This window comes from Larimichthys crocea, chromosome VIII (genome assembly GCF_000972845.2).
Source record: "Larimichthys crocea isolate SSNF chromosome VIII, L_crocea_2.0, whole genome shotgun sequence".
Classification (NCBI taxonomy): domain Eukaryota; kingdom Metazoa; phylum Chordata; class Actinopteri; family Sciaenidae; genus Larimichthys; species Larimichthys crocea.
In genome coordinates this window covers 17495399-17548300 of record NC_040018.1, presented here as the reverse complement: position 1 = coordinate 17548300, position 52902 = coordinate 17495399, and the positions used below count along the sequence as shown (strand labels likewise).

At 40.7% G+C, this 52902-nt stretch overlaps 1 protein-coding gene across 2 annotated transcripts; it reads right to left on the bottom strand.

The window, feature by feature from the left end:
* Nucleotides 1–673: 673 nt before the first annotated feature.
* galnt2 (UDP-N-acetyl-alpha-D-galactosamine:polypeptide N-acetylgalactosaminyltransferase 2) lies at nucleotides 674–51613 on the bottom strand. Of its 2 annotated transcripts, none has more exons than XM_010732322.3 (16): nucleotides 50902–51613; nucleotides 20117–20204; nucleotides 15403–15556; nucleotides 11093–11191; nucleotides 10902–10969; nucleotides 10744–10809; nucleotides 10468–10589; nucleotides 9309–9396; nucleotides 8230–8317; nucleotides 8009–8112; nucleotides 6457–6583; nucleotides 4376–4468; nucleotides 3779–3862; nucleotides 3169–3322; nucleotides 2108–2227; nucleotides 674–1976 (listed from the first exon to the last, which is right to left on the bottom strand). In XM_010732322.3, exons 1-16 carry the CDS (start codon nucleotides 50995–50997, stop codon nucleotides 1821–1823), a joined length of 1707 nt encoding a protein of 568 aa, XP_010730624.1. In that variant the 5' UTR covers nucleotides 50998–51613; the 3' UTR covers nucleotides 674–1820. The 2 variants fall into 2 exon arrangements, with proteins under 2 accessions (XP_010730624.1, XP_010730625.1); XM_010732323.3 differs by having other exon boundaries at nucleotides 3196–3322; nucleotides 50902–51612.
* Nucleotides 51614–52902: the final 1289 nt, after the last annotated feature.

Here is a 52902-nt window from a genome sequence, read left to right as displayed (position 1 = left end):
GAAATAAACAGGAAGTGTTCTCACTTGTTTGTATCAGCAGAAAGTGAACAGTCCTGCGTGTGCAATCAGAAAAATGTGCTCACCTGCAGCAGAAACAGAGTGACGACAAACAGTAAAACCTTGTTTATCACAGCTTCAAACTTCTGAACGGATGGCTCATCTAACAGGCATAATGAAGGACAAATATATGTGGATGGAAAACAATACTGACTGAGTGGAACTGTGCTGATAACATGCAGAACACATGTGCATGCACATTTCATACACAAAGTCCACTACACTACAGTCAGTCCTTTTGTCTTTTTGCGTGGCATCTGTTCTCAGGCTGGAATAAGCAAGGTTTTACTTTGTCAAGCACCGAATATCAGCCACATCTGAGCACTCTTTTCTATTGCCGTTAAAAGAGAAGACAGGGGGATATGTTGAAAGTATAGTAGCAATCTCAAATTATGTCTATGTTGGCAGATCAGTGATAGATGATCCTTTTGCAGCCAACACCTGTTTGCTCAAGAGAAAAGGCTGCAATGTTAAAATCCAGTTTGCGTGTGATTTTAAGACAGTAACCTCCCTACAATGTCAATATAGACACAAGCAAAGGAAATGGTCTTTGTAGGAAAAGATGATGTATGAACTGAACCGCACCTTCGGGAGCAGTTAGAGAGCAGCGAGAGCATGTGAAGAAAAACTCTTTTAATCACTCCTTGTGTATTCCTGAAACACAAAACATCCATTTGAAATTTGGTTCCATTTTTTTTGACATAAGTAAACAAAAAAAAGACAGGTAAGAGATTTTTTTTTTCTGTGTATTGTTTCGTTAGAGACATAATGGTGTAGAAGTGAAGACGCTGTAGCAGCCAGTGCCACAGCCTGAAGACAAACAGTAAATCCTGAGGGTGGGCTTCAAGACACTTCCCGGTTTCAGGAACTGCACCTCCGGCCAAACCAGCGTCAGGCCCCTACCAAAGCAGAGAAGCTACTCCCTCAAACCCACTTCCCCCTCCCCCAAGACACAATCTGTGGGAAAAAAAACTGTATAAAAAACAAAACAGAACACACAGCTTCATCTCCCCACCTCCCCTCTCTTTTCTCTGTTGATCCTGTAAACCAATAAGAGTAAACAAGAGGAACAGCTCAAGGAATCGAGTTCATTTCCTCCCTTCACATCACTCCACACCCCAAACCCTCCTCCCTCCCTCCTCACCGAAACACCAACCTCGGTGTGGTAAAAACAAAGAGAGAGTGCCAGAGGAGAGCATCAACACCTTCATTCGATTCTTTCAAGAACAAAAAAAGAAAAAGCTCCTGCGAACCTCTGAAGAATTAACAGCAAGAAATAAAATATTAATAGTAAAATAAAATAATTACAAAGTAAAAACGCCATAGAGTTCTATTTTCACCAGCATTAAAGAAAGTAAAAGGACAGAAAAGAATTCACTCGTCATTTTCATCTGGAACCATCAATGAAAAAACACTGAGGTATGTAGTTTGGATGGAAAGCCTCTTCATCGCTTTTATCCTCATCCTGATCATCTCTGTCACCACCTGTCCACCAAACACAGTCAGTTTCCCGTTTACTCCATCATGGTCTACAAAACCCTCCCTCACTTGGTGCGACTCTTTTGTTTATTTGAGGAGCGGTGAGGTGGGGGAGAGGTGTATAGACGTGCCTGGCTGCCCCTCTGAGGAGGAGCGAGAGTAATCCATTAATCCATCAAGTTTTGTCTTTCTCCTCGAGCCTATTTCCATCTCTTTATTCAGGTCTCAGAGTCTGTTGGTGTCTCTATCCAATACCCAACTCTTCCCAGGGTCTGTACAGCCCCCTATGATTGTAAATTGAGGGTGAACTTCCACTGTTGATTGAGGCTCGGGCTGCAGACCTCCACAGTGAGCCCGCCCATCCTGGCACTGCGGCTGTCCAAGCAGAGGTTACTGCCAACGTGACGAAGCTTTGAGTTGGATTCAATTTGCTCCCATTTCTGTCATAACATAAACACGAATAAGATAAGATAGACTTAAATGTTACATGCACATTGATATTTGTTTTGATTTAAAAGTGCGAGTACGGCTCTGATAAACCAAACAATACTTCTGACAGATCAGACTTTACCTGTCTGCTGTCATTCTCTCGACAGCCTTGTAGTTTGATGAGAGAACCAGCTGTTCTGTCCACCACAGTCAGACACAAGTCCATGTGTTTGACTGACTTATCCTTGGTCAGGGCCCACTCCTTTACAAAGACACAAACATGTAAAAACATTAGTATAAATATAACCTCTGACTCTCTCTCTGCATGGCCACATACTGGGGTTACGGGTGTCTTTTCACATGCAGTATTGGCCCATGCCATGATATATATGACATATCCTGATCTGATGTTTAATTTTAGCACAATTCAGCAGTAATAAGGTGTGTTTTTAACATAAAGTAAGATGTGTACAAAATGATCAGATTAACAGGTTACAATACACAAAGGACCAGCATTGGATCAGGCTCTAAATATAATGTACCATTCAAACAAAAGAGATTAGTAAATCCAGTACAACCAATTCTGTACCAGTGCCGCTTTACATGAACAAATAAAAATGAACTGTTGCTCTATTATTGTTTGCTGACATTACAGCAGTAACAGATAAACAGTGGTGTGGAAGAGTGACTTCATACCTGTGTCACCTTATCCTCCCCTATACAGTACTGACACATTCCGCAGCTAGAACTAGACTCAATCAAGGCGTGCCCCGTCAAAACATGTCGACTAAAAAGCCTTACTGTCATTTTCATCTCTAATTAAATAAAGCATTGCTGTTTGCTGCAGCCAAAGCTGCAGTTATGTGGCAAGTTTTGAAATATGACAGGTGTAAACCAGTCGTGTAAAACCAATAATCTTTCAGTCTAAGTGACACCAGTTGTTCCAGTAAAACCACCACACCTGTCAATCTATTTTTAGGCATGAACTACTTGAGAAACAGCACACACACTCATACCCTGAACTGGCCACCCTCCACGTTCACAGTGCACCAAGAAATAAATACTTCCACGTACAGATATTCTGTGTTTAAGTTCAGGTGTAACATTTCACCTTTAAATCGTGGAGTCCGTTAACATGCACCCTGTACTCTGTCCACCAAGTGCCACCGAGGTGTCTTTAGGTTAAGGATATGACAAGCTGACCTGTGTGTGTTGTCGTAGTAACGCTACCTGGTTTCCACCAGCGTTGTGGCATTCATAGACGCCCACAACGCCGTCTGCAAAATGACCCAGGGTGTCCAGACAGTTTCCTCCCTGCTGTAAGGCTCCAAAGGCTATGTCCTGGTGATCCGGGACTCTGCGCACAGACAAACACAGAGTTGTTCAATTAAATGCATCATTTAAATATTGGCTGTTTTATTAATCAATTGGAAAGAGCAGATAACAGACAATATGAGCTTTATGTTATTACATTAAATGTATTACATTAATCTTACTGCTGTTAAGTGACACATTGCAAACCCGCCAAAATGTAATAATGTGCTTGAATCATAATTGTCAGCATGAGTTTGTAATTAGTGTCACCACAGTCATTTGACAGCCTTATTAAAGTATGAAACATTAGCACGCAGGAGATCACAGTCTTACTGCTACTCCTGGCCGAGCTGCTTACACACCAAGCCCTCGTAATGTTACAACTGCAGTTCAAGTGAGACGTTTTCCTACATGTAATTTAAGTCTGCTTACACAATATTATATACTGTGTCATACTGTGTACCCTATCATATTCCATAAAATGCTCTCATTTTCTTACCGCAGTTCAGGGTAGACGTTCTCCAGGTACCATTTGAATGGCTTGCAGCCTAATCTCTTCTTCATCTCCAAACGACTCTGGATACTGACAGAGAGAGAAAGAGATAGTGACACACCGAGAGAATTAGAGGTTTGATCGCTTGTTGTTTTCAAAACGTTTCCCGACATTGATTGAATTATAGCCCTCCTACTCTGCCAGTCTGTAAGGGTGGATCATAGAGGCCTCGGGCACGTCTGAGGCTTCATCCTCTGGGGAAAATTACAGCTTAGGCTGGCACTGGAGGGAAATGCTAAGAGTGTTCCCACAAGGTCACATAATAAGCATTTTTAACTTTGTCTAGCTACACTGGGTAAATGTCAGAGTACCTGTTGTGCAGTCTAGTTTTGAGTAAAGTGTTAATAGACATGGAGCAGCGGTCAGATGAAGTAAAATAAAGTAACAGGAAACATCAAAAAATAAAGAGATCCGGTTAGACAGTTAGGCTCCTGAACCATCTCCTGGAATATTTTCTTCAAAGACATCCTCTGGAAACCATCTATGTCTGTACAAAACATCAATCAATCCACAACGCACTAAACCTAAAACCTCCTTACTTACTTTCCGTAGGGGACGTTTCGCGCAGATGGGACAGCAGCGTAGTAGAAGTTTTTATACTCATCCATCCAGACCTCTGCTGCTCTCCTCGTGTTCCTGAAAGAGACGAAAAATGGGCAGAGGGAGGAGGACAGAGAGAAAACGAGAGGAGAGGTGTGATGAAAGACCGATAAAGGCAGACATGACAGAGTACTACAAGTTAAACAGACAAATCTAAAAGGTGTTTTTTCTCCCTAGTCAGTTTCATTTAACAAAGTGTTGAAATGAAGTCCAATAACATTTTGTCAGATTTCCATTTTTTCTGAGGCGCACAACTGTCAGACCATGTGTCAGCCCGGAGTCAAAGTAGAGCTCCATTTGCTCATATATTCTTTCTGACACTTTGATAGCTAAAATACATCCAGACAGATGCCGAGCTTACACCAGAAAATGTGTAGGGAAAGCAGCCTCCATTGTTTCAAGTCAGGGACATTGGATTACAACGATGCATTTAGCCTCTCTGTATTCTGTAGAAAATGTAAATTATTACAAACAAGCCAGCGAGGAAATTGTGTTGACATGGAAATGATACATCAACACAATTAACTTCTGGTACAGTGGATGTCTCACACCGAGGAGTAGTTGCAGAAATGCAAAAATAATGTACACAGACATCTCTGCGTTTCATCCTTTTCATTCATTTCATTCACAGCAACACAGAAAATGCTCCCTCACAGGGGACTTTATATGAAGTCTAGAGGGGCTTTTCCTCATATTGATTGTATGCTGGCCCCGTCTCCACACGTTCAATAAACGTAACTTGGATATTTGGGAAATGCTGCTCCCAGAACAATTATAAAACAACCCAAGCAGTCAAGACAGGTGCTGTCTCGTAACTCCCCAAGGTCACCAGCAGCAGACACAAGGACACAGCCAACATGTCTGGGAGCTTTACTCAGACAGACTGAAGGGTGAGACGCTAAAAACAGCCATGATGACGCTTGTTTTGCACTCTCAAGTCTCTATTGTTGAGGCTAATACTATGAAAGCACGAATGCACCCATCAATTAATAAATGATATGTTGCACTGTTGGAGGAACTTCTTGTTCAGTTTAATCCACAGGAGGAATGTAAGCTGAGTCACATCCAGAGCTAACATGTTATAATGAGCTCTAAAACAGTTTGATCTAATGGTGAAGTTCACACACATCAGCTGCAGTCTTTTTATTTTTGTTTCATCCAGCTCGGGGTCCATTCACAGTTTCTTAGTATTAAGCTCTTTCCTTGTGAGCATCTCATGTTAGTCACAACTGTCATTTTCCTCTGCAGCTTTTTCCAAAGATATTACTCATGTGGGTCTATTTCTTCACTTCTTGTTTTTTCTCCCAGAAAAACCACAACCACTTTAGATCCCCTGTTATCGGTTTGTTAAAGTTCTTAATTACGGCCATGAAGGTTTGTTGGGCTTGTTTCCAGGGGTGGTTACATGTGGTTGGAGACTGTTTCAAAGCAGAGATACATATCTTTCCATGTGTCATGTTCCCAATTACTGATGTTCAGTGATTATGTTGTCACATCAGAGGTATGAAGGGCAACACACCCAAAAAACAGATGTTTTATATTTAAGAAAAGCAATTTCCCCTCTGATTACCTTTTAATTTGTTTCTTAATTGTTAGTGCTTGGTTTAAATTTTCCAACACTGGTTTAATTTTTAAAGCTGTGGTAAAACTAAATTTTAAAACTAAATAATGTATGTTCTAGTGTATAAGAGGAGAGAGGAGACTGAGATCCTCTGGAGTGTGAAGGACGGTTTAAAACAGTCTATGACACCGTCGTGGCATCTGCATTATTCTGTGGACTCATCTGCTAGGGAGAGGGACAGAAAAAGACTCAACAAACTGGTGAAAAGGATCAGCTCTGTCCTGGACTGCCCCCTACACTCCACAGAGGAAATGGTGAAGAGGAGGACGTTAGCAGCAGCTGACACAGCTGATGTCTCTTATTGCTGAGTAATTTCTGATTTAGATCAGATTATGGGTGAAGCCCCCATGGTTAGTGAGTGTTCAACACTTTTGCTGTGTATGTGTGTATGTGTGCACGTCACCTTGCAAACACAGTCCCGCTGCCGCCAGGGAAAGTGTATGGATGCTGCTTCCTGAAGACATGACCGACTCTGCTGCAGGGGATGATCTCCAGACTGCCACCACACTGCCACACACGAAATGAGATCTCTGAAACACACACACAGGTCATAAGACATTAGTTCAGGACTTCCAATCTAACCTGAAATACCTCAACCAGAACAAACCTACACCCAATGTCAATTTGCTCTTTACTAAAGGATATGAAGACAACCTGCAGTCACTCATGAACAACCTGGAGTGTCAGACAACTGTGACTCATACAAAAGTGTTTGAGAAGGATCCTATTATATATTTCCAGCACCAGCAGTGCATATACTTAGTTGTTTGCCCACATTTGTTTGAACAAACAGTTCCTATGAAAATGTCACAGTTGATTATTCTAAGCAGTATGTCTTGTGGTGAAGTTAACTGAGGATGTCTGCATCTCATAAATGCTTTCAGTGTGTTGATGTTGTCAGGTTCCCTCTCCAACTCTGTTTGCATTTGCACAAGTGTTGTCTAAATGAGAGCACAACAAAAACCAGTATCTGGAGTGTCAATCCAGCTCTGAATCATTGTGCCGTCTTGAGAGACAAATTAATCCTCCTGTTTATTCTCAACTGCATTCAGACAAAAGCAACAAGGAGACACAGCTGTTATTATGTCATGTACTGTTTGCAAATGATCTCCATTGTGTACGCTATGGTTATTTTCCCTCTATACTTACTATAATGATTATCACATTAACACTGTAATTTTCTGAGATCAACTCTAGTCTCTGGGACTTTCTTATCTGGATATGAGAACCAAATTACTAAAGGATTTTCTCCTCTTTGTCATGTTCTTGGCATGCAAAGTGTAGATGAGCTCATGAGTTGATCAGTGCGTGAGACATCATCATCTGTGCCATTTTAGTATCGAATATCAAGAGAGCGTGCAGGTTTTATAAGACAAATCTGTTGTTCTGTGCGCCAGAAGCATTTAAAGGTACAATTGGCATATAGTGGTGTAGATGGTGTCGTGGATTAGCAACTCCAGGCGCGAAGAAGAAACTCTGGTGGCCACAGAACAAAAGACAAACGCAAGAAATAGCCCATAACCCCCCCCCCCAAAAAACCACAACGGTTATTTTTACATTGTAATTTTTGTTTGGAACAACCAAAACAATGATAGTTGTTGAGCTTTGGAAGTGCTGGTTGGCAGATCTTTGTGCTAAGGTAAGCTACCTGGGTACTGGCTGTAGCTGGAGTGCAGCTCCTGACAGGTCTGTCACCATTAGAGGCTGATGAGTCAGGGAACAGACGGCCTCACATTAGGGCAGTAAAGTGTTAGTTTAGTTTATTTTCTCTAGCTGCCTCTGTACTCTACTTTCCTCTCTTTAATCATACTGCATTATCTTTAAGTTTGTTTCTTTTACTCACTAAGGCCTGCTACTCCTCATCCATTATTGAGTCATACGTCATCTCCTAACCACCATCATCTTCTGCTGTGTTTCTACTGCGACTCTACTGAATCTGCACTGGCAGCACTCACCCAGGTTTTCTCCTCCCCAAACATCCATCATCATGTCGTACTTTCCCAGCTGCTCAAAGTATTCCTTATCCATGACAAATAGACCTCCTGCTATCATGGGAGTCCTGCGAGGGCAGAGAGAAGAAGGAGGGAGCGAGGAAAAGAGATTAGTAGTTGGTTGAAACAAAAGTGTGTCAGTCATGTATGATCACTTGAGTGGATGTGTGAGTGGTCCTGCTTACTTAATGGGTGCGATGGGGTTCCCTTGTCTGGCCCGTCTCTGATCCAGGGTCATGTAATCCCATTTAAACACCAAATTCCAGTCGAAACCTACACGCACACGTACACGCACACGCACACGCACACGCACACACACACACACACACACACACACACACACACACACACACACACACACACACACACACACACACACAGTGGATGAAAAATAAAACCATTATGAGCATTAGTTGGGATTAAGTAGAGTGGTTACAGATTTTGCAGGTTCAGATTAAATGACTAGATACATCTGCAGAGTTCACATGTCTGTATATTACACTATATACTGATAACAGAAAGCATAGGATGGGACAGTATAGGAAAGGATACAACACAGGAAACAATGTGAGACCTGTCAGTCAAACTAAATCTGAAACATCTCCACTGGTCAGGGAAATATTTGGCTCTTTGGCTACTCCACTATGTTCACCAGCTAGTCGGTAACTGTGTCCATGTGCTGCTTAGTGCCGAGCAGGTAATGCATAGTGGGTTTTTAGAGCTTTTTACCGAAAATAGCTGCCTGCTGTGACTAAAACTGATGCTATGAAACAGTAAAGCTGCCCTCGTAAAACCCAAAACAATGAAGTGAAAGAGGCTGAAACACTTTGTAGAGCTAAGGGAAAAAACTCTCACTCACTACGAGAGACTACCGAGTACTACCGAGACTACTCAGAGATTTACTATGTATGCTGACATATTTGAGGGGATTTCATTCAGTCACTTCATCAGCATGAATGCACTACATACTCAAAATCCAGTTAGACTTAGTATGCAGTGTGGAAGACACAGTTTATGTAAGCCATCAGACTAAACTTGCTGGGTCTATACTTTGCAAAAGTGATGGCCTTGTGTGTGAGAAATAGCTCAGCAGTCTTAAGTGAAAGCTGTTTATGAAATACTGCACTAAAAGCCAAAACAAATGCATAAATCCTGCCGGAGCACTGTTATTACGACTGTTAAGAAAAACACGATTCCTTGACTTGTTGTCGAGCTCTACGCACCGACCCACACAGGACGTTATATGTGTGCTCATGTACTGTACCTCCTTTCAGATCGGCTGAGGCTCCTACGTATTGGAAGTTGTCCATGTTGATGACATCAATGATGGGAGAAACTACTCTGGTCTTGTCCTGAGAAAGAAGGCCGGAGACAAAATAATTAATTAGGACATTTTGGACTCCGCAGTGGGAAAAACAGGAAATCTGGCTCATTAATAAAGATGCACTACAAGACAAAATAAAAAAGCTACAGGGGACTTTGAGAAGAAGTAAATATTTCCATCAACAGCAGTGATTCACATGTTTAGTTTATCTTCTATATTTAGTTTAACACCGCATTTATAAAACTCTGTCTCCTCCACACCAAATCAAACCCCGGGCAGAAACAAACCACATCATACAGTAGTTTAGAAAAAGGATTGCTCAAATGGCCTGAATGACAATAACAGAAACAAGCTTTCAGGTACTGAGTGAGTTTATTTATTTTGCGTTTAAACATTTTTATATGACACATGAGGTTTTCATCCACACAGATTGCATTTTCCTTCTTTCTTTCTTTCTTTCTTTTTTGCATCGAGTGATTTATTCTTTAGAAGTGCAACTGCAGCAAAGAAACGCAAAGTCAATTACTCTGACAGCAAAATGTTTCAGATTTGACTCCAGACATTTATTAACTTGGGAATGACAAAACACTGCGTTTGGGAGGATCAAATGCAGAAGAAGACAATTTTCACTCACATCAGATGAATATTTAAAGAGCAACACACATTGTCCCACTTCAGAGTGAGATGACATGTAATCAAGAAGCTTCCTCTCAAGTCATTATCTAAAGACTTCACTTTAAATATCACCTCTCTGTGTGCAATGGAGCTCAGGTTATGTTAATTCTGTTTTTACAAATGCTGTGGTTGGAAAAGAAGGACACCTGTGGGGTCTGTTTTTTAAAATCAGTCTCTTAACAACTGAATGACAGCATTTTCTAATCGTGTCAGATCATAAAAGGGAAATGTGAATTTCTGCAGCTGAAAGAGCCCAAATATTGTTTATTGAGGCCGTGGCAGAAAGTTTGAAGATCAGACTGAAAACAAACTTCAAGTTTCTAGAGATTTCAAAGATGCGTGCTTGTATTTTTCAAACAGTTATGAAGGAGAGTTAGTATCACAAAAAAGCTACTTTTGCAGAGATACAGGGGTGTGTGTGTACCTCAGCTACTCTCTCCAGTAGCGGCTCTAGCCAGTGGTCATTACATTCACAGTGAGAGTCCAAGAAGGTGAGGACTGGTGCTGTGGCAGCGTCAGCACCGCGAACCCTTGAACGCATCAGTCCTGAGGGAAACATCAGTTACAAAAAACAGGAAATCAAAAAACACATTTTTGGTACCAAGTGGAATGATTTCACCACCCAACCATAACCATGACAAAAATAACTGCATTTGGATAAAAACGACATCAGACTTTCTTCTTCTCTTCTTGTAATTACCTTCTCGGCGGTCGTTTCTCAACACACGCACTTTCTCAATCTTCCCCAGCAGCGCTCCGTCCTCCGCTGAAACACACACAAAGCAGGTGCCACGCTGGTGACTCTCACATCACATTTACACACTGATCTTGTTAGGTTTGTTTACATGCATTACTCACAGTTGTCACTGTAGTCGTCAACCAGAATGATCTCTTTGACCAAGTGAGAAGGACTTTTCTTCAGGACACTAAACACAGAGAGAAAAAGGGAGAGAGAGAAAAGGATTTTAAAAAGAAAGAAAGAGGATTTTAGCTTGCAAATCAAAATAAAGAAGTTTTTGAAGTGGACAGCACACACACCATTAACCTACCTGACCACAGTTCTCAGCAGAGCAGAGCGAGCTTCATTGTGGAAGGTGATTACAACACTTGAGGCCGGGAGGTCTGACTTCCATTGTTTATGTCTGCAACTACACACACACACACACACACACACACACACACACACATTAAAGAAAAAACAACACCAAAGTAACAAAATGTAAAAGCATACATGTGCAAACACACACATACAATCCTACGCACATAAGCACACAGCTCAATGTGTGAGTAAAGCTGCGAGCTGGAACAGATTTATAATATAGTAACGCAATGAACTGAGCACACACATATACTGTATGTACACACATATGTACACACAGACTAACGCCCTGCTGAAGCTCGAATTGACAGTAGGTTTTACAGACCGCAGAGACAAATCCTCACCTCGACTTAAAAGTGAGGAACATCTGTGATTGAACGCTAAATGAGACGAAGACCCAAGGAAAGGATAAAGAGGAGAAAATGGGGCATTCAGCACTGTGGGAAAGCGTAATCTTTCCCACCTAAAGCTACAGCCAATCCCGCTGTAGCATGCTGTTCACTTTATATGCATTATATACAAGGAGGTGTGTGTAAACAAAGAATACAAAATGCTGTTTCAATAAATGAACCGTCACATACAGGTTTTCTCGAGTTGGCTTTACAATCTTAAACACATACCAGATGTACAGTGTGTAGTACTTTAGTACATATTCAATGCACAGTACACACTGTCATTGAACTCTCTTTGTCCCTGTACCATGCTATCAGAGCAGCATTAGCTTTAAAAGCCTGGAGAGAGTCAATATGCAGCTGCATCAGTCTTGAACTGACATCTTCCTGCACACTTCTTGTGTCTACTGGCAAAAAGCTAACCTAATTTGTGTGTGTGTGTGTGTGTGTGTGTGTGTGTGTGTGTGTGTGTGTGTTAGTTATATTGCTGAATAAACCTCCTGGATCTTTTGATCTTGTGTTGAAAGCATTGAGGAAGCGGCCCCAGCCTCGACAACCAGCCTCTTTTTTTTTTTTTCTGGACTACCTTCACAATCAGTGCCTCTGCATGCTGTGCAAATGACACATCACTGCCAGATCAATAGGAGACACATCCCCACTCTCTTAGTGAGCTAATGGCTCTAGCTGTCTAGGTCTGTCTATATATATATATATATATATATATATATGCGCTCAGCACAGCCAGACTACTGCCTTTAAAAGAATAATCCACATAGGACAAGCACTAACTAAATATGACGGCATATTGTTGCAGCATTTTCATTTCTTTGTGTTTCAAATGTGATTTACATCTAAAACTTACAATCGTTTGGCTTCATGCGAAAACATTTTTGTTTTCATATTCTCTTATTTCACCCCATCCAGATTAGATTTTAGTCTTAAACTCCCTTTACTGGAAAAACTAGTTTGTGCCTGATGAATACCACCTGTTCATGAGATTTGAACATTTGCATCAACGCCCCCAAAAATTGCCATTTAAGGCTGGCTGTTTAACTCAGATTTGGGGAAAATTTTATTCAGATGTCAACCAAGAGGAACAAGAAGAATCTAAATGAGTTATGAATTTTATTTTAGTTCATTTTGTTTAAAACTCCAAATTCATTCTGATAGGTCAAATATATTTCACCCGTGAAGAAAGGCAGATTTCAACTGTCTGTACAAGACTTCTGAATTGTATTCAAAGGGAAAACTCTGTCAGCTGTTCTTGACTTGTGTGGAGGATGTAGTGGCAGGCCAAGCAGTTGCTAAATGCAAAATGCTAAATGCAACAATTGCTTATTCCTCTCCTTACTGGTGTGATAGAGTTGCTGCGAAATTTGCAAAAGGCCTGTGTTTAGTTTGTCCTTTCTGGGCTACTGTCAAAACATTTAAACATGGTGGACTCATGGTGAAAGAGGACCTGTGACATGTGTAGACATCATTTTTAGATGATTATACACATCAAACGATTTATACTTTACATTAATGACATATGCAAAGTATCAAGAACATTAAAATTAGTGTTATTTGCAGATGACACTAGTATTTTTTTGTGCTGGGGGGGGGGGGGGGGGGGAGTTACCTGAACAACTGGGGAGGATCACATGCGCAAACTGAAAATGTGGTTTGACCAAATTCATGTTATTGGGTAATACAATAAGAATACACAAGTACAGTTACAAGTAGATGGGGTGGACGTTGAAAGAGTATATGATGAAAACAAGTTTCTTGGGGTAACAATTGATGATAGAATAAACTGAACTCTCATATAAAACATGTACAAAGCAAACTGTCAAGAAGCATTTCAGTTCTGAGCAAAGCAAAACACATCCTGGACCACACATCACTCCACATTCTCTACTGTTCACTGATTTTACCATATTTACGATACTGTGCAGAGGTTTGGAGCAATACTTATAAATGTACAATACAACCTCTATCCATACTGCAGAAAAGAGCCATAATACCAGTTATAGAGACCACACAAATTCACTATTCTTAAAATCAAAGACATTACAATTCTCTGACCTGGTTCATTTCCAAACAGCACAAATCATGTACAAAGCAATAAACAATTTACTTCCTGGAAACATTAAAAAAAAAGTTTATAATATGGGGGTTATAATCTGAGGGGTGACTCCAACTTAAAACATAAGTACAACATTAAAAAGTTTTGGTCTTTCAGTTTGTGGAGTGAGGCTGAGGAACATACTGGGTGTGAAGCTCAAGCAATGTCCAAGAATGATCCAGTTTAAAAACACATAGTTTTCACAATGTACAGGGAGGAAGAAGGGCTTTAACAATCAGGTGTTTTCATAAATGATAAATGATTTATGTATTTGTTTATTTGATCTAATTCTTTTCTATTTCTTTTCTTTTTTTTAATGTAAACATATATGTTTGGATAGAAAGATTGCTAAGTGAGTAGTGGAGAAGGGGTAGGTTTAAATAAGCACGTGCTTCATCCTACTCCTTTACGGACATGTTGCGTTCACGTTATTATTTTTGTTTTGACTTTTGTTATTGGATTTGTTTGTTTTCAGTTTACTTTGTTATGTTACTTGCACATGTTCGAAATAAACTGAAACTGAACTGAACACTAATGAAAACATAGTTATGAATATTCCAATAATATATTTCCGCCATATTCTGTCAATACGTGCCACTTAATAAATCTGTTTGTATGAGAGGTTCTTCCATGAGATTTGTTGTATTTGTTAAACAGACTAAAATCACTTCATCCTTAATCCCCCTGTTGAGTGTCAAGTGATCAATATTTATTTAACATACAAAAAAGACAAATAAGGGTATTGTTAAAAATAATTACTTAAAAACATCCTTGAGATTTGTTATCTCTCTTCAGACAGACAGGAAACAAAAGCAGACCAAAGTGAAGACGTGTTCCTCTTACGTAGGGCGTGGAAACAAATAGCCCTCTGTGAACACGTACAGAGGTCAAACCACAGTGCCGCACTTGAAACCAGTGAAATACAAACGATACAAACAGGAGCCAAACACACAGAGTTCAAACACTGACTCAGACATCAAATCAGTTACTTTCCTTGACTTTGAAACTCGTTGACATTTCATGGCTGCGTACTTGACTGGTTACGACTGAAATCACTCTAAAGGTTACAGACAGAGTGGTATAAATCTCTGGGCCATATACTAAAAAAAAGAAAGAAAAAAAAGAGTACCGTTTGAGGTTTTAATATTTAATTATTATTATATATTATATTTGCCCATAAAAACTTTATTTTCATGTATTTATTAAAGAAAACGGTGCTGAGTGACGAGACAGAAACACCAGGTCAATGCCAGCTTCAAACAATCTTAAATTTTACTAGCACTGAGGTAGCAACAATGGCTAAAATAGGCAGTTTATTTCTGGCGTATGAACACGATATCCTGCATGATAATTAGGAAGGGAACAAGAAGATTTGAGATGAGAATCAAGCTTGCTAAAACATAATATTATTTTCATTAAAAAGGGATTCATCAGATAATGTACCATGACTTATTTTTGCCTCCTCGTCCATTTAACAAGAAGAACAATCGACAGCCATTACCAGAGGTTTGTTTATAAATGGAGCAGACAGTGAACAGAGCGTATCTGCTCTGCTCCCACTTCCTGATTTCATCAAACTGACCACAATAGAGGGAGTTTCCAAGTGATCTTATCCACTCCTGTACCAATTAGTCAAACATAAAGACAGCTAAGGACATCGTGTACACAAACAATCCCTGCATTTAAACATGCAACCACAAAAGGTTAAAAGGAACATAATTGTGGTCTAATTGTGCCAGCAGTTGTGTGTGAGATACATACTGGTCATGTCTTGTGTCAGGCACGGCTCTGTCCATACGGAGCTTGTCGCTTTCCACCTGGTTGAACTTGTTCCTTGCGTATGGATCCTGACCTGGTCGGACCACCGTGGCTCCAACATACAGATCCTGGTCGAAATCCTGCCAGCGCACCTTACCTGGACATGCATACAAAACACAATAAGCACTTAGGCAACAGAAGTTGGGAGGATACACTACTTCTGTGTTGTCTTGTTTGTGTTATGTGACTTAAAGTTGGAAGGTAGAAATGTTAGAAAATGTCAGATATTTCTGAACTTAAAATACATTTTGGCCTTCGTGAGCACTGCTGCCTCTATTTTGGGAAAAGCCAAAAGCATTTTGAGTGCACAAAAACACACTACTGTGGTATTGATTTATACATCTTTTCAGCCTGCAGTGTTAAATAAGTGTATATCACGATGTGGAAAAATGAAATTTAACAACACAAAACCACCAAAGAGCAATTTATGTGTCCAGGTTTTAATTACAAACATTCTCAATGATTCTTTCTGGTGAAATATGTGTTAAATAAACACGACATATCCAAAAATAAAAGCTGCCAACAGAAATGAAGTTCACCAAAAGCCGAAAATGTGTCTCAAGAATGAATGGGATTACACATCAGTGGGAATATGAAATGTAGGCAGCAGCCTGGCTCATGCAAGAATCCTTCACAACTGACAGGAAGAAAACCTCACTGCGTCAAGCTGCTGCTTGACAAGGCAGCAACATGGCACTGAGGAAAGCTGACATGAGATTTATGCTGCTCATATGTGAAACCATGCAGAAGGGAATTCAAACAACAAACAAAGACAAAGCCAGACCACTTTTAGCAAGGACAAAAAACCACAAAAGAACATTATTATACACGGCATAGAGTAAGACAAAACAATCCTCCTGAATTTAGTCATTTGAAATAAAATATAACTCTGCAGAGTAATATTAAACATTATAAAACCAACACACACTCAGAGCATGTTGTGCCTGTCTGACCAGATTACTGAGATCATTGTGCACTAAACAGAGAAAGTTGTCATGTTTAATTTCACAGTTTATCACTGACTACTGAGACAGACACACACGAATAATAATGCAACTAATTAGCTGGGTGCAGCTGCCATGCTAATGACTTGTGTTAAGCATATGGCAATGTGAGATTACACTATCTCTCAGTATGGATGAGTGTGCGCATGACAGACAGAGAGAAACTGAGCCTGATGAGCAGGAAGAAGCCAGCAAATGTGTGTGTGGGTGTGTGCGTGTGTCTACCCTGACAGCATGTGAAAGTGTCTGGCATGCCAATTAGCTAAAGCTCGCAATGATCTGGCTACGACTGTATAGCCTCAGAAGACACTGCTGCATGTGTCAGAGTGTGTGATGTCCTTGCTGATAACTTTAGTTACTGCGAGTAATTAATGTTGTGAAATTAATGTCGCAACTTCTCACAAATCTTTAGCTCAGACTTCTTCTTACAGGCTCCCTTTCAACTGTCCTGTTTGCTTTGTACACTGAACGCACTCAAAGTGGATTTAACTGTCAGCGTGCTGTGCATTTTATGATTATGCACAGCTAATGTTTTACTGTTAAACACCCTTTATAGATCTATGGTTCAAACAGAGTATCAAATATCACCATGCCATGTGATATTTTTTGTCCATTGTGGCTGCTTTTACACAGGAACAGAAAACCTTGTGCCGATCAAAGGGCAACCTATGTGGCTGTAAAGTTCAGCCTAAGCAGAAGTGCCGAAAACTGCAGTTCTTTGATTGGTCACTTGAGGCTGGTTACAGAATAAGTTTCGCTCCATAAGCCCCTATATTAAAGTGTCCAACTTTGTCGTAGAAATAAATATACAGGTACAAAAAAATATCTGTTCATGACAACTGTACGGAGTCTGAATTTCTATTTGACTCACCTATTCAAATTATATTAAGGCTTAAAATTATGCATAGCTAACAGCATGCTTTGTCTTACAGGTAGGTGCCGTCACAGGCAGCTTCTTTGAGCAATCAGGCATCCTTTAGCTCACCCCAGGTACCCTGACGATCCACATCTTTGCCGACTTGCCCAGAGTTAATTTCCTCCTGAGTGACAGAGCTTCTGGGTCACACCGGTAAAACATTTATTTTCCACGATCTAAAACACTGATGTGTCTTTTCCAACTGCTTGACAGCTTGGGGCTGGAAGACCATGTGTGTCTTTTGAACATGAGCATTCATTGCAAAATTACGGTGTAATGATAAAACAGTTTGAGGTGGCTTCTAATGCCTGAGCAGGTACACCCGTCCTGAGCTGATGGTTTGTCGCTTCTGGGTCCATGCTGATGAATGGTGTGGTCTGTTGGTCTGAACACTTCACTCTCCCTCTGCCTCTCGTCACTGAGCTGCTTCCACCCACAGGTGCTGCTGACTGGCTGTGTTTGTTTGTTGCAACATTTTCTGGAAATCCCTTGACTCTGTCGTGTTTCCAACTGATGATAACTGGCAGGCAGGACTCGCACTCAGAACCATTCCCTCGATCTGAACCATGAAACCTCCGCCTACCAGCTCAGAGAACGCCAACGCTTGTGTCTTATTTGATTCACTCCTTGAAAATGATCCAAATAAATCCTTAAAGAGAAAGTCAACACCGGGCTGAAAAGCAGTGTTTCACACGGAGCATTACTGTATGCTTTGTTACACCTCAACAGCTCACAGGGTCCTGGAAAACACTGCTGGATCACTACAGCAAAGTGAGCAGTTACACCATTTAAGGTGAGTCAAAACAAGAATTTTAAGGGGGTGCATTTAATCTCTTAAATGGATGCACTACAGTATAGGCCAAATAAGATCAACGGAGAGATTAAAGACTATAAAGTATTTTGATAATCAATAAATCTTCCATTCTCATACAGTTTTTTTTTATGTGAGGATTTGCCTGTGTTTTGTATCACTGTAAAATATATATCTTTGGGTTTTGGACCGTTAGTCGGACAAATAAATAATCTAAAAGAGGTAATTTTGGCCTTTGCATCTCTGCCCCTTCTATAAGTGTGGTTAGCACTGTCGCCTCACAGCAAAAAGGTTCCTGGTTCAAACCTCGGCTGTGTGGAGTTTGCACGTTCTTCCCGTGACTGCGTGGGTCCTCTCCACAGTACAAAGACATGCACTAAACAGGTTAATCAGTGACTCTAAATTGGCTGTAAGTGTGAATGGTTGTTTATTTGCCCTGTGATAAGCTGGAGACTTGTTCAGGGTTAGTTGCAGCCCCAAACATAAAAGGTCCATTTGTTGCCTGTTTCATTTAACAGTCTTCATCAGCAAAGCAGTTCTGATATGATGCAGTTAGTTGGTTAACCCAAATATGGAGATTTGGTCACCTGGTAACAGGCGGTCCTGTCTGGAGGCAGAAGACCATCCTCGACCAGACACCAGAGTTACAGTTTCCAAACTTCATTTGATGATGAAGACTGTGAGATGGTGTTAAATGCTCTAGAAAAATACAGGATGTTTACGTTTATCTGAGAGGCTGATGTCATTTATAATTTGGATAAAAGATACATGTGTAAGTCTAACATGCAGTGTCTACAGGGTCAAGCATGTTCAGCCAACTTGTCCTGAATAAAAAAAACAAGCCTTGAAAAAGAGAGCACCCAGTTCCTCAAACAGTCATTGCAATGAGGTTATCTTGGTGCATTTCCATGTTTTAAATGCAGACAGTGCCAGAAATCAGAGACATACTCTTATCAGAGACTCTTTAAATTAAAAAGAGCATTCATACACTTCTGAACATCCTGAGCTCATACTCTTCACTCTCCTTCCTATTCTTTCATGACTTTATCATCCATTTTTATTAAATTTTATTCTCCCAGTCCCCTTCTTCTCCAGTCTCCTCTCTTCTGCTTTTTTTTTGTCATGCTACGAAGTCATCGCTATAATCGTGTAAAGTCACCCTGAAGCTGAAATGTCCCCACTTCAACATTCAAATTAGATTCCATTTCCACTGCTGGATCAGATAGGAGAGTGTGTGTTCAGCTTTCACAGGTCACAGGCTTGTGAAGGAGGGGTGGCTGCTCTGAGCCAGGCTGAGGATGAGAGATGAACGAGAAATCGCTGCTCAGATAATCCTTCTGCTGTGACTTTTCTGGTCTGGCTCTACGCTGTTGGACTCTGAAACAATGTTTCTCAAAGTCTGGGTGGAGACACATAGCTGGGTTTTTGCGGCGAGATTAAAATGGATCCCTGTATTATTTTGGATAAATTTGCGGCTCCAGCATTTTGAAGACTGTATCACACCGCTGGATGGGCTGAATTGTCTTCTCTTTCTCTGTGGTTATTTAAACACGGTAAGGTTACGGAGGCTGAGGATGTTCATGTTCTGCTGGTAATAAAACTCAAAAACTATGCCACTGTGTTACCACATTTCAAAATGGTTTTGGTTGTGGGAAAATAATGTGGAATCTTTCTGGAAACATGACTGTGGTGTACAGCGTCTGCCCAGCACATGCTTTACAGCTGGGATGTATTTATCTTGCCTTCCTTTAGGTACACAACCAACCCAACAATGACACACTGAACTGAACCAGATCCTGGTCAAATATCCTGGATCTGAAAGCTTAGTTATTAATAGGATCTTATCCATTACCAGCATCATTATACAGTCATAAAATTTAGGCACAGTGTAGTTGTGAGTGCATGACGGGTTGTGAAGTTTCCTACCTGGTGGCAGAGTCTCCATGCTGTGACCCCTGTCGTCAGAGCTGTGACCTTTGCTCCTACTGGACAAGTCACTGGAGTCCCAATCATCCTGAAACAAACCAAACAAACAAAAAACACACGTGAGCATGGATACACAAGGTTTAATCTGAAAAGTAAACCAGAGAGTAAACAGGAGAGCAGCTGAGGGACGTCTTTAACCAAGGGGAATCTGTTGTTGTTTTACAACTATGTTGATTAGAATATCACCATAAAGACTGTCACACTGATAAACATTATACAGAGATTTAGTGTAATCGTTCATTTTTTGTTCTTAATGTAAATATACAATTTAGACATATCTAGGCTACGTTGACTTTTTTTTGTTTGTCATCTAGTAAGTTTTTCTGCTTTCTTGTCTCGCAGGTTCTCATGGATCGTGGCTACGTTCGTCTCTAACAACTTGCTACTGTGGTCCATACGTCCTACGTCCATAGAAATGCTGTTTTTCTGCTGTGCATCTCCAACTAGCTTGGTTCTGCTTGTTAAAAAGGCACTGCTTGCCACCATCACAAATTGTTTGCTCATGGTAGGAACTGTTGAGTCTCTATAAATGACATTTAGTGTACGGTCCTGCTCTGTATTGGAACTGTCATGAGATAACTTTTGTTATGGTTTGGTGCTATATAAATGAAACTAATTTGAATTAAAACAGCAAATTAATGAGATCAAATTCATCGTAATAAGTCCATTTAGACAACAGGATGTCCAGTAATCATGATTCAGCTGACCCAAGATCAAATCTGTCTTCTAGCAAAAGCCCTGAACAAATAAGATCAATTCATACATGTTTAATTCCATTCAATCATCAATAAATCGACTTCATCACCGCACTGAGAACCACAGTCACATCAATGCCCTCTCCATTTACACAAATGGACAGATGGAGGAGCCACCCCTGCTTGTGTCGATGCAGGTTACCATTAAAAACCGCGGGATCAATACTCTGGCAGGCAGAGCAATTAGTGCCATTCGCTCCCTGTCCAGACCTTTGCCCTTGACTTTAGAAAACTACTGTCCAACTGTCTTATTTGCTCTGTAGTTCCCTGTTCACCTTCAGCCTCTCCAAAATGCTTTATTGATCGGTTTTCTTTACTGGACCACCAATGACAGTGTGATGTTAGAGACAACCACAAATTGTATTCAACAGTTTATTTCTACACCTGAAAGAAGTGGTAACAGGTAGTAAAGCCCCCCCCCGTTTCACGTATTTTTAGACCTTGGCATTTATGGCAGCAAAATACCTGCTGCTGTTTTCTGTGACTCTCTCATCCATCATTTCAATCTGTGCCAGCCTTTCCTTTCATCTGCTGTGGACAGTGCGTCAATCTGTTCTGAAACTATACCCATTTTTCAGCGACTGAAAGAAGATTAGACTCTCTAACACCCACAAGTACTATAAAAAATCCTACATAAAATCAATTTCTATAAGTGTTCACGACAGCTGTGTACTGTGCAGTCAGATGGTAATGCTCGGTGTAGGATGAAAAGCAAAGCTGGCAGTATACTTGCTTGCAGAAATATAGTTTGACAGGTTGTGAGGGGAAAAAACAGGACACAGATTTTTGGTTTGTTGGGCTGTTTTGTCCTTGAGCTGGGTACAAAATCATCCACCTTCATGGCTGCTCAACCAGAGATTATAAAACCGAGGAACATCTTCCTTCTTTCAATCTCCATGTTTCTTCACTTCTTAAGGGTGTCAGTAAACATGCCGCAAGTGTCCTCACCTGTGCATGTGCTGACATCTTTCACACTGCTGTGATTTAGTCAAATGTTACAGTACACCCTGTCAATGTGATTATAAGACGTTTAAGCACTAACAAACACTGAATGAAGTCAGCTAAGGTGTGTATTTCTGTCAGGCGCAATGTTCAGCTGCCTCTTTACATGCCTGGCTGCCTCACGGTTCACAGTTCAGGGTCCCTTGAAAACATCTAGAAACAGTGTTGTGGAAACTCTGCATCTCATGAGAAAAGACCTCCCCAAAGCATCTGTGCTCATGTGCTGTGGCAAATGTGCAGCGCCGGTAGACATGGACAAATGCACAAAGACAGACATGGAGGATGTTCAAGACACACACACACACACATGAATACACCTTAGTACGCCTTCCAACAGAACTTTATAGAAAAGGCCGGCATCACTTACAGAAGAACAGACGGTCCCAAACCCTAAAAAAAGACATCCTGGTTTTCTTTGAGACCAAAGTTGTAACAAATATACAGGATTTGTACAGCTTAAGAGTAAAATTCAAGCACTTTCAAAGTACCTAAAGCAGATGTTTCCAGACTCAAAGCCTTGATCGTCACACCTTATTGTGTACTGACATTATATTTATTTACCAGCTGTTCATATTAACTTTAAATAAATGTTTTGATCATGATTATTTAATGCTTGCTAACTTGCAGAGTAAGCGATCGGAAATAGTTATCTATGAACGACAAGGAGACATACAAACATATTACAAACGTCAAAGTTAAATTTCATTTCAAAGATGTTTGGTTACTACCAACACCAGATTATGTTAAAAAATCAAACAAGTTGTATATTTGACTTCACCCATATTCCTCACCTGGAAAATATAACGGTTAAACGGGCTTTTTCCAAACTTTCAAGACTTTGTACAAAACCCTGAATATAATCGTGCAGACATGAACTATGTGGAACAAAGATGACCTCACATCCTACAGACCTTTCTGGCGTGCGTGTGTGTGTGTGTACTGTAAAGCACAGGTGTAACTAATAACGTTAATGATGGCTCCGGCCCATGTAGGCGTGTCACTAAGTCATGCCAGTGAGGCAGCAGCATGTACTCGAGGCCTTTTTCACACACTCTTAGCAAACGACGCAGGAAAGACACAGGTGTTACTAATCATATTAATTAAGTGTCCCAGTAAGACATGGCTGTGTGACAACAATGAGGCGGCATGAACAAATCTTGAAGAAGATAAATGGAATTCAGCCATCGTTTAATTTGATGATCTAAACCTGTGATTTTACTGTCCTCCGTGTCAAACGTCTATTTGAAGGCCATCAACTGCATCATTTGAATTCAACATTAATCGTCGAAGCTAATAGTGACGCCATCGTACCAGTTCTGTGTAACTCCAACCTGCTGACAGTCTAGCAAAACGCTTTTGATAGGTATTATAGTTTGAGCAGCTGTTCTCAATTTACAAACCCTTTACAAGAAGACCATTTAAATGACAGACTGCTGGCAGAACAAGCAGCTCTAAAAAACCCGCATGGATGTTGCTGTCAGCCTGCTAAACATCTACCAGTCTACTGGGTGTTGAGAGACTGATCAAAATGAAGCCCTCCTCCTTCCTGTATGAAATGACTACACAGATTTACAACATCTTTAATCTTTTTAAAATGTTCAGATTTTATTTGAAAATGTAAAGAAATCTCACGCTTTCGTATGCTTGTCTACCCTCAACACACTCGTGAAGAGCTGGTGCTGGAAACGGATCAGAACAGAAAAGAGTAATTCTTCATGCTGTGCTTGGAAATGTCAAATACTTGTTTTATGACTGCAGTTTAGGGTTCACTAGGTCCACTTTTACTTATTTTAACTGTAGAAATTCATCATTTTACTTTTTTTTCCAAGCAACCAGACAGCTGAGAAGATAAAACTGACAAAAGTGCAAATGAGAGGGAACGAAAGAGAGAGAGATGAGAAATGGGGAAAGGGAAACTTGAAAAAAGGAAACAAACAGTGGAGAAAGGTAACAGGAGAGAAAGTCCAGAGCTCCAGACGCAGCCTTAAAACACTGCCTGTGATTTATGTGAATTGCAGCCCATCACATATCGCAATAAGACAAACAGCATTAGGAAATGAACAACACAGTGCTTTCAGGACCGGTATGTATGATTTATCAACAAATGATTGCTATAAATATGACATATCACTGATTGGAGCATGATTTAAAAGGGTAAGTATAGAACAGATGTTGGGAGAGCAATTTTATATCTCACACAGATCACGTGAATGGCTTTGAAAACCTTTTAGTGAAAATGACCTGTATCTGCCTCACCTCTGAAGAAAAGTAAGACTGATGAAAACTGTGCTCGCGCACAAAAGCAAACATGCACCTTAGTGCAGCGGCTACAGCCAGAGATATTAGAAACAGAAGGAAAGCTGTTTCCCCTTCGTGCACATTCATGGTTGAATAAAGCATGTTATTCCACTCTGTTAGACAGTATCATACACATTCTGCACCACCTTCTTCTAACTCTTAATTAAAGCTGTATGATGTAAACATCTTTACTTCCATGTTTTCACGGCTGCAACATTTCATCAAATGGAAATGTCTTGTACATTTCTCCAGCATTTGGGACCTTCATCAGAAAGTCTGACTGACTTGCGCCAGGACACTGACATTTAAAGGTATACTTTAACATTTTGTGATTTATGCTTAGTTATGCCTCAGTCCAAACGGACAAGGCTACATGGTCGCTGTTGACCGACTCCATGAGCAGCTGCCTCAAGCCAAACAGAGCATATTGAGCTGCCCAGGAGGCAGACAAACAATTTTCAAAATAAAACACACAAAAAGGGAAACAATTTAACTACGTAGCATATTTACTCATGGTAGAAGCACATATACTAAAAAAAAAAAAGACCAAATCTGAGCCAGTTAAAGTCTGGTGGGGAAGATGCTCCACTTCTAAAATGCTCCTGGTGCAGGAGAACAGACCAAAACAACGGTTATAGTGTTAGAAGAGAAGATCGATACCGCTCTCATGTTTGTGCATTAAATATGAAGCTACAGCCAGCAGCCAGTTAGCTTAACTTTGAGCAAGCAACAGGAATCCAGAGCTGGTTTCAGTTTTGCCACAGAGCTTATTAATTCCTTTTAATCAATGTTTTTCCGATGGTTGCACACTGCAAAACCATCACGTCCAACATTGCAGACAGACTGTTGCTACGGCTAGATTAACTTGAACTGTGGTGAAACAATGGTGCTTTTGCAAACCTGTGTATGTATACTTTTTTCCCCCCCTCACAGAGATAATTGATCATGAAAGGAATCAATAAAGCATTGGACCAATAAGCAGAATCTATAATGGCATTGGCATCAATAAAATCCCTTTTTAACTTAGCATACAGAATGGAAACAGGGGAAAGCTCTATTAAATAAAATAGAAACAAAATCTACCTACTCGCACCATTAAAGCACTAAAGCTCACTGATTTATCATTTTATAGTAAATCCAGACAGTTTCCACTTATTGTTTGCTTGCTGCTAAAATGAGTAATTCCATCTTTTCTCTGTTTTATATAATAGAGAATTCAATACTCTGGGTTTTTGGCCGCGTGTTTGGGCTCTGGGGAATAGTTTCTTTTTCCTATATTTTGACCCCTTTGCCCTCTTTAGTCACCCACTGTTTGCATCTTTCACTTTGCATCTTTCTGTCTTCTGCTGTGTCAGTCTGGCAGCAGTTTTCTTGGTCTGCCGTCATGACACACGGAGGCAAAAATACACACTTCATACACACACACACACACTGAGTTCATTCAGAAGAGGACATTTGATTTGTGTCTGACACTGTGGTGTAAAGCTAGTTTCTGTCCAGATCTCTGAGAGAATAACGGAAGAAAAACTCAAAAGATAACATTGAATTCAATGAAAAGATACTTTACGCTGCTCATAAAGCCTTTTGTCACTTTTTATAATAGGATATGTAAGGCGTGGTATTAAATATCGGTCTGAGGTATACTGTAACTCCTTGTTTTGTTATCTTTTCAGGATTTTTTTCTCCTGTGGCTGTTGGTTTCTTTTTCTGCTTTGAGCTACCTAACAACTCTTGTGGGTGTCTGTCCCCCTGCAGTGTGTTTATATCCGTGCTTTGTTGTTGTTGGTTTATGTAGGACAGCATCAAGCATCTTGCTGTGCACACTGCAATCAAGACTTTATATTCACCTGACAACAAGTACATGCTATATGTCAAAACACCTCAAGTACGCCAACTATGAACAAGAATTTCAATGTTAAAATTTTAGTCAGATGTCAAAAGGGGGGTGGAATGAATTTAAGCTTAGATCTGCCGGTTGCACACGTCAAAAACAGCTATTTTATATCTTCTATGTTACAGCTGATTGAGCTCAATGCATCCCAGGCTCTTCGTGTCGTGACTTCATATGAACTCAGAGCCCTCTCTCCTCCAAGCAATGTCTACATAATATTTAAATTTCCTCCAGCTACAGGCAAAACACATAAATTCAAATCTTTCCAGAGTGTACATGAACACCACACGCTATCAATCAATCAGAATTCAAATTTTATGTTGGCCTATTTTTAGTCAGTTCATTTTTCTCAGCGGTTGCCACTTTTTTCTCTGCCAAGTGAAAAGATGTACGCCGAGGCACATCAGAGCCCTCACACCTGATTATCTGATAATGGGGCGGACTTAAAGGCCTTGGTAGATCTGTGTGTGCATGTGTGCGTGCACATGTGTCAGCTCACATTTGTGTATGTGGGGCGTTTGTGAGCTCACATGCATTAGTGTGACAGTCTGGTTACACGAGTGCTTATCGGTCTGTGAGTGAATGTCTGTGAGTGTGTGAGTGTTTGATCCAGTCGTGGTCGAGCCTGTGATAGTCAGAGTATAATCCACAGTAATCTGATCACATCCTCTGATAGATTACCTCAGATTGGAGCCAACAGGTCACTGACACACACAGAGTACTGTCCAAGGCAGTTTTACAGATGAAGCACACACATTTACATAGAAGCGAGTGTGAAGAGAAAATCTTTACTCTCATACATTTGTGATAAAATACAAGCTAACTTCTTCCTCTGCAATAAATTCAAACTGAAGCCACAGTGAAGATCCAGATTAAACTGTGTTTCTGATGCAACATGCAGTGCCAGCGCTCTGATTTGCTCTGTGGGCTTAATTCATCAGAAAATCCCTCCAAGAGACGACAGCACAGTGCATCGTCCATCAAGAGCAGCAGGCAAAGGAGGTAATGAAACACAGTGATGGACACCAGCACACCATAATGATACAATATGCTGCTGAAGGTTGCTATTACTGAAAATTACTGCTGAAATTAAATTTGTTTCTCTGTTTTGTATTAAAAACTGTTTTATCTTGGGGACCGATGAAATCTTCAAAACAGGCTGATTTTCGACAAGTGAACAAAGCTTAGCTACTAAATGTAACAGATTCATTTCTCTAAACAAGAAAATCACTGTACTACTGTACTGTAAGCAATTAATTCATTAATTCTGATGGAAACAGGGATGTCTGTATCAAATTTAGTTGGGAAATTTCACTAATAAAGTCAGAGGATCCCAGTTCAACAGTTCATCCTCTGAAGACTATGAACTGGGTGTCCAACAGTCTGGAACAAACTGGTGATCCAACCCAGTGACAGGCTGCTGACATGGCTAAAAAAATATACAGACACAACATGTACCCAAGCTCCCACTTTAATGTAAACTTCAGAAATTAAGAATTATATATAAAAGTGTCCTTTGTTTTAATGTCACCAAAACAGGCTTGTATGTCCTTCAAGTGGACGGATCAGGTTCAAGCCCCGGCGACAGCCAGCATCAGTCCTGCTGAAGTGTCCTTAAGCAAGCTTCTGAATCCAGATCAGCGCCTAGTGTGGTGCTTAGTAGCCGAGTCTGACCTCTGACCTCCCCATGGAGTGAAAGGAGAAGTTTTCCTCACAGTTTCCTCCGCGTTCAAAGCAGTAATGCAAAAATATCATACGGCACTGGTGGCATCAAACCACAGTCTTCCTGGATACACAAGAGAGAGTTTTCAAAACAAACTGTTGTAACCATTACTTTAATTTTACCATCACTCCAAATGAGACAAAGTCATGTAGCGCTGCCAGCCTGGTCAGATAAATGTCAAAAATGTCAAAAGACTTCACCCAGAGCCTGGTGTGAGGCTGCTTTTAACTTTTAACTCAGGCTTGACCTGAAAATGAACTCACACTGGTGTTAAACCTCAACGAAAACAGGGCTGACCAGTGAATAACCACAGAAGAAGAGAAAAGGAGAAGAACAAAGACACGCTTGAGTCTTATTAATGTTCATAATATTTTCTCTGCAGAGGGAATTCATCATATAAAACCTTCAAGTAATCTCTAGGTTACTTGGAGGTTTTGTATGATGTAATAAAAATGTAGATTTTACAGCCATGCTGGCTGTCTCTGTTGGGTTGTGTTTATGCACTGCTGAATGTTAACATGCTAATGTTTTACAGATATAACATATCTAATAGTAGCTTCAATGGTTAGCTGCAACAGTTTTTTATACAGCTATCTTTTTTTTTCTTACTCTCAGAGGAAAAAAATGGAAAAAAAACCACACAAACTTCTCCAGTCAGCCTCTCCTAATTCACCCGACCTCCACAGCTCATGAAAAGCAGCAAAAGGTAGTAAATTGGCTCAAGGGACATTTACGGTTCCTGAACTTTAAAGTTAGTTCAGTTTATAGTTAGTTATAAGTTTATAGTTTAACGAGTAGGCCTGATGAAAATGAGAAAGAGAGTTTGCTGGAAGACAAACTAACAAAATGGAAAACAAAAATTAGGTTGCAACTTACCATCCATCCCTAGTACAATCCAGCTGTGAAACAATATCGGGGACGTGGCATATATTTTGTACAAAAAAACGTGACATCTTTATGCATGAGACTGCACATGTTCACACTGTGACCGTGTTAATATCTCTGATTCATGCTCCCTGAGGTGATGCCGCCCTCTCAGTCTCACACTGCACGTTGTTTATCCAGGAGAAGAAAGGATCTAGAACAAGTCACATCCCCCCTACCTCCTTTAATCACAGCACAATGTCCTCAGGACACACACACACACACACGCAGTATCTTCTGGCAGTAGTTCAACATGAAAGCTTGTTGCTAAGAGCAACTCTTAAAAAAACCGTCATAACTGGGATGCCATTCCACACAGCAGGGGAATGAGGTAAGACGAGGAGAGAGGATGCAGACGGGTTTTGGCATTTACTGTTTTGTTTTGCCCCCAAGGAGAGTTTCCCTGCGATTTGGTGTTGAAGTTCAACCTGCTGAAACTGTTTTTGTGCCTCTGTAACAGCACACTTGGCAATAAAATTGTCAAATTACATATGACTGAACTTTTCACCTGTGGACGCCCACCCCCATCCCAACTTTCATTTTAACGGATCTCATGTCCCATCTCCTCTTTTTGTCATGTGGCGTCACCTCCTCCCATTTCCTCTCTTACATCTTCGCTCCACCGATCAGCTCTCATCTCATACTTTTTACTCTCCTCAGTCATGAACTTAACATTTTTTTTTAACATAATTTTATTTTCTCAGTGCTATATTACCCAAGCTCCACTCTGCTTACAATCCACAGCAACAATTAACAATAAATCATCACAAGTCGTTGCATAATATGCCGAAGTGAATGCAGCAGCAATTCCTCACTCAAAGCTCACACATAAAAGCATACAAGCTTATTTAACCACATGGTCCAATAGCTCCAAGACCATGACGCTTTGGGTTAAAGGAGCTTTTCAAGAACTCTGTTTGAGACTCTGCTTGAACTCTGAATGTTTTTTTAATTTCTCCCACCGCTCACTCATTCTGCTGAAGGGAAATATTACAGAGGAACATTTTACACATGGCTGATTACACTCGTCATAGCTGGTTGGCAGATATACAAGAACTTCCCTCTACAAGAGCAAGAGAGAGACAGGAAAAAGACTACAGGGACAATAAAGCAGAGCAGAAGGATGCAACAGTCAGCCAACGGGAGTGTATCAGTGACTATTAAAAGGACCATGTGATGGTCTGTGCAAGTCCCCTTAACTTTTTTAGAAAACTCATTAATCCAGATATATTTGCGGTTCTAGGCGGTGAGAAATCACATTTAATGAATTATTTTCTGTGTTATTTGTCTCCAGAGGAAACATTAAACGACAGCTGACTATTTTACAAGCACAGAGACACAAAATGAATCAACTGTCTTTCTATAATATACTCCTCTACTTGCAGAATAAACAGGCACATTTGTCTACAAACATATTTATGCACATGCAAATTAAAGCTATTCTAAGAAATAAAAAAATAAACCAATGCATAGCAGTGACACCAGTCATCCAGTAGTTAATGAAGCTGGCAGCCTGTTTACTTATCTGTAATAAAAGTTGTACAATTAAACATTTCAAAATTTAAAGTTAATGCGAACAGCATGATGGAGAACGCAGAGCTAGGACAGACAGAGGGAATAAATCTCCCGGGGCTTTCACCCAAACATACACAGAGTGAAGCTTGAAGTGGTTCAGTCAGCCAGCTCTGAACATAAGACAGTGTTCAGTGTGTCTGTCTGATATTTAATAAGGCATGACATGAGGGGGAAAGTTATCCAAAACATCACAGGAGCATCAGAAGTGTGTCAGACTCTCTCTCTATCACACATACACGCCTCTGTTGATGCATGGCTGTAGGACATGCTGGATTCAAAAAAGGAGCTCATTAAGTTGTGTATAACTTTAAAATCATGTCGCTCTGTAGTGAAACCTCCATGTGAGAGGAGAGAGAGAAGCTGAACAACAAAAAGAGACGAGGGTGGAGCTGTTTGTAAAATCCACAAGACTTCAACCCAGAAAAGGCCCTTCAACTTCACTAGGTTGAGAATTCAGACTGCACTAAGCAAACTGTGACAAGTCTCACCAGGGTGTGTGTGTGTGTGTGCGTGAGTGTGTGTGTGTGTGTGTGCATGCTAGTGAGTGTGTGTGAGCGCACACATGCTAGTGAGTTAAAGAGAGAGAGACTTGGGGGGTGTAAGACATCTCAATGGAGCAATTGTGTGTGCTGGCCCCCTTCCCAAAACCCCATCTGCATCCTACACACACACACACAAACACATGCAAAGAAGGATGCACACACACACACACACACACACACACACACACTAAAAATTGAAGTAATTATCTCCAGTTTCTGGGTTTTAGTTTAACACCTATTGATGTGACGATAAGCAAGTTTACCACCTGAACAGGTAAACTTTAACTTCACAGCTGAGGTGAGGTTCTGCATGCGAGTCGTCTCTACCTGTTGCTCTGACACAAAGACTGTTTGCTGGAATGACACTTTCACTGCTTTGAATGGTGGGAAAGACAAAAGCACTACTGCAACTCAGAAAACGTCCACAGAGTGGAACATATTTCCCTGGAGGGGAAATGAAAAAAAGGAAAATTCAGTTTTAAGCAATTTGCCTCTCTGCTGCAGTGATTCACCACAGCTGCAGCTCAACAACACTGAGGGGGGGTGGGTGGATTGCCGTTCCACTCAAACAAACTACAATTTTTTTTTCCCCAAAGCTGAATATTTGCAACAATTCTTTCATAATCGATTCACTGTAATGTTTCAGGCAGCTTCCTGCAAAGATTTTTTATTTCTATGTGAAAGAAGATTTCATATTTTTGAGGTTAGTCAGACAAAGCAAGACATGAAGATCACCTTGGACCTTTTTCTTTTCTTATGGACCAAACAAAGAACTGATTGCGTCTTTCAGTCAGGGCACTGACGTCTAAGCATTTTAGTTTGGTGGGGTGGAACAGCTCATGTGATGCTCTGGAGATCAAAATATTAAAACAATTTGTTAAAGTTCACACATGGAGGGGGCTGGGGAAGTGGAGGGAGTTACATTTCTGGAAGCAGGGAGGAGTGCAGCAGCCCTGAGCTACAGCCAAATGTCCATGTGGACCGCCTCCTGTGAGAGGAAGGTCATGGACATACATGACTGGAGGATGAATACAACACATGACCGTAAAATGACTTCTGTACCTGCCTGAACTGCAGCAAAGCTCCATTAATCATTAACTAACATAATTGTTGCAGCCAGAATTTTTATATATTACATTAATTATTGACAAAATTAATGTTATTAGAGCTGCAACTGCAGATTAGTTTATTATCCGCTGAGCTGTCAATTATTTTTTTAGATTAAAAAATGCGATAACACAACACAATTTCCAGTACTTAAACTGATCGCTTTAATTTAAAACCAGAGCCAAGTGTCGTTCAACGGAGGAGCACAATGGACCTGAGGTAACATATGCCTGTATAAGGGTATTCAAGTAAGTGGGTCCTGAAACATAGACTAGCATTAGTGATTTGTATTTAATGCGGGCTGCTAAAGTTGGCCATTGGAGCTGAGCAGCGGGGTAACGTGCCCTTTTGGGTTGACTGAAAACCAGGCTGGGAGCCCCCTCAGGACCAACACAGAACAGAAAAAGCAACAACTGTGAGGACCATTTGCTTGAGTTTGCATTCACTATAGTTAAGCCTTGCAAGTGTGGGCAGAAGAAAACACTATGAGTGCCAAGCTTTATACCCAGTTATAAGGTGTTGAATAAAGAGGGCTACTGTCAGCATCATTAAACATAACACTAACTTCCTACGGAAACAGTACTGCATTCATATATTCATCGTTTTTTGTACAAACGTTACCCATATTTACTCATGTATCGGTATTGGGAGGGAGAACAATCACATGGGATGAATTCTTTTATCCATTAATGACATCCATCAACTGGTAAAATGAGCAGTCTTCCTTTAAGGTTGGCCTGCCCGTCTCTCATCTGTCTACCAGCCTGGCAGTGATGCTTCAACAGACACAATAAACAGAGCTCAAGTTCATGGTGTCACGGTGTCCGTTACATCCATTGTTGTAACACTGTAGTAATGCCTTTGAAGACACACACAAGTCTTTTCATGCTGAGTGAGAAAGGTCAGAGACAGGACTTTGTGTTTTCTGCAGAAGGACGTGAAAAAGCATCAAAAAGCAGCAGATAAAAAGAGAGGAAGAATGCAGAAAAGAAAGCTGGAGAGTACAGTTGATTCAAGGTTGTTGACAGAAGCAGCAAAGAGATCTGTGAGGGTGAGAAACAAGAGCGCAAGGAGTGAACAAATGAAAGGAAGGGCGATGTGACACCACACTCGGCTCAGTTGTCGGTGTTATCATGTAAAACTACGTGGTTTTCATCCCTTCACCTGAATTTAAAGATGATCCTTTAAGTGCTGACTGAGTAGCACTCAGGGGAGTCATAACACTCCTATCTGCAGGCATTAGGGGCTTAAAAACTGACAATCATCTGTCTAAAAACAAAAGATGTTCAAATTTAATCCCTGAAATGTTTTTTAAATGTCAGATTGTCACATGCCGGTAATAATTATTCAGATTTGTGAAAGCTGCTTATTCCCCGCTGTTAGTCAGTGGGAGTTCAGGAATTAATTTGAACAAATGACTCCTGATAATGGGCAAGTTCAGATTCAATTTTCAGGAAAAGATGGGAATGCGCTGCTGGAGACACTGAAAGAGGGAATGCAAAAGAAGACGAGGCGAAGCGAGACGAGGGGTGGGAAGCAAAGTTTGGATGAAAGATGAAGTGAGAGTGGGGGGGGTTGGAGAGAAATGCTGAATCATGTGAGTGTGTCAGCAGAGAGGAAAAGTAGGCCAGGGTGGAGGGTTGTTGCAGAGGGTGGGGATGTTAAACTCTCCAATTCAGTTGTACAAACTCTTTCATCAACCACTTGCTTCCTCTCTTTTCTTTCCCTACACCCTCCCTTTTCCTCCCTGCAGTCTTTGATGCCCCCTCCTCCGCCTCCTCCTGCCTGCTAACAGTAAATGATTGTCCCCTCCTCGACCACAGCGGTGGTCTGTGATTACCATCAACCAAAAAGGTTCCTTCTTGCTTTTAGACAATCTGCATGTTGGGAAGTGCTTTCATTATATTGTTTAATACACAAAAATGGTTGTGATTTGTGTAAATTGCAGCTCCTGGTGTTTTTTTTTTAAAGAGAATATAATGAGGAGGTTTAGTCCTCAGATCAAAGCTGCAAATAGCTTTGGCAAGATTTGGATGGGTTTACCGTAAACCCCCCCAAACAATGTTGAGGTCATCAATGTTACAGTATTTAACAGCACAGCACATGTTACCTCACACCATAGGGGTGTGTGTGTGTGTGTGTGTGTGTGTGTGTGTGTGTGTGTGTGTGTGTGTGTGTTTGGTTGGAACAGGAAAGAGCTTTAAGTCTATAAATATTTTCTTTCCCATACAAGGAGAAAAGTCTTCTGTAAGCCAACAGTGGAAGGTGTGTTTTTTGTCAATCACGTATGGATGTGAGCAGTAGTAGTACAAGAGTGTGTGTGTGTGTGTGTTGCCATATGCATGTGCTGCATAAACCTGTAGATTTAAGACCAAACATAGAATTCTGCACTGCACATACTTTGTTATACACACACACACACAGTTCATAACTGAAGCACACACACGAGCACACGTGCACACGCTCTCACATGTGAGAGCTTGAAGACACTCCTGTTTGGACATAAATGCTAACTCGTTCTGTCAGTCTGCCTGGCACCAATAACATCCTCTAAAAGGTACCAAGGTAGCTTTTATGTCAATAGCCACAGATATTACACAATGCTAAAGACTGAGCACCTGATCTTCATTCAAAGCTAAACCTTGGTGGCTGTATAGTGAAGCCAATGCAGAAGTGCTAAAAACTGCAGTTCCTCAATCAGCTACAGAATGAGTCAGTCTCCATAAGTCCCCATCTTAAAAATGCCCAACTTTACAGCAGAAATAAACATGTTTACAGCTTGGTCTCAACAACTAATTTCCCCGTTCATGACAACTGTGAGGGTGAATTTTTATATAACTCACCTATTCAAATTATATTAAGGCTTAAAGTTATGCACAATTAACAGCATGGTCGCTTTAATTGACAGATAGGTGCCATTACAGATAGCTTATTAGAGCACCGAGGCGTCATTCAGCCGTCTCACGTCCACCGGTGATCAAAATCTTTGCCCATTTTTAGGTTAGCCGGGAGGTGGCAGAGGCAGAACTGCAAACATAGCGGAAGCCAGCACTACAAATTTTGAGCTTCATTATGGCTCTTCAGAAACCTGCAGGTGACGTAGTGGTTTAATTATTATTTAAAACAACCATGACTTTCAAACTATATGACCTTTTTGTAATTCCAGCTAACTGCTACAAACTTCTAGTCTCCAAGTCTAAGCTGACATAACAACTATGACATCACTGTAACGTCATCATCTGTTTTCACAGCATTGACAAAGCTCCTCTCGATCCAAAGAAGACATTATAAAACATTTCACAGGCTTAGCAATCTGAAATGAAGTGTAATGTTTGGTAGATGGCCCTTTAAAGTCTGCAGTGTAAACAATCCAGATACTCGCACGTCATGTTCTTTAATAACACTTCTTGTGCATCATCAACACATCTGGTCTCGATGGGCCCCTGTTGATGTGTGATAAGAGCACGCAACCTTTCAGTCGTAAACACACCCGGATCACAACACCATCCCAGCTTGTGTATTACGTTAAAATTCACACAGATGTCCAACAGGCTGATGTTACAGAAGGGGAGCAGACGTTACACTTTAACAAAGGCTAATTACACCTCCACTCTGTAACTTTTCTGCCACAGAGGAGATTTTTTTCCTGTAATGAGATATAGGCCCTTTGAAACAAATTGCTACTCTCATCATGCGGCTCTCCCCAGGGAAGGCATACGTCTCATTTTGAGTTATGATCTATAGTTTCAGTTACCAGACAGTGACATATTACAGGCTGTAATGAAGCCATTTTTATAAACTGATCTGACAGTTTAGGGGTGTGTACCAGTTTAGGGTGTGTTGTTCACAGTTGGATTCATTCGCCAAAAAATATTTGGCTGTGGCTGCTGGAAATGTCCTTATCATTACATCTGTGACATGCAAACACATATGGTTCAGACATCGGTCTTCATATTGTCTGTCTTCAGAGTTCTTTTCACTTGCAGATGAGGGAAGTTCATGACATTGTTGCAAGCTTCCTTTTAAGTCAACAGTGATAGCTTTCAAAAAATACTTTGCGTGATACATGCAGTCCAGCAGAGGTTGTACATACTTTACTTAACCACATTTTATTTATTTTTTAAAATCCATTGTAAATGCCCAGAAAAACAGCTGGACTAACTTAAATCATGCCACACTGTCGCAACAAATAAAAGCAGAGAAACTAGAAATAAAATTGAAATCAGTGTGTTTGTACAGGCTAACCGACTGGTTTATGAGCATCACAACGCACTGCACTGGCTTGACACAGTTATTCACTGGTTGAACTAATGTCAATACAAGCTTGTTCTCCACCCTTAATACACCATCAGACCACACAACACCATCTACATTATAGATTACCACTGAAGATATCAAAACTATGAAACACAGTTTGGAAGAGACTGTGTGCATCGGGCCCTCATTGTCGATTTGCTGCAGTGAAACCATGACTGATGATGATGGTAGCTGCATGTGTGGTTCCCACCCTAAAGCATAAAAATGGAAGTGTGATGGTATGGGGATACTATCCACCTTTATAGCCTCCGTTTTAGTGACATTTTAGGCTGACTGATCACTTTGACTGGTCTAATTGTCTGATTGGCAGCTGCAGTGTGATGTCAGGCTGCACTTTTTCAAAAGGTGGATCTGGCTCAAATTCTCCACCGCAGGTCGCTGCATTTTTTGGCAGACACCTTGTGCAAATGAATAGAAAAACGTGCCTTTTTCGCCACAGCGCCAGATCCTGTCTGAATGCAGCTTAAGTGGGACCATGATTTGTTATTTAACAGGACAATGACACTGTGTGCTGCATCAGATGACCTGACCTCCACAATCACCAGACCTAAACCCAATTAAGATGTTTTGGGACGAGTTGGACCACAGAGTGAAGGCAAAGCAGCCAACAAGTGTTCAGAATATATGTGAACTCCTTCCTTTTTCAGGTAACAAACTCTTGAAGCTATCTGAGAGAATACCAAGAGTGTGACGTTGTGTTTTTCTTACATAGGCTTATTTATCGATAGACTGACTGAGGGCACAGCTACAGTACTATGACCATACATGGAGAGTCCATAGTCCATCTCTGTCTTGAAGTTCAGCTACACATTCAGTTATTCAGTGAACAGACCAAGTCGCGGTGACGTTTATTTTCAGCACCATTTTCCGACTGCAGAGCAATAACTAAGTTTGATTTCATTTCTAGCGTGCTGCTGTTTTAGGACAGAGTAATAGAGAGAAAGCTCAGCAATCTGCCAACAACAGAAAGAGCAGAGACATCAGTCCAGCCAGAATACAAATTATCTGGTGCCACAATTTATCTCAATCCTCAACTGTATTTTTTAAAGTCTAATTTCATTTAGCTGTGTTCATACATTTTAATCAGTCAGCTGCCATGAGCCGTGCACACAGCACTGCAGATCCCTGAGCTGCTGTTGGATGGATCAATCATTCACAGGCAGGATGAGGCGGTGAACTCTAACCTGTGGGAACATCACATGCTTTGCGGCTACCATGTTGTTAATGGACAGCGGCTTGAGGAAGAGTGGCAGTAAAAAGGAGAGGGAGGATAAAGGGTGAGAGGCTAAGACAGCGGACAGTACTGTTATAACGAAACAGCCTTCATGCACACAAATAGAGAGCAAGATGCAAACACATAGCCTAAAGGTTTGGGAAAGAGTACACCATGCAAAGCACAATTACTCCAACTCCTTCCCCAAGTTTGGCCTCAGCTAGTTGTACCTGTATCTGTATGTTAGCGTCAGACTTGGCCTCGTCTCCAGCATGACGTTAAACCCCAGAGCATAACAACACACAGCAAAGAGGGCGTGAAACAACCCATTTCAAACCAAGTTGGTTTTAGCTATTCTTAGCCCTGTCTTGATGGGGTCTGACACAATCACATCTGCTCCATCTCCACCAAGCTGAAAGAACAGATAAATTGAACCTACCTTTCAAGGCAGAAACACAGAGACACAAAAAGAAAAAGATTGTTGGCCTGCTACTCCGTTTTGGTAGGTGGTTTCTAAAGCTAGGGCCCAGACTGGGTCTATACATGACAACAACTCTGTGTCTTTTCATAACTGGTTCCCGGGGTGCTCAAATAAATATCTGGCCTACAAACAAACAAACTAAATAATAAAATCTAAAATGAAGAGCATCAGAAAGCAAGAATGCATGAGAGTAAGCAAAAGTATACACAAAGAAAAGCAAATAAGGAGGGCAGAATGGAAATATAGGGTGAGTGGGAGAGACAGAGGGATGTGAGTGCATTACCATATGGCATGTTGGAGAGAAACTGGAGAATTTACCATCATCACACACACTGAAATATAGTGAGGGGAACACAAGCATTGCAAAACACACATGGATCACATTTGGATGAATGACCATTTGTTAAGCTCCATCCCTCTTAGTTACTGTTGCTACGGCTAACCAGGGCAGATTTATCTCATGAGATAGAAATCTTCAAGACAATGATTTCAGACAGAGGTATAGACAAAAGCAGCAAACACTGATTTTTGTTGGCTGAAATGGTAGCAAATCAGATGTGGCTAGCAAGCTGTTTATCGCTTCATAAATTGGCTGGTTGGCCTTGGACCAGTAATACAAAAAAGCGTGAGATTAACCACCTAAAAACTTGATGCATGAAACGCTGTAGTGCTGGATTATGTTTTCACTCATTCAAAAAAAGTTCAACCGTAACAAAAACAAGGGAGAAGTGTAAATTTCACCACATCTAAGCGTGACGGAGCAGCTACCGTTATATCCAGGACTAGTTCCTGCACAGTGGGGAAAAAAAAAAGAGTACAGTAATACTGCTGTGTTATTATGACGGGGGCTTTTTAAACAGTGTAAGAAATTATTTTTGGCTAGATTATCTAACTAACACTAACTCTATTCCTTACACTGCACACCTTAGCTAACAGCCAGTTCGTGAATTTACAGGGAACCTAAACATCTCAATAGGATTTCTTGACAAATGAATGAGCAAAGAATCTGTTGCAGTGTTTGCCACTAAGCTACAAAAATAAACACTGGGATTCCTGACTGGATATACAGTGTATGGAAGAATTATTCTATCTTTATTCAAGAGCGTAGATTTTCAGTTTGAGAGCATGATTTTTTCTCCTCATGCTCACATTTTGTGCTCGCACTCAGATTTCTGCTGCTTTCTTTCAAAATGTGATCTTGAACTCAAAAATGCATGCTTGTACTCATATTTCTTCTTCTTGGACACAAACATTTCGCTCGCACTCAAATATGTCCTCTCAGGTTGAGGCGTCTGCTCAGACTGAAGGATGTCCCTCCCTGCGCTTAAATCTTAAATAATCCTAAAAAGAATTATCGTAGTTTAGTTTTTATTTTATTTTATATTAGCAGGATATATTTTATATACTATAAATACTCTTAGTAGCACAGCAGTGTGCACACATTTTGAAAGAAAGCAGCAGAAATCTGAGTGTGAGCACAAAATGTGAGCATGTGAAGGAGAAATCATGCTCTCAAACTGAAAATCTACGCTCTTGAATAAAGATAGGATAATTCTTCCATATACAGTGTCTTATTTTTGGGTAACAGAGAATTCCCTAACATAAATCATTGTATATTGAACTCATACAATTACAATTGGCACATGGTGCATAGTCCAGAGGCAGCAGGACTAGTCTAGCATAAACCTCAGCATTACACATAAACCTCTGCTGATAGGAACCTTGGCCTGGCTTTCTGTTAAAATGGAGGGTTTATGTTAAAACAGAGGCACACTTTACAATCATGTTAAATGTAAATGCGTGCATCTATTTTTACAGAACCACCATCCAAGGCTTAACCAGACGAACAAGCCATACAGTTGGAGTCTGTTTTTAAAACCAGACTAGCTTTGTGGTCTCAAGAGGTTTTTTTTTTGTAAAATGATGCGATGTTCAGACTTTTTTTCTTCGAAACCACTTGGACAGATGACTCCTATTCATGCTGTGTTCAACCTACCTTTTACAGCTTTTTTTTTTTTTGAGCCGCCTAGTTCAGATCCAGCAACTGAATTCGAAGGGATGAGAGGAAAACTAACGTTTCTGTCTCGACAAATTGAGTAATAAGTCGGCATATAAACAGAGGACTGTCTGAGACACAAACCAAAGAGTCCTAAATTTGCTGACGTGACTCTGAGAGGAGAGACTTGCAGACAGGAAAAGGGAGAATGTGTGGTCAAACACACACGCATATATTTATACACTCCACGGCTCTCTAATTATTCATGTAATCCATTCACCCATTGTATCATGACTCTTATATACTAGCATGCAAGACTATAAAATGTGTAAATACAGGAACACTGTAAATAAACCGGTCTTTTTAGTTTCCAGTGATGAGTCATCCAAACAAACGGTCATTATATCAAGTCATTCACTGATTCATTGATTCTTCCTTATTTCAAACTGAAAACTAGAAGCTGGTAGCACTGAATCAGCAACTCTGCTTCCTTAAACCCAGTTTCAACATACTGTAAAAAACAGTCCACAGCCTTAATTTTTTAATAGTACCGACCAATAACATTAGAAGCTTTACTATGGAATTTGGACCTTTTTATGTGTATTGGTAGTGTGTTAGCGTGCCTGACAGTGTGTGAGGTTACGAGGGTCGAAAGGTCACATGTGTAAATCAACAACATCTACACATTACAGAAATGATTGTTCTAGATACTTTGTACTTTGTCTTTTTGTGACCTAGTTTCTTCAACCTGCTTTCCAACTTTCCTGTATTTACATATTTCCTACATTTCCCAGAGTTCCTGTAGCCAACCTCAAGAGAGCATGCCAGAGACTGTCAGCAGAGGAGAGAAGGCTGTTCCAGGTATGTACAACGAGTTTTATAACTTGCATTGTATTTATAGTCTATTCTTCTTTCTCCTGTGAAGTTGTTGCCAATCATTGCAACCCACTGACAGTATAAAGAATGTATGATGTATCTGTGACGTCACCCACAGGTGTCTGAAGAGCTGTTTTAAAAATCAAATCTGTGGCGCTGGTTGCCACCATCTTGGCAGTCCGGCTTCTTCAGCTTCCCAACTAATCTAAAAATCTGTGAAGATGTGGACCTGTTAATTCTGCATAACTTTAAGCCTTAAATAATAATAATAATAATAATAATAATAATAATAATAATAATAATTATAATAATAATAATTTGAACAGGTGTGTTATATAAAAATTCAGACTCAGTATAGTTGTTATGATTAAGATAATAAGTCATAGAGACCAAAACTGTTTTTTGTACCAGGCTGTAAATATGTTTATTTCTGCTGTGAAGTTGAACATTTTAACATATGGGCTTATGGCTATAGAACAAAGCGACTTGCTCTGTAGCCAGCCTCAAGTGGCCATTTGAGGAACTGCAGTATTTGGCACTGATACCAGAAGTCAGAGGAGCAGTAGGTGCTGAGCTGTGCCAAACCAAGATTAAATAGTAATGACAGCAGGAATGCACAGATTAAACTATGAGAATCAATTGAAGAAACGTCAGAAAGACGAAGTACATCACTAAAAGCTGCTTTTTAAACAGTACTGTGGCTGTTTTTTGGTGGATTATTCTTACGGGACGACACTTTTACTGAGTAGCTTAAAAACAAATAGCGGTTCATTACTGAATGGCCATGATGTGATGCTGGGTGAGAAATTAACACCTCCCACCAGACCAGTGATGAAAAATCTACCCACCACTTTGGCAGAGGGCCAGACATTATGTGGACATTTATTCTATTCTAAAATAAGTTACTTAGGCTGCCGAGTTACAAGACAGAGAGAAACGCACTTTGCTGTGCTGCTGCTGAAGCTGTTTAACATCAACATCAACACATCTAATGGATGGCCTTCTCTCTAAAATGTTTATATTTCAGTATTATCTTTGATGAATCATGCTGTGGTGAAAGAATACTTGAAATCTCTCCCAACAAAACATCTGAAATAAATTGGAGAACATTATTTCTTGAAGTTGTACCATTACATACTTAAATATAATTTCTTATAAATGGTGTAATTTTCTAGATATTGCCAAAAAAAAAAAAGTGCCAAAAGAGTTAAAGACCTGCACTTCATCGAAGGTTGAGGCTGATGCACAATGTCAGCAGTAGGATACCGTGACCCAAATGTGGCAGATTCACACATATCCACCTTGGTGAAGGTTTCAGGAAAAAGGATGCCTGTTTGTATGAACCTAAATCCACCCTGAGTTATATTTGTTTTGTAAGTCGGCAACAACACACAACTGAGAGCGAGGCAGATGGAAGATCCAGACAAGAGATTTTGTAAAAAAAAAAAAAAAAAAAAAAGGTTGAGCAAAATAATTTCCACAGATGGTTTGTCTTTTATTTGCCTGGAGTCTTAAATCTATCAGCGCTAAACAAACAATAAGAACATTTCAACTTCTGATTACAAATATCTTCAGTCTTGATCAATCAGAGGTGGAGCTTTTCTCTTGAGAGGGAGCTCTGCTGTGCTGAATATCAGCACGGCTGGGATTCAGTCATTATATTCAGTGTGACAGCATGAGGTGGAGTGTGATGTTGCTTTTATACAACAATTCTTCAAGCGCTGTTTATTAGTTAACAGTCATAAGCAACAACAGATTTGTTTGTGTATTTAATCATTTATTTGGCTCCGCCAGCACAAATAGTTCCACAACTGGACCGGGACTTCACAGCCTTTCTACATGTTACCACAGGCCAGCTGCTTGGTATCATGCGTGCAAACAGTGAAATAAGCATCTATAGTTACAATCTAAGACAGACGATGACAGTTAATGTAACGTCAATATAACTGTCATTACAACACCTGTAAAGCAGAGTGATACATGTTATAGTTAGTACGTTATATCAGCACTCATGCTGCTCTTGTCCAATCTAGTTCCATAAAAAAGACAAATAACAAAGACTGATGATTTCCATTAATGCATTACACAGTCCAGTAGCACTGACTGGAAGTACACCAAATAAACTTAATGGGAGGATTATTGTTGCGATTAGATGTATCACACTTGACATATATTCACTGATTTGAATGTCCTTCCCACAAATAGGGCACAGGCAAAACTTCATGGCCACCTGCCCTCCCTATCAGGCCTATTTGAATAGTTTAGCTGATAGCAGGACAGATTATTGCTGACCTTACCGAACCCGATATTATAACACAGCTACAACAGTTTGCCTCTCAGTGACAAACTGAGTATAACAGTGTTGCCCTGTTTTCTCTTGATATTTGGATAAAAAAAAAAAACACACACAAAAAAAAGATCTTTGAAAAGCTCTCGTCACGGTGCTTGTCCCATGAACAATGGATGTCCACATCCCTTTCAAATTTACCATGAATGCTGGTCGTCGGCCAGGGGAAGAAAATCATCATAAGGGGAAAATAATTCAGTTTTGAGCACGCTGTCAGATGCAACAGATGCTGTTGTGTTTAGCCACAATGACGGAGAAGGGAGGATACAAAGAAAGAATGGAAATCAGATATCTGTTTGATATAAACTGCTCTTTTGTGGTTCTATTAAATAAACCATTTATTTTCTCAGACTTTATCTCCTGGTATCTACACAGCTGCTTGTTCACCGCAGCCAGTTAGTCATTTGGTATCTGAGCTGCCAGGTCAAGACTAACTCCTTCTCAGTGGTGGAAATAAAAGCTGCCAAACCCAACACAACCCACTATTCTCCTGTTTTGGATCCAGTCGCTCTCTTTTTCTAACACTTTTTCCCTGTCTCATCATTATTTCTTAATATTTCCATCATCAGCCCTTCTTTCTGTGTTTTTTTTGGCAAAATTACAGTTAGTGGTACCATTGGTTTTGGTTTTGTTTGCTAAGGCCTGTCCCTTTTAGTTAATGTTGCTACGCTATCGAGCTTTCTACAGTGATAACTGTGGCACATTTACCACTTGAATTTCACAGTTTCTTTAAACAACAGCACATTCATTCAAAATAATTTTTCAAAATAATTTCGTATTTTAATTCCAGTTGAAGTGAAAACTGATTTTAATCAGGTGCACCTAGCTACCCAGTTAAGCTGATGTTACTTCTATGAGTTGTTTGAAACCAAACAGCAACCTCTGTGGCTGTTAAGTGAAGCCAATGCAGAAGTGCAAAAAAAAAAAGAAAAACTGCAGTTCCTCAAAGGGCCACCCCATATTATATTGCTCAACTCAAGTCCAGAGCTTTTCCACAGATTTTGAGCTTTAAAATGCCTCTCCACAAGCCGTACATTCTTTATACTGTCAGTGGCTGAAACTACCATTTCTGGCTGACTTTAATGTTTCCAGGTGACTGCATTAAACAAACCCATATAAATGGTCTTAATCCTTCATGGGGCACTCATTGAAATATTTGAAAATTTAAAATTCCAACCCTGGAGTGTTTTTAGCTGCAAGTCAAAGAAGTTACCATATACAGTCACTTACCCATCTTGGGTAAAAAAAAATAAAAAAAATCCCAAAACATGTGGAAGATTTATTTCCAAATTAACAATCATATATGTCTTAAAGAACTTAGGACACTTAAAATATCACGCATGTGATACAGTGCAAAAAATATTAGGGTTAGAGTAGGATCCATTACATTTGCCGATTGGCTGGGGAAATTCACATGATTCTGCTCCTTCATTGAGAGACGTGGGGCACCATTTTAAAAGCCTGTGGAGGTGACCATATATGTGACCTCACCCGATAAAGGGTAAAATATGAATTTGATGGCTATGTGTGTAATACTGTGCTAAAAGGCTAAAGCTGCACGTTTCAATCAGAAACTCTTGAGTTCTCACCAGCTGATTATCCATGTAGAGGACATGGAGATCAAGAAGCAGCACTGTTCTTGTATTGCACTGTAGAGACAGCTTTATAGGTGGGATAAGCCCTAGTATTGCAAGTATTATAAGGAAAGGGTAAGCTCAGACTGCTATTTTGTTCAAAGCCAACCTTTTTGGCTTTGAGTACTAATACTATCTTGGATAAAAAAAATTGTCTGGGCTTGCTTGAGTGTAAACCTCCCATAAATCTAATAAAGAGCAAGACAGAGAGGCTAACATTCTGATACAGCATCTAGGACCAGTGTCCACTCACCAAGGAAAAGTACTACACATACTGTGAATGTGTCATTGTGAACTGGGCTTTTTTAAAATGCAACCTGAAAGTACAAAATAATGCAGTATGAAATGCTCCTTGGCCTTAAAAATAATGTTAGCTTACTACTGTAGGTACTCAGCCAAACATGCAGACAGACTGTTTAATCCATTCCTTACACTTTTGCTCTTGTGTTTGTGGTCTTTGGAGAGGCTAACAAAAAATGACATGACGCTCCATGCTCTTTAAATGCTGCTTTTATTACAGCCCCCCATGCACAGAGCTTCAACATGTGAGGAAATCCAAAGCTTGTCACGACTACTGTGCTCAGTTAAGGTTGCTAAGCTATTATTGGATAGCTTGAATTTGAACCTCTGTTTGCAGCAAGCGGCAAATCAACTGTGAACACCTGGGAGACAGCTTCTTTCCTCCCACGTGGACGTCAACTGTCCCTTGAGCAAGGCACCCCCATCCCACACACACACACGGAGCTATTTCAACAGAGCAACACTGTCTCTCTCCTGGGACTCCCAGCTATGAAGCTGTATAACTCCAATGTGACTGTGACGCAGTTTCTCGGTTCAAAGGGGTGTTTTTATTTAATCAAACCTGCTGAAAACAAATCCTTAAAATATGACCGTGACTTCTTGCTTGCCATCTCTATTTACACTCTGAATCAGTCGAGCATCTGTCAGAAGTCATCATTACCTAATAGAAACACACACACTCAATACTTCAAGCAAAAACTGTATATCTGAGAAGGATTCAGTGCTCAGGAATGCCCAGCTTAATTTAAGCCTTTCATCGATTCAGTGTTTGCTCTATGGAGTTGCATTTAGTTAGTTAGCAATAATGGATCTGCTCCCTGGATTAAATTACATTGCATTCTGGCATTATAAACATATCGAACTACAGAGGCCTCAAGTGGTTTTAAAGCCACAGGTCTTTTGGCTAGATGACTGCACTGTAGTTGCGCAGCAGCAGGAACTCTTACACATGTAATCAGTGTTATGAGTAAAGCAGCGTGCATGCACATACGACAAAACTTGACTACAAAGATTATAGATGTACTGCTGGGTCTGTGTGATAATGTTGAGGAGCACGGGCTGTGCGCTACCCAAAAATAACATAGCGAGAGACAAAACACACCAACAGAGCAACGCAATCACCTTCACCCTCACACACACAGACAGTGTGATGTGTATTTTAAATAACAAAAACACTCGGAGACAGTCACTCTTTGTACGATAAGACACAGATGTGTATTGATAAAGCCGATGTCTGAGGCATGCATGGGCAGGCAGAGGCTGAACGCCTGGAGCTGTGGATAACAGAGACCGTCAGGAGCTCTGGGCCGGCCAGTGTTAAAAAGTTCTTGCTGATCCGCTCCATGTGCGCTTTTCCCGTTCCCACAGTTTGAATCCTCCTCCAACTAGAAACTAATCCAAACCTCTGGCTAATCACAACACACTGAGAAATTCTTGTACTTCGGTGCTGTGATCCACCTTTGGGCGAGAGCTGAGCTCTAAATCAACAGTGGACAACGTGTGCATGAGTCAATCTGGCAGGACTGTATTTACCACATGTGTATATGATTCATTCTTCCTCCTTTACTTTGACAAACTCTTTGTCAAAGTAAAAACCCTTCGCAGTAAATGACACAGGTTGAATTTAATGTCAAATTTAAATAACGCATGCTGCACACCTCTCACGCACACACAGTTTACCATTTTGATAAACCCCAATTACCTTCTGCAGCTTTACTCAAACGGCTGATATCTTTCTTAATAAAGTCTGTGATTGTTGGTTTTTCCAGTGGTTCTGTGCCAACCTCCTCTATCTGCCACTTAGCTCCTCTCTCACGCCACTGATTAGCAGGAGAGTAGACTCAACAGTGGGATGTTGGTTTCTGAAGAGCTGGCAAAAAGACCCTCTGAGGTCTGTCCAAAAAGGAAGACTTTAATGGGGCATCCTGGTGAGCCGGCAGGCTCATGTTTGCAACATTATCCTCCTGTGTACAACAATGCACTTACACATACAGGTTTGTACTGAGTCTAGCTGCTGGATGTTTCCCAAAGCGGCCTGTCAATGTACAGTCTGTGCATTGTGTGTGAGACAAGGAAAAAGGTGGGAACTTCACTTTCAGACCATCAACTCAAAAACACTGCAGGAATACATATTTCACACTGTAGAAAGACACCAAGAGGCAGATGATATTAATGGTTTTATAGGGAATCTTTGATGCGAAGATTAAACATGATAATACATTTCTACATTCTCCATATTTCTGTGATTTTACATAAATTACAATATGAATGAACTCATCCAATCTTCCTCACTAGAACGAGGCTGCACATTGTTCATGGGTATGTAAACCTCATGTAACTCTCAGCTCCTGTTTTCTCATTTCACTCTGTAAGTCGGTGCCATTCAGGACATTAAACCCAAACGGTGCTCAAGAACGCTCGGTATTGCTGCGTACACTAATAATAAAAGAAAGACAAACTTTGACAGTGACGCAGGTCTAAATTTATGATCGAAGATATGTGGAACATTTTGTACAAAGGTTTGCTCTGGTACTTTTGGAGACGCATTGTGACATTTCAGTCCTTTTTTATTGCCAGGTTAAAAAAAAAAAAAAAGCTTGCAAGGAATTTATCAGAAATGACGACGTCTCTTGACTTTTTTCTGCAGGGAACATTGATACTGTGTCTGACTGTGTCTTTAAATTGGCACACAGACTCTAACAAGAAGTACAGTGTTTCAAAAAGGGGACTTTTGAACTGATAATAGTAGAAATACTGTTTGGTGAACGCTTTGATCTCAGGAGCCACAGTATCATGGGTGCATGACAGAGCTTGAGATGTAAGTTGAACTAATTCCTCTGGCAGAGACGCAGTGCTTCTGATTATTCAGAAGTGGGCATTTGATTTAGCTGCCATGATAGTGTGAATCCTGCTCGGGCTGGCAGGCACAGAGCTGCTGGACTCACCACGGTGCCTTCAAGCAGTGAGGACACAACACGTAGCTTTGTGAGGTGTAATGTTGGACGCAGGCGCTATCTGTGAACAGTATGAGAGGACTGAGGGAGTCCTGGCTCATATGTGTGTTGCATATAAATATCCTCCATTTTTGTCACTTGGAGTAAGTTGCTTGGAAATTTTCTAATATTTTTTTTTCCTACAGCGTGAAATTTACTCCAGACATCTGCAAATCGTTATTATCTAATGAATGGACGTACAAACTTATGAATCACACTTAGAATACAGCTCCCAAGGAGGAGCTTTTGTCCGCATTTGTAAACCTTCCAATACTGTTACACAATTAAATTCACAATAATTCCAATTCATCTATCTGCTGCCAAGAAGATGAAACAGTAAAAGGACTTGAAGGAAACCACTGATGGGAACTACAGTAGCATTCAAACTATTAATCGATCAAAAGAAAAACAATCCAAATATTTCTTATAATGGACAAGTAACTTAATAAGAAATACTGGAAACATTATTTAAATTCAGCATCTCTAACATAATCCTTTGTCGTTTTTCTCATCGTCTTCTAAATATCTTTTGGTTTTGGACAGTCAGTCAGCAAAATAAGCAACTGGACTCTGGGAACTCATCAACATTTAATGTTTACATTTAAAGCATTTCCATTACATTTCCGTTTAGTCATTTAGCTGAAGCTTTTATCCAAACATCTTACAAGGTACAGTGCGACCTGGACATTTTAGTGCAGCACTAAGTACTGTGACAGTACTAAAGGGATAGATTTAGCATGTCCAGTATGACTAATTGTAATAGACAAAATTAATTGAAAAGATAATTTGCAAGGGAATCCTTAATGATAATAATCATTGGTTGATGCTCCAAGGAGCAGCAACACAACTAGCTATGAATATATTTCCGATATATTTGAGCGATGCATCAATCACCTCTAAGTGTTTAAAAAATGTTAGCTGTTATTTTGTGGACTCTTTGTCCAGAAAATTTAAGTCTGTTTAATAACCTCTGTATATCCTTTATGCGAGCTGTGAGCTCTTCTGAAAAAATTCACCAAGCTCCAGCTCCGAAGTTTGTTTCTTGACAGCAGTGAGAGGTTATTCAATGCCTCGACTCTTTCGTAGGGGGAGGAAAATGTGATGGAAAACAACACTTTACCTTTGCAGCACCACCTCTGTTTAATCACATTAAATCTCCGTGTAAAGACACCAGCCAGGTGCACCGAACAGGCTCCAGCTCCAGAGAAAGTTGCTTATCATGAGGGTGTCACTTTGACCCTTTAACCACATCAAATACACACACACACACACACACACACACACACACACACACACACACAGACACACACACACTCTCTCTCTCTCACACAGAGCTATCAGCCTAATGGAAAAGTAAAAGGGCTGCTCTGGTTGACTGGAGCAAAGCAAACACAGAGAGACAGATAGGACAAGACAAGAGACAGGTGGGATACACACAGGACGTTTACACACACCCAAATCCAGAGGGGTAATAGGAGCGCTGTACTGTGCACACAACCATCCATGCAGAGCGCTTCATACATACACACAGCAGGACACACTGGCCTTAACTAGCAGAGACACAGTTAGTTGTGAACACACCTGCAGGATATTTGACTGACATTTCACACATGGCATACTATTGCATGTACAGGCCCGGTGACTCTTGAATGGAATCTATGCCTCCCAATGTTTCCAGCATTTATTAATGCAACGTCCTGCGGTGCCACCATAAAGGCCTACTAGTAGGACTACAGTTGCCAGTTTATTAGGTACACCTATAGCTCAAGTCTGATAATAAATCCTCCTTTCATGAATGGTGTTCAGTTTTTTTACTGAAGCGGTCTGGTTTTGGAGGGTGCAGTTTGATGTTTAAGTGTATTACATTGCACTGGGAGGTGTTACGAAGAGGGCTGCAACTGTTTCCATTATTGATTACTCTACCGGGTCATTTCTTGATTAATAACTTGGCAGAAATAACAGCAGAAATAGAGTGAAAATTCATTCATTATTTGATTACAGTAAAAAGCTGCGAAGTGTAAAAATCGGTGTTATAAGAGGGGTTTGTTGCAGGAGCATAGCAGCATTGATTTACCTAAAAATCTGATCAGTGTATCAAATTAAATAGTTTCATCACATTAGAGTGAATGTAGGGTTGTCCCCTCACTGGAGAAAGCAATGTTTAAATCACAGCATGACAACCATTTGTATCAGTGCTTTCAATCAAACTGCACACTTCCTGATTTTTGCTCATTACTCGGAGCAGCAGCTTGTGCTGACGTGCTCTATAGGCGAACACCCCCCCACCACCACCACTACCCCCGGCCCTGTGAGCCAGGCCAGCAGCCTAATATTAATAACAACCACTGTGCAAGATTTCACCTTTTATTTCAGCTCATTAAACCGGAGCCGCCACTTTAAAGTGGTTAACTTGGTGTCCGGTGTGGACGTGCTCCACTCCCACCGCCACGAGAAGGTAATCACCGGCACAGCGGGAGGTCCGTGCACGCCGACCGGCCAGCACTGCTACCCTGCTGCCCTTGTCCACACTCATCTCCACCAAATCAATGCCTGCCCACTGATACTAGCAGGCCCCTTTATCACATTCCTCACAGCATCGGTGCAGCCGCAAAAACAGAGCCCAGGAAAAGAAGCAGAGCAGCGGTGAATCACACCGCTCCATCTTCGCTTTGTCCTGGAAGGAAACATCCACCCCGACGCCGAAGACGAACCGTGTATCCAGAAAAAGCAGTCGAGGAACGGGAAACCTACCTTTCGACTCATCGCTGTTCCCGAATAGAAGTAGTAGGCTATCCCCAGAACCCACAGCACGGCAAAACATAACATTATCCTCGATTTCCTCCGCATGGCTGCCTCGATTTTTCGTCCGTGTGTTTCGTGGGTCTACTGTGGATCCGGCTCGTCCCGGTCGGCTGTGTGCGTGCAGGGCACTTCGCCGTGCGGCTTCGGCAAGCTTCGTCAGTCGGTCAGGGGGAGCGGAGGGAGCAGGAAGCAGCCAGCCAACATCAGCGGGGTTAGAGGGCAAAGGCTAGCCCACTCTAATCCAATCACACACCGGCTCAGGCAGCCCTGGAGGAGGGCCGGGGCTGGCAGCGAGTGGAGCCCGAGCCGTGCCGTTCCGTGCTAAAGCCGAGTAAAGGGGGTGGAGACAGGCTCTGTAGGAAATGACTGTTGTACAATTTCAGTTATGTGGCTTTGGGAGCTGCGAGAGAGGATCTGCGATCATCATGCTACATGGTTTTTACTGTCTGCTCCGGAGCTGCGTGCTGGGGGGGGCCAGAGACGCCGTAGACCCGGTCTTTAATTTACTCTGGTCCTAAACCAGTCCAATGAAAGTCGAGCTAATCTGAGAGGACTGGGAGGTTGTTAGTTTGATCTCATTTTCCCCTTTGCTTTCCTTTTGTTCCTACTTCCTAAATCCCTGCTCCCCAAATAAACTTATTCTGGTGAAAATACAAATACTCTTCATCTTTGCTACCTAAAAATAATATCTTCCCATCCACAACAATCTGAGTGCATAAATATAAAACTGACTCATGAATAAACAAACACAACATGATAAAATGCAGGATGTGTTTAACAATAACATTGAGATAACACTGAGAATTAAAGTTGAAGTGTTTAGTTAATTAAATGATTGACAGAAGAATCTGCAACTATTCTGATAATTAAATAATTGCTTAATGGTCCACATTGTCAGATTTGGGGGGCCCTATTTACAGAATGTGGCAGAAATTTAATATCATATGCATAACTATGTTTTCAGTAGTATATCATCGCCTAAAATAGTTATTACCATATCTATATATAGCCACATCTACAGACAGGTCCTCTTGCACAGAGTCCACCATGTTTAATCACTGTGTTTCTACAGTAGCCCAGAGCAGACAAACTAAACACTGGCTCTCAACAGGGCTTTTCACATTTTCCACATGTTTTCGCAGCGACCATTGTTTCTCATTCATGTAAGGAAAGGAAGGGTCATTAACAACACAGACATATGCCACTAAAATCTTTCTAACAAGCAGAAATGCACATTTACTAGTTCTCAGTTGTGAAGATTTGCAGCTTTTCCTTGTGTTGTTTTTTTAGCAGAGACAGACTTTTTAGATATTTAGATTTTTAGATGTCTCTGAGCATTTTATGGGATTGACAATTAAAATTCACCCTTGATCTTCGATCTCGATCACACTTGATTTTGGTTAGCTCATGGGCATTTTTCCCTTTCTTGATCTTTACTGAAGGTCAGAGGTCTAAACTAAACCGTACGATAATCAACATCGGGGCTTCTTTGAAATGTGTGCAGTACCACTTCCTGTAGAGTGAACTAAAAGTGGGCACATCAAAATGATGTCAAAACCAAAAGTTATTTTCCCCAAGTCAGTTTCAGTTTCATACCACAGCACTTTTAACCACGCGACACAACCATGTGTTTATGTAGGAGCTGATTGCTCATAGTTGAATGCCCCAAGATATTTTTGGACAGCAGAAATGGTCTTCGATGAAACTCAGTAACTTCCTGATACAAGGTTGATGTATCATCTTTGAAAATCTTCACATTTTCAGTGAAATATTTTGGAGCAAGTCAACCTGACAGATGTTTTTATGGTCTGTGGCATTCAGATCAACTTTCTCTAAAACTATACAGCTCAGTTTGAAACACCTTTTACTAAATAAAAAGGTCCAGTTCATGATCAGCATGGTTCAATCTGCCTCTGACATTTTCCATTTTAATGGTGACAAAATGTGATT

Excerpts from the sequence above, each read along its gene's own strand:
- galnt2 (XM_010732322.3), bottom strand. The coding sequence starts at position 50,997 with ATGCGGAGGAAATCGAGGATAATGTTATGTTTTGCCGTGCTGTGGGTT. Across the intron at positions 10,810-10,901 it reads TGACGACTACAGTGACAACT|CGGAGGACGGAGCGCTGCTG; the intron begins GTGAGTAATGCA and ends TGTGTGTTTCAG. Across the intron at positions 4,469-6,456 it reads AGCGGGACTGTGTTTGCAAG|GAACACGAGGAGAGCAGCAG; the intron begins GTGACGTGCACA and ends CGTCTCTTTCAG.